This window comes from Phaseolus vulgaris, chromosome 9, assembly GCF_000499845.2.
Source record: "Phaseolus vulgaris cultivar G19833 chromosome 9, P. vulgaris v2.0, whole genome shotgun sequence".
NCBI classification, from domain to species: domain Eukaryota; kingdom Viridiplantae; phylum Streptophyta; class Magnoliopsida; order Fabales; family Fabaceae; genus Phaseolus; species Phaseolus vulgaris.
Genome location: NC_023751.2, coordinates 26,199,023 through 26,271,111, shown reverse-complemented (window position 1 = coordinate 26,271,111; position 72,089 = coordinate 26,199,023). Strand labels below are relative to the sequence as shown.

The 72,089-nt window shown below is 31.8% G+C and overlaps 3 protein-coding genes across 10 annotated transcripts in view; 2 read left to right on the top strand and 1 right to left on the bottom strand.

The window, feature by feature from the left end:
* LOC137822943 (serine/threonine protein phosphatase 2A 55 kDa regulatory subunit B beta isoform-like) overlaps window positions 1–9,263 on the top strand; it is a 20,751-nt gene extending 11,488 nt beyond the window's left edge. For 4 of the 6 annotated variants that reach the window (XM_068627976.1, XM_068627975.1, XM_068627972.1 and 1 more), the window contains 2 exons: window positions 8,867–8,946; window positions 9,046–9,263. In XM_068627976.1, the coding sequence (XP_068484077.1) occupies window positions 8,867–8,946; window positions 9,046–9,182 (217 nt within the window). In that variant the 3' untranslated portion in view covers window positions 9,183–9,263. Of the gene's footprint in view, window positions 1–1,055; window positions 1,203–8,866; window positions 8,947–9,045 lie in introns of all 6 variants that reach the window. The other 2 variants (XR_011083028.1, XR_011083027.1) reach the window with 2 other exon arrangements.
* An 18,655-nt stretch (window positions 9,264–27,918) lies between these two features.
* Window positions 27,919–55,437, top strand: LOC137822942 (protein MICRORCHIDIA 6). 3 transcript variants are annotated; one of them, XM_068627971.1, is made up of 21 exons: window positions 27,919–28,016; window positions 28,873–28,938; window positions 34,309–34,638; window positions 34,829–34,903; window positions 35,013–35,047; window positions 35,309–35,387; window positions 35,536–35,625; window positions 35,700–35,775; window positions 36,229–36,307; window positions 38,116–38,244; window positions 43,656–43,754; window positions 43,855–43,956; window positions 44,037–44,183; window positions 46,327–46,425; window positions 51,907–51,958; window positions 52,067–52,178; window positions 53,014–53,204; window positions 53,282–53,391; window positions 54,365–54,444; window positions 54,640–54,682; window positions 55,098–55,437. In XM_068627971.1, exons 3-21 carry the CDS (start codon window positions 34,317–34,319, stop codon window positions 55,188–55,190), a joined length of 2,013 nt encoding a protein of 670 aa, XP_068484072.1. In that variant the 5' UTR covers window positions 27,919–28,016; window positions 28,873–28,938; window positions 34,309–34,316; the 3' UTR covers window positions 55,191–55,437. The 3 variants fall into 3 exon arrangements, 2 of the variants coding, with proteins under 2 accessions (XP_068484072.1, XP_068484071.1); XM_068627970.1 differs by lacking the exons at window positions 27,919–28,016; window positions 28,873–28,938 and adding an exon at window positions 33,202–33,447; XR_011083026.1 differs by lacking the exons at window positions 27,919–28,016; window positions 28,873–28,938 and adding an exon at window positions 33,216–33,447 and having other exon boundaries at window positions 52,992–53,204.
* A 15,710-nt stretch (window positions 55,438–71,147) lies between these two features.
* The window catches only part of LOC137822808 (LRR receptor-like serine/threonine-protein kinase GSO1), a 3,254-nt gene continuing 2,312 nt past the window's right edge, over window positions 71,148–72,089 (bottom strand). Inside the window, exon 1 of the mRNA XM_068627806.1 lies at window positions 71,148–72,089. This exon is cut by the window's right edge and continues 2,312 nt beyond it. Within this exon, the coding sequence (XP_068483907.1) occupies window positions 71,345–72,089 (745 nt within the window). The 3' untranslated portion in view covers window positions 71,148–71,344.

Genomic DNA, 72,089 nt, shown 5'->3' with positions numbered 1-72,089 from the left:
ATTTCTTGGAAGAGCAAGAACAAAATGTTGTGGCAAAATCTAGTGCTAAAGAGGAATATAGAGCTACGACTTCAGCTACTTGAGTTTATTTCGCTTAAACAGCTACTCAAAGAATTGTAATTTGGAGAAGTCAATCAAATGACACTCATCTGTGATAATGAGGTTGCTCTACATATTAGCTCAAATTCCATCTTTCATGAAAGGACCAAACATATTGAGATTGATTGTTATTTCATTCAAGAAAAGATTGTGTTTGGAGACATCAAGATTGAATTTGTTAATTCGAATGATCAATTAGCATATATTTTCACTAAATCTTTACGAGAACCTAGAATTGATTATATTTGTAACAAGCTTAGTTCATATGATTTATATGTACCAACTTGAGGGGAGTGTTGAATGTAATGGGCTTAGTCCATAGTTTATATTATTATGTTATTATTTTCATCTATAAATAAACACCCCAATGTGTGTATTTTACACAAGGGATACCAATCCTATATTTATTTTCTTCATTCTTAAAAAGGAAAAAATGGGATAACAGTGCTTCTAGTTTATGTTGATTATATTATAGTGACTGGAAATGATGAAAAAGAGAATGAAGAATTTAAACAGAGACTAGTCCAGGAATTTGAACTAAAAGAACTAGGAAGATTAAAGTATTTTTTAGGGATTAAAGTAGCCTACCGTAATCAAGGAATTTTAATATCTCAGCAAAAGTATATAACTGATTTGTTGGCAGAAACTGGAAAAACTCCATGCAAACTAGTATCAACTCTAATGGATCCTAATCACAAGTTATGTAACGTTAAAGAGGTATCATCAGTTAGACAAAAAGATGTATCGGAGATTGGTTGAAAAATTAATATATTTGGTTCACACACGGCCTAATATTGCTCATTCAGTGAGTGTCATCAATCAATTTATGCATGAACCAAAGGAATCTCATCTTCAAGCTATTTATAGAATTCTACATTACTTGAAGGGCAACCTTGGAAAGGGAATATTGTTCAAAAGAAATGGAAGACTATCTCTTGAAGCCTATACTAATGCAGATTATGCAGGTTTTCTTGTTGATAGAAGATCAAGAAGTGGATATTGTACTTCCCTAGGTAGGAACTTAGTGATATGGAGAAGCAAAAAAAGAGATTATGGTGGCAAGGTCATCGGCTGAATTAGAAGTTAGGTCCATGGCACGAGGGGTATGTGACTTATTATGACTAAAAATTATCTCTAGATAACTTGAAGATTAATTTGGAGAGACCCATGAAGCTCTACTATGATAATAAGTCAGCATTAATAGAGATTGCACTTGCACATAATCTCATTTAGCATGACAAAACAAAACATAACAAAACATATAGAAATAAATAGACACTTCATTAAGGAAAAATCAGAAGAAGCTTTAGTATGAATGTCATACATTTCTACCAAGCAACAAGCTGACATACCCAGACTTCCATAATCTCAACCAAGCTGGAATGGATGATATATATTCCTCAGCTTGAGAGGGGGTATTGAAATATGGGTGTAAATGTTGCACATTTACTGTACAATAAATATAGATTGATTGAATAAATATTGATTTAATTATAAGAAATTTCTAAAGGAATTGGGATTAAGAGTTTATTTGGTAGATTTGCTCCTGATTTAGAATCTTTATATATGGAGATTTATTTCCTTTTGTTATGATTTCATTTTTCCTTTAAGTACCAATGTTTTTATAGCAAGAAAAGTAAGTCCATAATTATTGCTTATTGTCTACAATTTTTTTTGTAAATATCAACAAAAGTATTTTGAATTTCTAAGCCCAAGAAATGCAAGATTTGAACCAGTAATAGGCAGTTTCTTCCTGCACCCCCACAAGGTTGCACAAAGACAAAAGTGTCCCTATATAAATTGTACATTTATTTTTTTTTATTCCGGATTATGAAATCCGGTAAATTTTTGGATTGGCGCTTCCGGTAAATTTTTGGATTGGCACATCTGGTAATCTCTCGGATTGATGCTTTCGGTAGTACATGAATGATAGTGTTAATCCAAAATAAAAAAATGCAAAACATTAATAATTGAAAAAATCATTCCGGATCCACCAATCCGTAATTCAAAATATGCATTCCGGATTCAGAAATCCATAATTGAAAAAAATCATTATGGATCCACCAATTCGTAATAGAAATTAGACTTTTGGATTTAGCAATTCGGAAATCAATCATTTATGCAAACTTTGCTTCCGGAACACCCCCTCATCCGGAATGCAACATGATTCACTTTCGGATTGATGAATCCGTAGCATACTCCCAGATCCCAAAATTGTGGTGGTCAGTTTCAGAATTTACAAAATTGTGGGGTGCAGGAAGAAAAATGTAGGGGTGCAGGAAGAAACTACCCCAGTAATAATAATGTCATCAAATAAACTAAATGCAAAACAAAACTATTAGAGTTCTTCCACATATAAAAAGAGGAATCATACTAACTTCGAGTAAAGGAAAAATCAAGTAGAGCGGAACAAAACTTATCAAACTATGTCTCAGGAGTCTAGTTCAATCCATAAAGAGACTGTTTTAATTTTTAAATGAAACACATCAGAAGAGGGTGTAACAAACAAACCTTGTAGTGGAATCATATAAATTTCATCTTTTAGATATCCATGAAAAAGGCATTCTTGACATCCATATGTAAGAGGGGGTTATACTTGTGGTGTAGTTATAGGTAAGATAGTACAAACACTAGTTATCTTTGCCAAAGAAGTAAATGTCTCCTCATAATTCACTCCATATTCTTGTTGATAACAAAGAACCACCAAGCGAGTCTTATATCAGTCTAATGAACCACAAATTTGAGTTTGGTGTAGACCCATTTACATCCAATGGGCTAGATGGGCAAGGGTCAATATTTCAAGTATGATTTTCTTGTAAGGCTTGCAACTCATCTTGCTTAGTTTTCATCTAACAAGCTTGGGTTGCTGCCTAAGAATAACAAATGGGCTCTGTGATTTGAGCCAAAGTTGCACTGAGAGATGTGTGATCTTATGGAGGAGAGAAATCATATCAATTTGGTGCATGGATAGATCAAGAGGATTGTTGAAGACCAAACACTTCAAGAACAATTAGAGGAGGCTATGATATAACTGGAGGTCTGTATGTGACATGTCACATCATCAAATTAAGGAAGATGTTTTTGAAATAAATATTGATCCTCAACGAATATCACTTTTTGAGAAATACATGTTATTAACCACAACATCATAATATACTTAACCCTTGTTAGATGAACTATAGCCTAAGAAAGCACATTGAATAGATTTTGCAGAGCTTATGACGTTGAAGAGATAGTAGATCAACAAAACATACACAACCAAATAGATGTAAATTTTGATAACTCAAATGTGAACCAGCTAACCAATAATATAGGGACACAGATTCTAAAACTTCAAATGGCAAACAATTAATAAGATAGACAATAGTTGGTAAGGTTTTTAAATTTAGAAGACACTGAAGTCTCAAGAAGCAAAGTGCATGCAAAATCCAAAAAATTATAGTTCTTTCATCCTGCCATTCCATTATGTTAAGGTGTATAAACACACATGATCGTTGAGAAATTAAAATTCTTGAAATTATGACACACATTCACCACCATTATCATATCGTAAAACTTTTAGACATAGAAAACTAATTTTGAACATAGGAAACAAAATACCCCATATGAATTGACTATAGTCATCAATGAATGTCACAAAATACTTGTAATTACTGTGAGATGCAACTGACGAAATACTTCATATGTCACTATGAACTATATTAAAACATTTGGTAGCACGATTACCATGTAAAGGAAAGGGTAAAATATTTCTTTTTCTAAGTTTGGATGAAACAATTAATAGGTAATTCAAGATCATAGTCAGTCTGATCTTTATTTCCAAGAAAGTTTTTGTTGACACAAATGATTTAAAATTTGAGAGTTTGGCTGACATAATCTCGTATGTCACACCTCATTCTGATTAATAACAATACTACAACCCAAAGACATGGTTCCAGAAATAGAAAATTGCAAAGGAAATAGTCTTCCCACTTAGGTACCTTCGTGATCACTTTCCTAACACTTGATCCTATAAAATTCAATCATTATGAGAGAAAGATATGTTATAGTTATTATCTACTAGTTGTCCAACTTAAATCAAATTAATCGACAATCTGGGTGCCACAAATACATATTGAAAAGAAGACCCAATATCCCCTACAACATTAACAGGAAGATGACTCCCATTAGTAATTTGAATATACTATGGACAGTTATAAGTCAGAATATTTGGTAATAATTCAGATTTGTTAGTCATATGATTTGAAGCTCCCGAATCAAGAATCCAACAATAACAAATGTTATAATCAACTTATCTGGTGGACCATCTCATGCGTGAGATGTAAGTTGACTGATATTGGTCGATTGGATCAGAGCAACTTGCACAACATTTTGAAAACATGTAGTTTTCGATTTTGAGGACGAATGGGCCATTCTTTAATTTCTTGTCCTCATTTCTTGCAATAATTGCAATATAGATCTCGATAATTATTGCAACGTGACCAAAATCCCGGTAACACTATATGGATTCCTCTTCCTTGTGCCGCATAAGCAACATTTATTGCTTCTGAATTCACTCGATTTGGAAGCATTCCAACCTGAGTTCTTCTCACAACACACGAGCACAAATATCTAGAGAAAGAACTGGATTTTGATTTAAAAGTCCAATCCATGCATTCTCGAATCCTGGTATTCCCCATATTCTGGAAACCTGAATACTACTACTCAAAAATTTCAATTCCAATTGGAAACTACGTTCACTGTAGTCCTGATTATAAGTCAATTATAAATCAGTTTCCAGTATTCTCGTGTATCTTTGCTATAGAGAATGATCTTGAATTGCTCACCATATGTAATTCAATTGAACCTTGTATCCATCCAAGATATGATCCGTCCATCTCAAGACTTCCACTTTCGAAGTTTCAAATTGTCTTTTGAGAGTTGAACTAGACTCATCAACATGCCCCATCACAAATATTTTCAATTGAAATTTCCAACAAAAGTAATTCTTCCAATTGAATCGTAGGATAGAATTTTCTCTAAATATGGTTAATTTAGATCCCACCAAACAATATTTCAAGAATACGAGCACTAAACAAGAACCCAAGAAAAAGAAAAAATTGGGTTGAAAAGTGAAAAACCAAAGTTGTTAGAGCTGAAGTGCTGGAACCATATCAAAATTGACTGAATGTTTCTCATTATTGAGAAAATCCCATTTAATAAAAATATTTAACGATATACAAATATATTTAGGGTAACCGTATCAAATTTAATTGAATGTTTCTCATTATTGAGAGGATTTGTTAAATAAGAATATTTAACATTATACCAGCAAACCTTTGCCCATAGTTATGTAAGGAAACTTTGTCCAATGAATTAAAACCGTAAGTAAAATAAGTTGTTCAAATATATGCAAATTTTCCGTTAAGTAAATATTGTAGAGAAATCATACATGAATCAACGAGGAAGAAATATATTCATGATTTATGTTGGTTATTAATTCAGATTTTATTATTATTAATTCAGATTGTACTATCCTTAAATTATTTTACCTTATATTGCATTAATGATCAATTTCCAGGCATGTTAGTATTTCTATTTTATAGCTCCCAGTAATTGTAATTTTATTATATATATATATATATAATTGAGATAAGATCAGTTTTGTAATTTTGTAACCTTCTCTTATTTCCTACCACTGGTATCAAGAGCTAGTATGTTATTATGAACTCTACCAATTATCAGTCCCTATTTTTTATGAAAAAATTATAATCGGTGGTGTGTGCAAATGAGAGTTTTGTTTGATTATCATGAGTTATGGAATGTCGTTGAGAGTGGAGTGTCTGCATTAGCTGTTAATGCAACTGAGGCGCAACGAGTAGCACATCGTGATCAGACGAAGGACAATAAGGCTTTGTATCTCATCCATCAAAGAATGAATGACGAGACGTTTAAGCATATAGAAGGAGCAACAACTGCAAGTGAGACTTGGACAATTTTGTCAACCAATTATAAAGGTGATGATAAGATCAAAATGGTGCGTCTTCAAACCCTAAGACGCCAATATGAATTGCTGCAGATGAAAACCACAAAGACTATTGAAAAACCAATTGAGTAGGCTTTAGAAGCACAAGCTCAATTGGTAGCTCTTATCATAAACATGGTAGCTATTTCAGCAAAGGTCATGGTGACCTGAATCATGGAGGCGCTTGACGCGGGGAACGTGGTCGTGGAGGACGAGGAGGCATTTATAATAAATCAAATGTTGAGTATTATAATTGTCATAAACGTGGCCATTATGCGAATGAGTGCAGATCAAAAGATGATAACCATGCTTCCAATTGTGCTCAAGAAGATAGTAATCACGAACAAGATGAAGAGGATCATTAAGTATTAATGACAACCACATCAAATGAAATTCCAAACAACCAAACTTGGTATTTGATACAGGTTGCACGAATCATATGTGTGGTCAGAAGGAGCCGTTTGCAGATTTGGATGACTCATTCATTTCGCACAAAAGTGAATTTCGATGATGGCAGGTTCGTTACGGTGATTGGAAAAGGGCGAATTCTTATTACATTGAAGAATAATGATCACAGGTACATCTATGATGTTTTCTTTGTACCTGACATGAAAAGTAATATGGTGAGTGTGGGACAACTGGCCGAAAAAGGTTACGTGATGCACATAGTTGAAAATAAATTCTCAATTTTTGATAAAAAAGGTAATTTGATTCTTAAAACCTTTTTATCAAAAAAACTGCATGTTTCCAGTAGATATTCATATGGGTAATTTCAAGTGCTTAAATGCAATAGTGAATAATGAATCGTGGTTATGGCATTTACGCTTTGGGCACTTAAATTTTCAGAGTTTGGAAATTCTTTCCAAAAGAAATTTAGTGAATGGTTTACCCCATATTCATCACCCTGATCAATTGTGTGAGTCTTGCATTTTTTGAAAGAATCACAGGATACCATTTGTTAAGGAGCCTTGGCGTGCAAAATTTCCTTTGGAACTTGTTCATATAGATGTTTGTGGCCCGATGAACATATCATCAGTTGGAAGTAATAAGTATTTTTTAACTTTTATTGATGATTTTTCAAGGAAAACCTGGATTTATGTATTGAAAAGCAAGGATGAGGTATTTCACTGCTTTAAAATATTTAAAGCATTTGTTGAAAGAGAGAGTGGTAGACAAATTAAGATGGTGCTTAGTGATGAAGGAGGTGAGTACAAGTCTAATGAGTTCAAGAAGCACTGTGAAGAACTTGGGTTGCAACATAACATAACTTGTCCCTACACACCTCAACACAATGGAGTTGCCGAGAGAAAGAATAGAACAATCATGGACATGGTGAGGAGCATGCTTAAAGCGAAAGGTATGCCAAATTATTTTTGGGCTTAGGCCGTTACATGTGCGGTATTTGATAAACAGATCACCCACTCGGAGTGTTCCTAACACAACTCTGATTGAGGCATGGAGTGGATTCAAACCCAATGTTCAACACTTGAAGGTATTTGGGTCAATTACTTATGCTCATGTTCCCAAGGCAGCAAGATCGAAGTTGGATGATAAGGCAGTGAAGACCATTTTCATTGGATATAAGCATGGAGGATACAAACTATACAATCCAATGACAAAAAAGGTGATTATTAGTTGTGATGTTACATTTGCCGAAGATGAGGAATGGCAATGGAATGCAGCAAATGAAATGGATTCGAAAAAACGATATATTTACGTTTTGAACGATGATATAGAAGATGGAGTCACTCTTGAAGCACCTACAGTTCAACCTGAAGCTGTAATTCAACCTGAAGTTGCAGCTCCAATTGCAACTATGATGGGGCGACCAAGAAAGCAGCAGCGACAACATGTACACCTTCAAGATTGCGAAGTAAATTTTGATGATGAAGTTGATGATAATAGAGATCTAGTTCATTGCTTTTCTTGCAGAATCAGAACCTGTGAGACTTGCAGATGTCATTCAACACCCCAAATGGCAAAAGGCTATGAATGAAAAATTGATGGTGATTGAGAAAAACAATATCATGACTCAAATTGGGAAGGTTGTTCCAAATCAGAATTATGGGAGATGTTGGTTATTAATTCAGATTTTACTACCCTTAAATTATTTTACCGTTATATTGCATTAATGGTCAATTTGCAGGCCTGTTAGTATTTCTATTTTATAACTTCCAGTAATTGTAATTTTATTATATATATGATTGAGTAAATCAAAATTAATAAGATTAGTTTTGCAATTTTGTACAATTACGTTCAATAAGTTGCTACAACCTTTTGTCTTATCTTATTTCCTTCAATTATTTCCTACAATTTAGCCTATAACAGACAAATTTCAACAACCCTCCACATTAAAAAAAAAAAAAAACTCTCATAAACCCTTTTCTATGTTTTAGTTTTTGCAGTAATTTATTAACCTTTAACTATGTTGTCACGGGTTTTTGTTTGATATTTGTGAGAGTCTCCTTTCCCCCACCCCCAATACTAATTTTGGCACCTTCTGCGAACAACTGCATCAGAGTCACATTGTATGCATATTATTTTTCTTTTAATTTTGAGGTTGCAAAGTGCAAACATTCTCATCCCTACCAAATGTAACACAAAATTCTGCTCCTTCAACTGACTAACAAACAATAATTCAGTTCCTGTGTTTTGGGAAGTCATGTCTATATAACTTGATGAATATCAAACTAAATTGGCATTGCATATTTTGAATTACCTATCCATTCAAGTACAATTTTTTTATTTTATTTTTACCACCAGGAAGGCTATTCACCAAGCTATGCCAAGGGCTAGAAGGTCTTCTCTGAGCAACATAATACCTCGTGGAATTTACCAGCACGGTTGGCGATATGTTTTCACCATTTTCTCTTTATCTCATTTTGACCTTTATCTTTTGTTTCACTTTTTATGTCAACCTTTTACCCCTTTCTGTTTTACAGCTCACGTTGATTCAGAGTCTCACAACGTTGACTTTCCTTGTAATGAAAGCTCCAAGCTGCTACAAGTAGCTTGGCATCCTACATGCAATCTAGTTGCATGTGCTGCTGAAAGTAGCCTAGTTTTGTACTATGCTTAAGTTGTACCTTGTACATTTTATTTGTAATAAAAGTAAGTATATACTCTAATTGGGCCCATAATATAGAATTCTTTAAAAGCATCATCGTTTCCCAATTAACATTCTTTCAAATAATACATTCAAGCAGGTATTCAAGGATGTATTGCTAACATTTCTTAGATATAAAAATATATATTGCTTAGTCGAATACATTAGTATATAACAAAAACTAGAAACGAGAAAATGAATTAGGTTATAGGAAATTCTTCCTACACCTCCATAGTTTCTTTTGACACTCTCATATTTTCAACAATGTTGAAATTGTCCATTTTGGATTCTAAATTCGGAATACAATTCAAAATTCTACAATGCGAAATACAACATTTTACATTTTAGATGGTAAAATCTGGGATCCAAATTTGTATTTCGGATTCTACAATCTGGAATATAAATTCTAGTTTATATTATGAATTGTAGAATCTAGAATAGATCGTATTTTGAATCCTAGTTGTATTTTGGATTCTAAAATTCAAAATACAAATTTTGTATTCCGGATTAATCTATAATACACTAAATCCATTCATTTGTATTCTAGATTGTGCAATTCGAAATACTAAAAAAAAATTGTATTTTAATCAATTCGAAATACAAAAAATGTATTCCAGATTGTTCAATCTAGAATATAAAAGATGTATTACGATTGTGCAATCCAGAATACATTCTTTGGGGAGCTGCTACGGCGATGGAAGTTGGAGGTAGTGGTTGTCACGGCAGAAAAAGGGAAGATGAGTGCTCGAAGAAGATGAAGAAGGGGGTAAATTTTTTATGTCATTCTTCTATGGAGGTGTATAAAGAAGGCATGGAGGTGTAGGAATAATTGCCCTTAGGTTCTACGTAGGATGTTTTTTCATGCACCTTTAAACCTTCTCCTCGCAACCTCGTAGGTCAAGCGAAAAGATAATTTTGCCCTTAAAAAAATACATTATGAATTGTAGAATTCATAAGGTATTTCCAAATATGAAAATACTTTCTGGATTCTACAATCTGGAATATATTTTTTCTATTTACACACCCTCGAGAAAGAATCACCCAAAGAAGAAGTTATAAGCCCAAATATCAAAAGTTCTTCCTTTTGGTCTTCTTAAAAAAAATAGAATATGTTTGTAAATAATTTGGGCTCACTTTAGGGGTCCAAATAGCAAATATAGGCTAAAATAAGGTGCTTTTAGTATAATAGGGGGTGTATGTAGCATTTTAGCTTGTTCCTAGCCCTTTTGGAAGGCATTTTGACCTAGTTTCTAGAAGGACAAACCTAGGATGCGGGTTTGACTAAGTCAAACCCTAAGGTTGCCCATTTTTTCCTTTTTCCCATCCTACCCCTTTAGCTTGCTCTCCAAGGTTCCTTCACCTATAAATAGGAGGCCTACCTAGTGTATTTTTCAAGTTGAAATTAATAGAAGAAGAGTTACTCTGCACATATTGTGTGAGGTGTTAGTGAGGTTTGAATTTCTCTTAGCATTTACGTCTTATCTTGTGAGTATTGAGAGCTCTCAAGTGGCGACTATCTTCACTTATCTTGGAGGCCAATCACACTCCAAGTGGCGTGTTTCACTTCTCAAAACCATCACATAAGCTTTCTCCTTCCTTCATCTATTCTTCCATTGTCATTCCATTTTTACTCTTTGTATCATGTTCTTGTTTGGTTTTTCTTGTTTCCATTCGGCAATTCTATTTTGGTTTCATTTTCTTGTTCTTTAATGACGCACCTTCTAGCATCATTTTCACCTTATAATTGTCTTTTCCTTTTGCCTTTGTGAAATGAACTTTCACATCTACTTAACCACTTGGTTAAGTTAATGTCCAGTGGGGATTTTCCTAAGGTCTTCACTCTTAAATTCCTAAAATCCCAATCTAAGTAAAGTGTCACACCATAAAATGAACAATCCTAAAATCAAATCATATCAGGGTGCCTTTCCCCATGTAATCACACTTGAATTTGAATATAGAAGAGAAACTCTGCTTGAGTTATTAGTGAGTTTTGTCTCCTAAATTGTTCTTGGGTCTTATCTTGAGTGTAGTACACCTCAAGTGGTGGCTCTTGACCACTCATCTTGGAAAAATTCACCATTCCAAGTGGCATGACCACTCCATAGTTATCTCCTCCATAAGATTTCTTTCTCTTAATCTTTTCCTTTATTTCTCTTTTCCATTTTGCCTTTTCTCTTTCACTCTTTTGCTTATCCTTGTGTTTTTCCTTTAATTCAATTTTCATCTCGCTTCATTCCATTTTATGTCCTTTAATTTCGCAAGTCTACATCGTCATTTTCACCATATATTGTGTTTTCTCTTTTGCTCTTTAGAAGAAAACTTTCACACTTACTTAACCACTTGGTTAAGTTCGTGTCCTGTGACAATCTTTTTTGAGTTTATCACCATAATTGTTAAATAAAAAACTCATAAACAAAGTGCAACCCATAAAATTTCCAATCTTAAAATCAACTCACATCACACTTGGTATGGTTTTGGCCTTTGGAAATCTATTTTCTTCAAATTTTGACACGGTTTTTTAAGGTGTTATGAGTATTTCTCGAGCCTATAAGTAGCACCATTGTGTTGATCCACATGAAAACTATGAAAAATTGTCTATCTTGACATACATAATCATATTTAGAGGTCTCATCAAGCCTTTCGAAGTGACCCACTTATTATGGTTTTGGCCTAAGATAATGTTTTTTTTTGCCCTAAAATGTTCAACACTTCTAACTTTATTTACATTAGTTTAGAAAGGTTTAAGAAAAGGTAGTAATAGGATTAAAAAAATATAAATACAAAACATGTAGATATTACAAAACTTTTTCATTAAATAAACTAATTGTTACATGAAACTAACTAAAGATTATATTACATGTAGAAGATATTTGTCTCCATAGTTGTGTCAAGTATCACAATGAGGATGTCTACTGTGTTGGATTTCTTTGTTGTCATTGTTCTTGATGTGAATTTATTTTAGCTTTGCACATGTGTTTAGGACTTTTACTTGAATTAAAATTGTGACTAGGCACGAACTTAACCAAGTGGTTAAGTAAGTGTGAAGGTTCTCTTCAAAAGATTAAAGGGAAAAACACAAGTAATAAGATGATGATGATGATGAGCAAGGAATTAAGACAAGATATCATTAGGCGGAATTTAAAAATACATAACCAAATAAATGGAGAACATGTGGAGAAATGGAAGGAAGAATGAAGGAAAGATTAAAATGAAAGAAAGCTTATAGATATGGGGAAGTGGGATTGAATCACGCCACTTGGAAAAGGGAGCTCCAAGATGAATGAGGGGGAGTTGCCACTTGAAGCATTCTTTGCTAAAGATAAGACTCAAAGATAAATTGGAAACCACACAAGGAAATCACTCTAACAGAGTTTCTTTACTTCAATTTCGATGTCCCTTACAATGAGGCAAGACACTCTATTTATAGGTGAAAGTGCCTTGGAGAACAAGAGTGAAGGGTAGGGACGACAATTTACACAAAGCTTCTAGAATCTAGGTTTAACGTAGGTGATGTCGCACCATGGGTGAACTTTCTAAAAGGTAGGTCAAACAGTGATGCATAGAGGCAACACATGGGAGGTGTTTCTATAAGCTAGGTTGAGGTGGGCTTGCCCAATTTATGCTAAGTACACCCTAATCTACTGAAATCAAAAGCAAGGAAAATAGTTAGTGCTCAGGTCAAATTATATGGGCTATGCTCCTATTAATCCTCTGATGAATAAGAGGCTCTGAAGCACTGACTATGGGTTGAACCTGACCTAGTCTTGGATTCTGTATGATGCTCCTAGTCATCCGTTTGGAAGGTTGGGCTAGTTCAGTGGTTGCTCTATCACTCAGGGTTCCCTCATGCTCCTCGGGTTGGACAGAATTCGTCCACGAATTTGAAACACCTGTAGAGAAAAGAGTTAGATTGCTAACATTAAAAGAATTACTCCCTAAATATGTTTCAGGAAAATCTAACTTATAAGCATTATCATTTATCCTTTTAATGATCTCAAAGGGACCATCACCACGAGGAAGGAGTTTGGGTTTCCTTTGAGTAGAAAAACAATCCTTTCTCAAGTGATGTCATACCCGGTCCTCAGGTTTAAAGATCATTTCTTTGCACCCCTTATTTAAATGTTGAGCATACTTGTCTACCTTCCTTTCTATTTGGCGCTTGATGTGTTGGTACAAGTTTTTAATACATGTAGCTTTTTCAGAACCATCTTTTTACAACACTTCATCAAGTACAAGAATAAGAAGTAGGTCAAAAGGTGTAAGGGGATTGAACCCATACACAACCTCAAAAGGGGTGTGAGAAGTAGTAGAATTAACTACTCTATTATAAGCAAACTCAATATGAGGAAGTAAGTCCTCCCACACCCTAGGATTCCCTAAAATAAGGCATCTTAACATTTGGGACAAAGTTCTATTGACCACTTATGTTTGGCCGTTTGTTTGGGGATGACAAGTAGTAGAAAACATCAGTTTAGTGCCAAGTTGGCCCCATAATGTTTTCCAAAAGTGACTTAAGAACATAAAGTCTTTGTCAGATACTATACTTCTATGAAGCCCATGCAATCTAACAACTTTCTTAAAGAAAAGATTGGCAATATTGCAAGCATCATCTACTTTGTGGTATTGAATAAAATGAGCCATTTTAGAAAAATGATCCACTACCACAAATCACTACAAGAAATAATGATGGAAGAGTCCCCAAAAGAGTGATGTAAATACCAAAAGAGAGATGCTACATGGGGCTAGTGTGGGCTTAGCGTCCCAATAGAAATGGAAGTTAATCTTTTCGTGGCTATGCATTAGAGACGGCCTCCAATGGGACATAAATGTACAAGGTAGTGTTGGTTAAGCCTACATAAAGAATATATATTATTTAACTATAGTGTAGGTTTGTGAGACACTAAAATGGATATATAATTAAATAACTATTAAGAAGTGGACTTTAAGTCTAACTCAACCTCATAAAATTGGCTTACAAGGTGAGGTTTGCACCCACTTATGTACTATGAAATGTCCTAATCTCTAGTCGATGTGGGGTCTCCAACACCCCCCCCCCTCACGTTGAGGCTACCAACTCGTGCATGGGACTAGATGTTATGGGTGGTCCGATAACAGACCGATAGCAGGTGGCCTGATGATCCCAACAAACAATCGTTATAATAGGCTCGAAATGGCTTTGATACCATATTAAGAAGTGGACTTTAAGTCAAACTCAACCTCATAAAACTAGCTTGTAAGGTGAGATTAGCACCCATTTATATACTATGAAATGTCTTAATCTCTAGTCGATGTGTGATCTCCAAGAATAATTAAACTTAGTGTCGCTCTTGGGGACACTACGTGAGAAAGTTGCATGGACAAAATTATTTTTGTTTGATTTTATTTGAAAATTGAAAAGTTTCATGAGTGTTAAATAATAATGGACTAACCAAAAGCTTAAATTTGTTCACTTTTTTAATCATTGAGATTTGTTCCAATATTTGAATTTAAATAACATTAAATTTGTATTTAGATATTTTGCATCAATTACTCTTTTACAAAATTTAATTATTGTATTATATCATGTTTTTATTATTATTATTATTATTATTATTACTTATTTACGAATTATGTGTTTGATTTTATTAGAAATTGAAGAAAAAAATCTGCACTTAAGTCATAATTTATTAAGTTTAAAAAAAAAATATGTTCACACTTTTTCAATTATCGAAGTCTATTTCAATATTTGAAATTAACAAACAATTAATTTGTTTTTAAATATTTTGTATAAATTACTTCTTTACCGTATTTAGTTATTTTATTGTATAATATTTTTTTTAATTATTATTGTGTGTTTGGTTTTATTACAAATGGAAAAGTTTTTTTTTAAGTATTAAATGATGTGTTGCCTTACCACACAATGGCATATCTATTCTCCATATTTGAATTAAAAAAAATAGTAAATTCTTTTTTAAATTTTTTTTCCATCAATTACCCTTTTAAATATTAAGTTGTTTGATTCTATCATGATTTTTTAATTATTGTTATTATTATTAATCATTTACGAATTATGTACTTGACTTTGTTGGATACTGAAAAGTTTCATGCAATGTTAAATGATAATTTACTAAGTTACCATGAAGTCAAATTTTATCACTCTCTTTCAAACGTTGACATATGTTCCAATATTTGAATTGGAAAAATAATATATTTGTTTTGAAATATTTTGCATCAATTACCTTTTTACAGTATTGAATTATTTTATTGTATAACATTTTTAATTATTATTAATATTACTCATTTACGAATTGTGTGTTTGATTTTATTGGAAAATTAAAAAATTTGTGCAATGTTAAATGATAATTGGTTGAGTTATCAAAATGTTAAATTTATCCACTATATACCCTACTAAAAAAACACTAAATAGAAACCAATTTTGAAGTTAAAAATAATTAGTAGTTGTTATATTAACTAAGTTAATTAGATACCAATTTATAAATTATTTATCAATAACATAAACTAATTTATATATCAATAATTTAGTCTCTAACAAAGTATTTAAATTATTTAATATAGCAACTAATTATTTTTTATCTTTAAAATTAGTTTCTATTTAATGATTTTTGTAGTAATGTAAGTGTTCATATTTCGTCCAATGTTTTGAATTTAAAAAACAATATATTTGTTTTGAAATGTTTTGCATCAATTACCTTGTTTACAGTGTTTAATTGTTTTCTTGTATAGTAGTTTTAATTATTATTATTATTGTTGTTACTCATTTAGGAAAGAGTATTGATATATAAACAATTACCACGTGGTTGCGCCACATTACAATCAGTGGCGTGGCATGGAAAATAATATTTTATTATAAATATGGGGTCGAAATGATGCGGTGGAAAAAATTGGAAATGTAGTGCTATATGCGTTTTTCTCATTTTTTGAAAGCTGCTGTTAGGGTGGGAGATTGCGTCTTCAATTCGCATTTTCCAAAAGTTGTTGTTAGAGTTGGGAGATTGCGCTTTTAATTCGCATTTCCTGAAAGTTATTGTTAGGGTTGGTAGATTGCGTCTTCAATTCGCATTTTCCAAAAACTGATGTTAGGGTTGGGAGATTGCACCTTCAGTTCAAATTTTTGTGTCATTTGGAGTGTTGTTTGCAGTGCAATTTAGGGGCTTCAAAGGAGGTTTGTTTTCGTTTGGTTTAGGGTTTTATTGCATTATGGTTGCGATTTTGTTCTCTACTTTTGTGATTGGGTACCATTGATTTCTGATTTCATGGTGTGTATTTTTTATTTCCGTTTTGGATTTTGATTTTAGGGGTTATTTAGGGTTTCGTTTTGAGTATGAAAAAATTTAATTCCAAAACAGTTGACCTATAATATGTTTCATATATGTCATACTCCATTGCATTCATAAATATAATATTTCAACTCTGAATTTAGATTCAAATGTGGACAAAGTTTGGCATTGCACTAACCGAATTACGAATAATGTCAACTTGGTGTGTACTACATGAGGTTTTTAGTCAAGGACCTCTCTCAATCCATGACTTCTTTCGTGTAGACCATGGTCGTCCCTTTCTTTTAACAGCGATTAGGCTACGAACTTCCATGTTTATGTTCAAAGTGATATGATTAAGTGACATGGGTGGTGGAGCAAGGCCAAACAACACTGCTTGGGTCACAATTGTAGAAGTTTGTTGATTTTCCTTGTGTTTGGCCAGAAAATCATCAAGACGCTTATGTAATTGTTCTGTTGCACTTATTGAGGCACTTGCAAGTTCAGCTATATCATAAAATTTCTTGCACAACCCGTCCTATCTATCAATTTGTGGATCATTGTCCTTCATCCCAGATGAAGCTCTATGTAGGTGTGTTTTCGGCGAAGATCCATTTGGTCAACACATACTTCATTGGTACTTGTGCCACTTTTTCTTACACAATAACAACCAAGCAGTGTAGACACAAAATTCCCCTAAACATAAATAACCAGCATGTGCAGGAAATATCAAGGTTATCCCGATTAAAACACACTTCAAAGTTCATGTGTTTAGTTCTTTCATTACAGAAGGACTCTTCAACAACATTGAACCGACAACTTTGTTCCTCAACAAACACATTATGAGCAACACAATTTATTTTCAATCTAAATTTCTACTTGCACTTCACTGAATTTGGCATGTGTGTACTCCATTTGGAATTGTCTTTCTATGCTAGACTAGGACATGCAAGGAGTAACGGTGTTCAACGAAGCAAAGTCTGATTCACATTCTAATTGTGTTTTTTTTGTAGTACATTGTCATATTAATGTACAAATTGTTGGAGTGTAGTCATTGAATTGATATAGCCATAAAAAAAAGGCGTTCATGCTCTCGTTCCTTTGTGTTGTTGACATCCCTGCCTAAAATAAATTCTTAAGAAAACATGGCACCCAACGTTGTCGTTCTTCAAATAGGGTAGTCACCAAACATTGTTACTCAAATCAAATGCACTAATGAATTTTCCAGGACGACAAAAATTCATCAACATTGGTGGACTCATACATTATGGTCTTCATTGCATGTTTGATTTGTTTATATTGACCATAACCTTGTAGCTTCTCAGGTATATTCTTCATGATGTGCCATAAGCACCACCTGTGACTTGCATTAGGAAAAACAATTTATATTGCATTATGCATTGCCCTGTATTGGTCAATCACAATGCCTTTTGGTGGCCTATTTGACATACATCGCAACCAAGTTTGAAAGAGCCAAACAAAACCATTTATGTTTTCTAAAGATAGTAGTCCACAACCCAACAAAATAGATTGGCCATGATGATTAACACCAACAAATGGTGCAAATGGCATGTCATATTTATTAGTCAAATACGTAGTATCAAAACATAGAACATCCCCAAAGCTTTCCCACGTTGCTTGACTTTGTGCATCAGCCCAAAAAATATGACGGATGCGGTTATCAATGTCGAAATCAATGTCAAAGAAAAAGTGTTGATTAAGCTCCCTCATACGAGAGAAATGAGTTAACATTCCACTGTAGGAACCAAATCATCATTGTCCGGTCCTTTCTTAGAACTTCGTGTTTTGATGCCAAAACCCTTTGAAATGGCATATTGTCGATAACAAAATTTAACAATATCAGGTTTATCAAAACACATGTCCACTGTAGGAACCAAATCATCATCATTATTAATTCATTTATTATTAATTGTGTTAGAAGTCTCACATTCTTCAAGCAGGGGAATCTCATTAAGGCAAATATTCTCCATTTCGTTAATATTTTGCATTATTAAAAACATTATCGGATGCAAGTATCAATATACTACATTGTAAAATAAATAAAAGAATATTGTCTCACCTTGTATGCTATTGAAAGTAAAATAAAAAAAGTAAGAAGTCAGACAAATATTCTCCATTTCATTCATAGTCTATAATCTTTAAAACATCTTGTATGTAAGTATTAATATACTACATTATTTACAAAATAAAATAAGATTGTGCCATATTGTATGATATTCAAATTAAAATAAAACAAGTATGAACTATTACTCAGATATCAAAACTGTAATAAAGTGCAAAAAAACATGACAAAACATGACTTTGCGTGGAGGTTTTCAATGTGTAGGTGAAGAAGTATCCAAATGCATTGAATGCAGCGTTTGGAAATGAACTTCACATTGAATGCAAAGGTTGAAAATCACCTTCTTGTAGGTGTGTATTGAAAGAAACTGTTAATGGAGTAAATGGAAGCATTCCACCACCGTCCTTGTTGTGGGTATGTAATAAAAGAAGCACTTAATGGAATTAATGGACTCATTCTGGCAACGTACTTCTTGTAAGTGGGTATTAAAGAAACTTTTTGCCTTACTTATCTTTGCCTTTTCAATCAATTAAATCATAGTAGTTCAAATGCATTAATATGAGTTAATGCTAACACCTACCAACCTCATCAGAGATGTCATTTCAAAAAATAAATACAAAACTGCACATAGCCAATGCTACCTTCAATATCTTCAGTGGAAAAGATTATTCAGTTAAAAAAAATATATAATAGAAATTCATATTTTTCATATAAAACTTGCATTTATTGTTAATAAAATGATAATAATATAATATGAAATCAAATAAATTTCAAGAAAAAAATCATAAATTATTAATAAAATAATAATAATTTAGTATAAATTAAAAAACAGTTCATGAAAAAATTCACTGATAATGAAACAATAATAAAATAATAATCTAATATGAATTCAAAAGTACTAAACATAAAAAGTTCATTTATCATATTAATAAAATAATAATTATTTAATATGAATTGATGAAAATATATACTTATAACCATGTGTCAAGTTCATACATTTTAAGCAATTCCTACTTTCCTATCTTCTAACATTAACTTCATACAACATTCATTCTTTAATAAAATAATTTCTAATGGAAGAATGAGAGGGTCTTGATATTGATACCACTAATATTGCATAATTTGTACGACAATGCAATTCCAACACAAATGTAATACCTAGACTTGCAGGTAATGTGCAAGTTGTTATTTATATATACAAGAATCACCACATACCATGACCACTGTCACGGTAAAAAAAACTAAAGTTTGGACCAAATTAAATTAAATTCAAAAGCATTATGTGTTGTGTGCATAAAGTATTACGCATATCACCACTTATTCATGGACTCATTTCTAGTTATTTTGGGAGAAAACTCAATGACGACCACATCACTCATGACCAATTGGAAATGCCAAAAAAAAAAAACTTGGGACCATCTAACCCACTACCAATAAGTCCAACAATCCATCCTCATTCTCTGAAAAACCTAGTTAAAAAATTGTATAAAGCGTCCATTTGGAACAACTTAAATTGTGATCACCACTTATTTAGACAGGGATCACTGGTTACCATGACCACTGTGAGAGTCAAAAGTTGAAACTTGGACTAACTAAGTTAAATCCCAGAACATTATGTGTTGTGTTCAGAAAGTATTATGCATATGACCACTTATTCATGCACTCGTCCCCACTTATTATGGGAGAAAACCCAATGACCACCACATCACTTTTGCAACTACAAATGCAAAATTAACCTTACAACCATCCACCCAAAAATTATGTTTGTATATGTACGTACACACTATTTAAATAAACCAACGGCAACCTCAACAATATAAAATAACTAGTCCATTAATGATCATGTACTTGTACATTTAACACAACAGTATCACAGTCAATTTAAAATAAAAGATGCACAATTTTTTCAACTGCGTCTGTAACATCTGTTACATGGTACATGTAACTTTACAATTACAAAGTTTCTAAAAAAAACAAATATGAATCACTATCATCAATGTTGACCATTCAAGTTGAAATCCTTCAAAAGATTATCTCGATATATATTTCGAGCATCAAAAAGCCAGTTGCACACCATTTCTTGTCGCAAAACTTGGAGATCCTCCTAAAATTTACATGTTTAATTCATTATAGCACAAAGTCAATGTAAAAAATGAAACTATGAAATATATAAAATTAATAACTACCGTAGTGTACTTTGGGATCGTCTTGCCATCAAAGTCACCTTTCCCATTCCATATTTGCATATATTTCATTACTATAACCCCACAATCATACTTGCATACATGATACAACAACACATCAATTAACACGATATACATATCAATCAAAATAACAAGTACACTTGTTTTATATATTTATGTGTTTGGTTGTAAAGGAACATCTTCTTCTACAAGTCCAATACGAGGAGTGTTTATTTAAGCAACATTGTCAACATAAAGAAACAAGTCCTGAAGTTGTTTGACCTACACATATGAACATTATCACAATCCTTAACATTCAAAACAAATTAAACACAATTATCAATTCATTGACTTTTAAACATAATGCAACTACATAGCATTGCTTTGTCAATTTCTTTACGTTCGACAATAAATCCAGGAAAGGAATCCAAAACATACAGTTGCATAGTATCGCGGTTCAGGACGTAGCACCATCAGTGTTGTTTGTGAAGCGTGGGGACAAACACCTACATGTGTGAATAAATTTTAAATTTAACGTAACATTAATAAAATTTCATTAACATGTAATTAAGCATAAATAAATAAACCACTCACAAATTCACAATGTGATAGCCCTTCTAATTCAAAGAAACCATTCTTTATAAAACGACATGTAGTCCTTCTTCTGCCAAATTGTGGGACTCATGGTCATTTCTTTTATCACGCGACTTTATAACAAACAATAAGTACTATTAACACCAACATCATAAAAAAACAAACAACAATAAATACACACAGTTGACTTACCGCAAAGAAAGAATTAAAGCAAAAGTGGTCAACCCCTCCAATTTTATGATATTCATCAAACATGAAGAAACCAGTTGCAAATAGCATAACCTAAAAATACATTGCAACTATTTCAATTTACATACTATAATTCAATAAAAATCAAAAGTTATAAAAAGAAATGTGTCATCTCGTTAACTCTTGACCTGTGACTTAATGAAAGCAAGTCAGCCCCAGTCAATATCAACTTTTTTATGTCAATAAGAACACTGCAACATGACAAAAAATAAATGGTCAAATTAACTCACTTAAATAAGTTAATTAAGTAATGGTAAGTATCACCAGTTCACTATATATTCACTTAACGGTTTAAGTGCAGTCCCTGCAATAAACACGTTATTTTATATATCTTCATTCCATCAAGGGGTACGTCTTCAACAACATTGGGTTTGTCTTCAGCACAAGCACTAGGTTGGTCTTCAATAGCAGGAGGTACTATTCACCAATGATTTGCTTTGTGCACTTGTTCTTGCAAAATTCTAATTTTCTTTTGCAAATCACATAGCCTTTTGTCATTCACTATAATTTGCTTTTGGGAAACTTCATGCTGGTTAAGAATTGTTTCCCATTCACTCAGAGAAGAGGCTCGGTACATTCATGTTTTTCATGTGAACCAACACATACGACTTCAATAACAATGTCCAGGTTTTGTTCTTCTTCAGTCAAGGGACATTCCCATGAAATCTGAAATACAATATTATTTATTATAATAAAGAAATTAAGGCAAAATTATCAACCACAAAGTTAACAATATAATCCACCTCAACTGATAAAAAAACATCATGTATCTTTCTTGACCGAAGGTTTACGCATGACCGTTGCAAAAATCGTGAAAAACGAGAATTATTTCCCGCTTTATCAAGCCAAACATGTTCAACTGCCCCTGTTGCACAAAAACATTAGTCAATAAAAAACTTGGTTTTAAGACTATGAACATTGCATTATATCATCCATTGTCGTCAATTTTGTACATGCCTGCAATACAACAACACAATCAACTAAGTATATCTCACAAGGATTCATTTGTTGGTTATATACTTTGGAAGCCCGAGTTACACTGGAAACAATTGATTCATGAACTGCACCCCCCAATTGTACACGTGGAGTGCATCTAAATTGTCTAAAACTCTAAAAGGAAAGCTACAAAAATTCTTATAACTCCTAGGAAAATAAAAAAAACAAGTGAAAGCAAAAGGTATAGCATACAAAAATCATCAACATTTTCTCTCATCCTAAATTTTTCATCAGTCATTTTCTTCATAATACTACGTACATTAATCTCCTCTCCGTCAAACAACTCATTCACCAACCCTTCTGTATCATCCTCTAAATTTAGAGCTCCCCCCCCCCAACACGCAATCTCAATCCCACACGGATATCCATAAGTGATAAAGGAACTAAATTTTCCCTAAACATGAAACTTTGTTTACTCTCATTCCACCTACTTAGGAGTTCTCTTAAAACGGTAGTTGATATTTGTATTATGTATTCTACTTCCACAATGTACTCCGTTTGCACTTTGTGTGTCACTATAACCTAAAAATTCAAAGCACACTATAATTAATGTTTAATGCATTTCATAAATAACAAAACTATTAACAACCTTACAATATAATCAATCTTACATTGAAGTCTTTTTCTTCACCATCACTTTGTCTTGAACTTGAAGTCATGTTGCAAACAATAGGAAACTGGTAATTGCACACAAAAATCATCACATTAAAGTACTTAAGCACTTCCAATGACCTATTTTAGTATTACATTACACCCTCCAAACATTATATTATACTTATACACTAAAACACATATATTAAATAAGTTCAAGCATACACAACATACGTTTAGTGTGGCTCAGCTAAAAAGAAAAGGAAGTGTTGATATATTTATTCCTATTTTCATATTTTAACAACAAGAATCGTTGATTTTTTTGGAGTCTTAATATAGCTACATTTTTTCTTCCCAATGTTTTATGTATTGGTCACGAGTACTTTTATGGATTTTCAATCACTAGTAATTGTTAGTGTTTTAGATAACAAATCAAGTTGAAGTTGAGATGATTATTTGGAATGGCTTTATCTCACTAAGTTGACTCTATGTACCATGATTATACAATGTAGAGTTGGAATCCATTTTTTTGCAATGTATTTCTTGTTTTGCAAGAATGGAAACTTTGACAAAACTAGTACATTTTGTTCGTGTCATCTGAGTTGTCTAGGTGGTATATTTGCTAACATTTTCTTTCATGTCATTTACTAGTCACTTTTTGGTTTTATGGAGTCAAAATATTAACAAATGAGTTTATTGTTGAACAAGAATGAGCAAGAAATTGAACAAACAGAACTTAGTCTCACTTTAATCAACTTAGCATTGCTAGGAAATGCATATAAAAAAGTGAATTTGGTAAGAAATGCATAAATTGAAACAAATTGATATTTGTTTTTCATGATACACAAAATCATTTAAGAGTTAAAATAGTTCACCCCTCTAAATAATGAAATAATGATTACATGTCAAGTTTTGATGGTTTCAAAATTTCATCATTTGGTTCTCATTTTCTAACCCCATACAACTAAAGAAATCACAAATCCAAAGTTGACTTTAATCTCAGTTTTAAGCAACTTAGCCTTGCTAGGAAATGCATATAAAGAAACGAATTTGGTAAGAAATGCATAAATTAAAAAAAAATGGTATTTTTTTCATGATACACAAAATCAATTCACACTAAAAATAGTTCACCCCCTAAATAATGAAATAATGATGATGGTTCCAACTATTGGATTCAAAGATTAAGAGTTAGAAAAAAAAATGCACATCACGAACATGTTTCATAGTAGATGTTGCTTTCGTTTTTCTCTTGTCATTTCTTGCTTACTTGATAAGCGTGTACAAGTTCGATAAAGTTAGTTAATTAATTGGAAAATTTTCAACTTTTCCCTACATTATCTACACTATGCGGACATAATACACATGTGTTACAAAATTGTCAAATATCATACATAACAACTCTTTCGAAAGGTAATAATAGGAATGTTAATTCGACCCTATGGCATAAAATTCTCTTTTATATTCCTACAATGGATTCAGGTGAAATAACTTTAACCACACATAGCGATGACAAATATATGTTATCCGATTAAGTCTTGTTCCATTGGTTGTTGCCACTGCATCTTGCAAACTGGGGTATCACAAGTTACCATAAAAGTGCATATAATTTTTACATTCATCATAAAAGTACAATAGAACTTTAACTATAACAATCCCAGTAAAATTCAGCAACCTAATGGGATCTCCATTACATAAAGGTGAAATAAAAATATGTACAACATGACACAAATTCAGGGCATTCATACAATTTGGTTTCTCTCTTTCTCCAAGTACTAAGATCGAATACATTCCAATGTTCAACACATGAGAAATACAAACACGCATAATCCAAATCAAAGAAGTGCAAAAATCATAATCCCTAAATCCTATAACCCTAAATAACCCTTAAAATTAAAACCCCAAGAAGAATCCTACATAGCTCCTAAAATAAAAACTCAACAAAACCCTAAATAACCCCCAAATCAAAATCCAAAATGGAAATAAAAAATACACACCATGAAATCGGAAATCAATGGCACCCAATCACAAAAGTAGAGAACAAGATCACAACCATAATGCAATAAAATCCTAAACGCACTGAAAATAAACCTCCTTTTGAAGCCCCCAAATCACATTGCAAACAACACTCTAAATGCCACAAAAATTTGAACTGAAGGAGCAATCCCACTGTGCCTTCTCGATGCAGGTTTCCAGTGAAACAAAGAACGAAAATTTCATTCAAATCAAAAACCAATTTGTTTACCTCATTTTTAATTTTTTAAGATAAGGACAAAATTACCCTTTGTCATGTCATCAAATGTGCCACGTAGTAGGGAGGTATACAGGTGCAACTTTTTTATGAATGTCAAACAATCATTTTCCTTTAGGAAAGAGTAATGATATATAAACAACTGCCTAATTTGATTTTATTGAAGACTTAAAAGTTTTGTGCAGAATTAGATGATAATTTGTTGATTTACCTAAATGTTATATATATCCATTCCCTCTAAAGTGGTGAGAAGTATGTTCAAATATTTGAATTTAAAAATTAATAATTTTGTTTTAAAATGTTTTGAATCAATTATCGCGTTACAATATTTAATTCTTTTATTGTATCTTGCCTTCGTTATTAGTATTTTTATTGCTAATTTACAAAAATGTTTACCTAGTTTGATTAGAAATTAAAAAAATTCCTCTCGTGTTAAGTGGTAATTTATTGATCTACAAAAATGACAAGTGTATTCATAATTTTGTTTTCAATTATCGAGCTCTATTTCACTATTTGAATTTAAAAGAATGATAATTTTTTAAAATTATTTGCATTAATTACTCCTCTATAGTATTTAATTATTTTATTGTATATTTTTTTAATTATTATTATCATCACTTATTTACAAATTAAATGATTGATTTTGTTACAAACTGAAAAATTTATTGAATGATAATTTGTTGAGTTACCAAGATATCATATCTAATCACTTTCTTCCAATTATTGAGGTATGTTCTAATATTTCAATTTAAAAAAATAATAAATTTGTTTTTAAATATCTTACCATCAATTACCTCTTACAGTATTTGATTGTTTTATTGCATTGTGTTTTTTAGTTATTATTATCAGTCATTAACGAATTATGGCTTTGTTTTATTGGAAACTGAGATGTTAAGTGATAATTGATCAAGTTATCAAAAAGGTCAAATTTATTCGCTCTCTTTAAATTAAATTATCGAGGTGTGTTTCAATATTTGAATTTTAAAAATTAATAAATTCATTTTTAAATATTTTTTTATAAATTACCGTTTTAATGTATTTAATTATTGTATCGTGATTATTGCTCATTTAAGAGTTATGTGTTTGATTTTACATCAATCACTCCTTTACAATATTTAATTATATTATTGTATGATTGTTTTTTTAATTATTATTATCATTACCCATTTAGGAATTGAATGTTTGATTTGTTAGAATTTGAAAAGTTTCTTAGAGTATTAAATAATAATGTACTGAGTTACCAAAATATTATATTTATTCAATCTCTTTTAATTATTAAGGTATGTTTCAATATTTGAATTTTATAAAATAGTAAATTCATTTTTATTTTGCATCAATTACCGTTTTGGAGTATTTAATTATTTTATTTTATTATTATTTTTTAGTTATTATTATTATTAGTCATTAACAAATTATGTGTTTAATTTTATTAGAAACTAAAAAGTTTTATGTAGTGTTAATTGTTGAGGAACTAAGTTACCAAAAGTTAAAATCTTTCACCTTCTTTTTAATCATTGAGACCTGTTTTAATATTTGAATTTAAACAACAATTATTTGTTTGTAAATATTTTACATTGGTTAGTATTTTACAATATTTAATTATTGTATCATATTTTGTAATTATTATTATCTCTTTATAAATTGTGTCTGGTTTTACTAGGAAGTACAAAATTTCCTACAATGTTAAATGATAATTGATAAGGTTACAAAGAAGGCAAATATGTCCAATCTCTTTGAGTTATCGAGATCTGTTTTAATATTTGAATTAAAAAATAATATTTTAAAAAAAATGTTTTGCATCAATTACTTATCTACAATATTTAATGATTTTATTATATCTTGTTATTCTTATTGTTATTATTATTATTATAAAAATTGAAAACTTATTATATATAGATATCAATACTTTAATATAACTTAACAAATTAAAACATACTAATATTAGTATTTTTATGAACTAATAATAATTTGAAAGTTAAATATTTTAAGTAATAAATGAAAATAATAGAAGAAATATTACATACTTGTCAATAAATGATTTTATTCCAAAAATAGTGCAATTTTCAAATCAACATATTTATTTTGGTTTAATTATTGGATTTCTTTCCAAAATTGTAATTTCACATTCAAAATAAAATTTTAAATGGAAAATATCATTAAAAACTATCTCCTAAATAAATAAATATATAATAAAAATAAAAGCACCAATTAATTGGTAGTATCTTTGGAAAGGTAGAGTTTGTCATTTTTCTCTTAATAACCCTAGATGCAATCTCTTTCATTCTAAAGTTATTTAACCCCCATCATTTTTAAAATTTCTCTCCAACTCTTCTTTTAGATTCATCCTTTGGAAAAAAAAATAAAAATCTCTAGCTTATATAATTCTGATCTGTTTTCACATTGCGAGATTTGTGTTCATGGTTCATAATATGTGAATAGTTTTGGCTTCTCACTCATACTCCTGTGTTTGGATTATCATTAGATTGTTTCACTTTTTGAAGCAGAACACAAAGAAGTAAGAATTCTTATGATCATTTGTTGAAACTTGCGTTTACACCAAGGATAGCTTGTTTCCAAACACACCCTTCATCTTCTTATTTCATTAAGGTAACCCTTTGATCCAAACAATTATTATTTTATTATCTTGGTCATAATTTGAAGTGAGTATCATGTTAAATAGTGAATTTGGGTTTTGATATTTAGTGTTCATAGATGATTTTGCACGAATTTTTTATTTGATTTTTATGTCACTAACCTCAAATTCAATTATTTTACTATGTTTAGGGGAAAACCATATAAACTAAGTTTAATAGTATCTTATCTTGAGTTATTAATTCAAATGGTGAATCTATTTATTCATTTTAAGGTGACTCGTGTCTCCATTTATTTTCTTTCTATATATTTATTTTTTGGTTAAACACATTCTCTTTGTTTTCTTGATTGAAAAGACTTGAAATTGATATATCCTTCCTCCAAACCTAAGGGTATGCATCACATTTGAGATAAAATACTTTTTTGTTAAGGACTACTAATTTCTTTTCCTTGTTATCTATCATTAGCTAGCACTTAAACTCAACTTTGATAAACACATGAGTTAAGACATCATAGTATTGGTACCAATGATCAAGACAACCTATCAGTTGTGAAAAATGTAATGCAAAATAATCTCTTAGCACTTAGGAAATTTTGTTAAAAGATATTTTTTTTTAAGAATGAATAAAATATGTTTGGATTGTAATAAATATTTTTAGAAATATGTATATAAATTTTGAAAAAGTTAAAGAGTGGCATGGTAAGATTCGAGTTTTTAAAATAGAAATATTAAATAGATAAATAATAAAAAAAGTTTATGAATAGAGAATAAATATTCATCATTTCTTTCATTCAAAATTTTATTTTTCTTAAATTTTTTTTATCCAAAGTTTGTCTATGTCTATATAAGATTCTCATTTTTGTTATTTAGTTTGATTATAACGTTAAGGAGGAAGCTAGACAAGGAGCAAGACTAGCTTATCATAATTGAATTTTGGTAAGTGTCCGACCTCTACTAAGAGTATTTTATTTCTTATTTTCTTTGTATGCTTTGTTAAGGGAGAATCTTATTGGAATAAGAATTGATAGTTTGGAAATATTTTCAAGAATTTAATTGGATTTTTGGAAGTGCTAAGAGAAGCTTAAGATTATAAACATGCTAACATTTAGGTAAGGGGAGTTAATATTTACTTTTATTTAATGATTTTTTTTAATGAGTGGAGTATGAAATGATTGACATGTTAAATATATGTATATAAAAGTGTTGTATTTATATCTTTGAGTATGTTTTATAACATAATGAATTGGAACTTGAAATGTATTTTAATAAAATTGAAATGCATGTGGATTAAGTATTTTTATTATTTATTCTTTGTTTTCTAAGAATGAGTGTTCTCAAGTTGAATATTGTTTAAATAACATCTCATCACTCAGGCGACACCTATATAGTGTGTAATTATTGATGAGAAAAACGCACGCAGAAGCAACACAATCACGAATCAACTGCAAAAAAAATAAATGACACAAGATTTAATGTGGTTCGGTCGCTAACTGCGACCTACATCCACACGGGCAACTATTAGGTTTCATTCAATCATGTTGCACACCAATTACAAGTACAATGATCTTTTTAAATAGAGATTATAAAATGGATAGAATGATTAAGCTCACTCATTGAACATGGTGTCTAGTCAGCCCAACCCAATTGGTCCTGCCTTCATACCCAACAATCTCTCACTTGAAGCCACGAAACAATGTTCACTTGCGCTTCAATTGTGTACAATGATTAAGCTCACTCACTAAACATGGTGTCTAGTCAGCCCAACCCAATTGGTCCTGACTTCATACCCAACAATTATTACACTCATTGCTCAAGTGACACTCAAATGATGTGTAATGATTATACTCATTGTTCATCATCGTTCAAGCAACAACATGAACATTTAAACAATGAAGTATGTAGTTAAAAGTTTATACCTTAAGTGAGAGAGATGCAAATGTAATTTTCTCTCCTTTGGGAGTATATCGCTCAAGCAACATGAATGTTGCTCAAGAGAATGATGGTGGTGTACATGAGTCCCAAAACCTTAGAGAAAACATGAATTTACATTAGGGCGTTCAAGTTGTGCAATAATTGCTCAAGTGATAATGGAGCAATGCCTACAACTTTGGATCTTATTAGAAGAAATCCAATGTGCGTGTTGTTCAAACATGGTGAAGATGCTTAGGTGCAATGATAAGCGCTTAAGTAATGAAGATAATTTGATCTTTCAAGATATCTCACTCAAACAATATATTATTTCTTAAGCAAGGAAACTTGTTTCTTAAGCGATGGCGATTTGTGGAGTTGATAAATGAAATGTGATTAATTATAATGGATTGAGATATGTGATTAATGTATGTTATGCATGTCAAAATGTATACGAGGATTAATAGATTTATTTGTGGGATGAGATGATGATTATATGTGAGATTTGTGATCTTATATGGATGATTAATGTATTGATATTCAGGGTGATATCTACCTATATGGTGGATAACTTATGTGGAAAAGTACCATATGTGTACCTATATGGTGGATAACTTATGTGGCAAAGTACCATTTGTGTGACAAAGTATTAAACATATTATTTCATTAAATAAAGGAGATATTCTAGCTTTACTAGTTATTTAATCAAGTTTAAGATATTAGGTAGTGAGAAGTTGAAAGAGGTTTATGCATCAAACTTGGATAAGTAGGTGCATAAACTACCTTGATCGAATGACAAAATTAGTTTTGTTAGAGTATGCTTAATACCTATGTGTCTTTCGAAAAGTGTTATATGAGAGATATGATGATGTGAGTTGATTTTAGATTGATTCATTTAGGTGACACTTTAGATTTAAGATTGAGATTGTTAAGCAATTAAGAGTGAAACGCCTAAGGAAAATTCCCACTGGACATTAACTTAACAAGTGTTAAGTAGATGTGAAGGTTCATTTCCATAAGTCCAAAAGGAAAAACACAATTAAAGGTGAAGATGAATGCCAAAATAGGCGCGGAAATAAACCAAGGAAAACTAAACAAACATAAATGGCCGAATTGAATTCAAGAAGCAAAAACAAGAACAAGACATATTTTGGAATTGAAATTGGAATGGAAATGGAATGGAAAAAGATGAGCGAAAGGAAACATAGGAGATGAATTTGAGAAGACGAAACACGCCACTTGGATTGCTGATTTGCTCTAAGATAAGTGTAAATGCCGCCACTTGAGAGCTCTCAATTTCTCACAAGATAAGACAAAGGTTTAGGGAGACAATGCTCACACACTCTAATTATAGTAACTTTACTCAAATTTCAACTTGTGAATACATGAGGTAGACCTCCCTATTTATAGATTTAGGAGCCTTGGAAAAGAAGAAAAGAGGGTAGAATGGGAAAGGGAGAAGTAGTGCGATTTTAGGGTTTGACTTTGGTCAAAACCGCACCATCCTACAAATTCTAGAATCTAGGTTTTCCTTTCTACCCTAATGGACTTCTTATGGGCCCATTCTTATGTCTTCACCTCTTAATTATGCTATATGAACCTTCTCTTGCTTATTCTACTATTTGGACCCCTCATGTGAGCCCAACTTATTTACAACATTTTTCTAAATATTAAAAAGACTAGCAGGAAGAACCTTAAGTGCTATGGTACTTGTCCAATCCTCCCTCTAGTGAGGTCTCTACTCTGAGATGACTTTTGTTTGTGTGCTTTAACATCCTTGGTCATCTCCTTGTGGGCTGGGTTTGCATCATATGAAGTGCATTAGGATGTGACAAAGGATTCTGATGTCTCATTAATGATGTTTCAATTGATATTGTTTTATTTGGGATGTTGTTGAGGGATAATTGAAAATGTTACTAATAATAGACATGACAAAGTGGGTATGAGTCTACTTAACAGGTTGGTGTTTCCAACTTGTCAACCTGTTTTTTTAATTAAAAAAATAGTTTAATAAATTAATTTTTTTCAAATTATTTTATTTATTAGGATGCAGATGTACAATATTATTGTAACTTAAATCATCAACGCTTAGAAATTAATTTATAATTATTAAATAATGAAGTAATTTAAGATGTAAAAATGATAATAATTTTAATTTATCCAATTAGAGACATTAATTAATTAATAATTTAGAAAAATATTTTTATGATTAAGTGTAGTTTTAATATATATAATATAATACAAAATAAAATTCCAAATTTTTTTTGGAGGACTAGCACACCATTGCGTCCTTTGACGAGACGAATTAAGATTTTTAATCCACTTTGCCACGACAAGCCACAACCTGAAATTAAGGAAAATTCTCCGTGCAACTTACCAATTGTGGTTTGTACTTGATTTACTTTTGAAATTTCCAAAATTACCCTTCATTAAGGATTTGAGATTTTGGAATTAAAAAAAAATACCTTTTAGAAAAACAAATTTGAAATATATTATTTTATTCCATAAATGAAATTTTGGAATAGAATTTGAAAATCAAAATATCGTTATAGAAAAGTAAATCTGGAATGAAAAAACACATTTAAAAAAAATAAATTCAGCAAACAAAATATGAAAATGTATTTTGAGAAAATTTTTCAGAATTGAAAAAAAGTTTCTATAAATCCAACTTTGGAAATGTGTTCCAGAAAATAGATTTTGAAAGTATTTTTGATCTGCAGCTCTTTTTAGTTAAGGACATTTTTGTCAATTTATATGTAAATTAGATATATGTTCAAATTTGAAATTAGACCATATGAAGGTCTAAAGTTAAAATAAAATGAGTTAAATTAGCTTATTTTGCCACCTCTAATTAGGAGTATATTTTGTTATATATATATATTAATGAACTTATGATATATGTGTATTATATATTATGTGTTAGTAATTTAGTTTCAAAATAATTTATATTTAAAATATTATAGGTACAAATATTAATTATTCAATAATATAACTAATAACCATTATCATTAATTCTCAACAACCCTAGTCCAAATTAATTTTACTATATTGCCTTGCATCCTTTTTTGTAATTACTTTATTAATTTAATTGAATTTTACATTTAAATAAAATAGAGAAAATGTAAACATGTAAAAATATAAAATATTTAACCACCCTAGAAAAATAAAATCAAAGGTTTAACCACACACAACATAAAAGTTATATACATATTTTTTTTTAAAATTCACATATTCATGCATATAAAGAAAAATTATTAACTATTTGTAAACTAAAAAACAGTCACAAAAAGTAAGGTTTGGTGTTTGTTAATGAATAGCTGTACAAAAATGTTAGAGTATTTGGTCTAAACTGCACCTATGAACGCCGGAGAGACGTAAGATCGGAACAGAGAGAGAGAGAGAGAGAGTGGTTGCTTTAGTGAATCTCACCGCGCTCAACACGCGCCCATTTCTTTTCCCCTCCATTTTCCTCTCACACTCTTCCTTTTTGCGATAACAATCTCTGTAACCGTTCCACATTCCCCTTTTCTATTTCTGGTATGCTTTTCTTTTTCGCGTTTTTTTTTTTTTTATCAAAACACGGAAAAAACCCTAACCCCTCAGGTACCGCTTTTCGTTCCACCACGCACTCTATCTTCTTTCTTTTCAATAATTCTTTATGCTTGCAATGGAATCATCGTAGTTCCTGATTTTATTCCCTGCCTCGCCGTTCCCTTTTCGTTCCATTCTGCGATAATGTATCTGTCACTTTGTTACGGGGGTGTTGGATTGTTACTGTTGCTGCCTACTCGTTTTCCTTTTGGGAAATAATTTTCTGTTTTCGTAGTTTGATTTGTTTGACCAGGCTTTCTCTCCTTAAAGTTCAAATGTTACTGTTCCTGTTACAATTGAAGCAAAAACTCGAATGAAAATGTCCATATTATGGGGTTTATAGATATATTGTGATGTGATGCCAAGAGATTTCAGATTGTCATAATGAGTTTAATTTGTCATCGGTTTTAAGGAAAAACGAATGATGTTAAATTTTGCTTCTACTAATCGTGCTGGTTACTCAATAGTTTAGGTCATGTCAGCTGATGTGCATTCCATTCCTATATAAAATTTTAATGAATGCACGCGTTGTAATTTGATTTCCATGGATACTTATTCCCTTATGTTTGTTTTAAGAGATATATGCCTGCCTACTATTTATGGATTATGCCCTAGTTTCAAAATTTCGCTCAGTGACATGAATTCCTTTTCAACCTTAAGCTGTACCTAAAGTTGTACTGAATGTATCATAAACATGTTTAATACTTTACGCGTTATTTTGTTGAATCTGCCTCATTTTTGTTACTTTACGTTACATTATTGTTTTGTCTTCTTAACCTGATTTTTTGTAATTTACTGTAATTATAGGGATAATCATGGGCCCTACAGAAATTGTGGATTTATCTAGTGATGATGAAAGTGAAACAGTTTGTTTGAAAGCTGTTAAGTTGGAGGGAGATTTTGTTATGGATAAGAAATGTCAAAGTCATACTACTGGACAGGATTCTGAAGAAAACCTAAGTTCTAATGGTCCAAGTACAGGTCATAGTAACTCCAGTGTATTGGAGCAGGGACCATCGCCGGTTGATGACACATGCATTTCGTATGTTTCACCCATTGGTGCAGCACCCCTGTGCAGGCAGTTTTGGAAAGCTGGAAACTATGATGATGGGATTGGTTCTAAAGTCACAGTCCAAAGTAATCCAATATATTTTTCTGGTCAGATTGATATAGGTTTCTAAATTGGTTATATGGCTGCAACTCACCTACACAATTTTCTGTCTACAAGTTCATATAAATTCATCTTGAATTCTTGCCAATTTTCTTCCTGCTTGAATTTCACGGGGACTACAGCTCTTATCTCTTTGTTATGCTTTTTGGGTTGCAGATGCTAAAAATTATCTACACGTGCACCCCATGTTCCTTCACTCAAATGCAACATCCCATAAGTGGGCATTTGGTGGTATGTTCTTACCATCTTTATAAACTTTTGTTTTATTATGACCATTTTGATCGACCACCTTTGGTGATATTTTCCCATGATCTTATCTTTATCTTTTTTATGTTTGCAGCCATAGCAGAGCTTCTTGATAATGCAGTTGATGAGGTTATTATTCCTGATGTTTGAATCATTGAACTGCATGATATTTTAAATGTGATATTGTCGTTTTCTTTTGTCATCTGCAGCGTTCTAAGCTATTGTCTTTGCCTTCTGATAGTACATTGCATGGATTATTGTAAAACATAAACGTCTGTTGTCGTTATTGTTTTATGCCTTAAAAATCTTTTAAGCCATCAATACATATTTTCATTTGATTTTTGTTCCTATTTTTTTTTTTTGCACTGTTAACATTTGTTCTTAGGATAGATCCAAAATGGGGCTACCTTTGTCATTGTAGATAAAACTTCAAATCCAAGGGATGGGAGTCCAGCATTGCTGATTCAAGGTATACTGCTTCTGGAATTCATTATATAGGAACATATTTTTGAATCTTTTTTGTGGCTTTAAACTTGTAGCCTGAATCTTTCTTTCATATTTGCACTGGATACAATGATTCTAATTGTTTTGATTTGATCATAACACTTGGCAATTAGATGATGGTGGTGGAATGGATCCAGAGGCAATGCGTCGTTGCATGAGTTTTGGATTTTCAGATAAGAAGTCACAGTTTGCTATTGGACGGTGTATGTATTTTGACTTATTTTTGCTATCATTTTCATATCCCCTTTCATATTTATTTTTCAATTGGGTCTTTTAGATGGAAATGGCTTCAAGACCAGTACTATGAGGCTTGGTGCAGATGTCATAGTCTTCAGTTGCCATCTAAATAATAGGTATGCGTCTGCTAATGAACATAACATCACACTAAAGTTGGTGAAGGCAATGTGTCGCCTGCTGTGTTTGCAGTCACCTTATTATCTTGAAGAAAGTACGAGTATTATTGATTATTTCTCAGATGTATTTGTGCATGTAATTTTAGTTGATTTTTTTATTGGAAAAAAAATGAATAAATTCACCTTTTTTTTCCTTTTCTTTTTATAACCTCAGACAAATGTGAAGATATAATTAGGTTTTTTAAAAATTGAAATAATCTGCTCTCTAATGTTAATCCATTCTATGTACGCTCATCATTATTGATCTTTAGCCGATTCCTCTTGGCCTTTTTGACTATTGCTGCACTTATTTTCTTGGCTGGAAGATGGGGAGGTTTTTCAACAAGCCAACAATGTATGAGTTTAGGGGGGGAATAAATTATTATTTTTTCTTACTGTTTCTATCTTGATCAGGATTTTGACTCAAAGCATTGGACTTCTGTCTTATACGTATTTGACACAAACACAGCTTGACAGAATAGTAGTGCCCATGGTAAGTGGTTTTTCTCATTTTTAACTTGTTGAAGGTTTTGGTTTAAAGGCTACTTCTCCATACAATTGCAATGCAATAATGGAAGGCAACCACACAATTCATAATGATAACAAGTTTAGAAATTTAAATAACAATACAAGGGTAAAATATGCTTTCAGTACAATAAGTATTGAAATATTTATTTTTTAGTACAATAAAAAAAAGAACAATCTTAATACAATGATGGTTGAGTCACTGGAAAAGCACTAGGAAACAAAACAAAATTATGTATTTACCTCCAACCACGAGTAGATTCCTCTTTTCTCTTGGGCCAATAGCTTCCATGAACATTGCTTCACGTCACCTTCCGCGAAGTGTTCTGCAACGACCTTCATTTTTTCTTCAACCCTTGCTTGAAGTAAACATTAGCTTCCACAAAACAATACTTAATTATATTTAAAATTTACAAAATAAATATATAATAGTTCAAGTTCTAGACTTGAAATAACAACAAAACATATTTATTGAGTAGAAAAGAAGAAAAAAGAGGGGAGTGTGGTGCGCAAAAAAAGAGGACAAAGAAATATGGACCCAGCAGTTTGTGTCAGGAGGACTGTGTCAGGAGAAAGGGACAGGTGGTGGCACTGAAGTGGGTCAACTATGGTGCTATATGGTTGCTGAAACAGAACAGCTGTGTGGCCGGTAGGTAATTAGGTTTTTAAATTTTGGGTTGTATGACCGTACCCTTTCTTTTCGAAAAATCCTCCATGGCAGTTTTTGGAAAACACTTGGTGCATCCCCATTTCTCCCTATCCTTTTTATATTTTTCTAGACCTTTTTGGATTTTATGAACCACCTTTTCTCATAGAAGAAACCCTCGCCTCATATTCTCTAGCAACCTTCAACAGTTTGACAGTTTCTCTAACAACCTTGAATCCCCTGCCATATTCTCTAACAACCTTCAACAGTTTGACAAAAAGAGGACTTCTTACCAAATTAAATGGTAGTGCGTTATCATTCTTGCAATTACTAATTTCTTGAATCACAACATCTCTCTATCTTTACACACTTCATTCTTTGTCTTTTGTTTGAAAATGTTAGATGTCCCAACCTATCCTTTTGTTACTTCTTCCAAAGAGTCTAGGTTGCCATCTTTCCTTTTTTCTTTATCCTCGAATAGCTTAATTATTTCCTTAACATCATCTGGAACATATACACAAACACTCACATTGCCTTTGTTCGAGCAAGATGATGTTTCATTCTTGGAGCTCCACTCAACTAACATGGGAGCAAAATTTTCTTTCACCTGAAGACTGTGTGGGGGAACACTTTCACATTACTGTCAAGTAGTATCAACATTTTTCATTTTAGCTTGACCCATTCTTCAATAAAATACAGCAACATACAACAAAGACGAACCAACCAGTAAAATACTGACAACAACATAAATATTAGAACAACAAGACAGCAGCAATACAGCAGCCAAAACAGGGGACAAGCTACACAGAAACAAGCCCAGACCTGCTCAGCCAAAAACCAACAACCAACATGGAAAAAGAGGAGAGAATGGGTGGGGTACTCTTTTTACCTGACCTGCTTTGGTGTGACCTGCGGCAACTCAGAATTGCATGATCCACATTTGGATTGTGATTCATGCGTATCTTGTACCATATCATATCAAGTTGTGGGAATCATATTGTGTAACCCCCGAGACTAACTACACTGGTTGACAATGATGATTTGATGCACTGTTTATACTGATAAATTTTCTACGGTGAAGCTTCTATTAGTTTCAACTTACACCACTAACTTATGTTTTTCAATTTCAGGTGAATTATGAATTTAATACATCGACTGGATCGTTGGAAGTATTAAATGGCAATGACCATTTTGTGTCTAATTTATCCTTGCTGTTGCGTTGGTCACCATATTCATCAGAGGCAGATCTTCTGAAACAAGTCAGTTTCTACATTTTCCCTTTAACCCTAATAATTGTCTAACTTTGTTAAAATATACTAGCGTCATGTATAAATAGTTTGGTTTTAGACTTCTTTCCTGACCTTTATCCAGCCCCTTCAAAACAGGCTTTCCATGGGACTGCAATGTTAGGGTTTCAGAATGCTAAATTATAATTCTTCATTTGTTACTTATAAATTTATTTGTTGTGATAGTTTGAGATTTGGCACCAAATGACACGTATTCTGTTTGTATTTTCACATATATGTTGAGTGTGTCTTGTATTTGCCTGTATGCAGTTTTTTTAGTCTGTATGATAACGTCTTCTCATGACGCCTCACATACATTGTTCAAACGTCTAGTTCTAAGGCCTGCCCAAATATTCTAGTTACATTCTTGTTGATTTGATGAGCTAAATTTGTATTCAAAGAAACAGAATTTGTATAGTAAGTATGTCTTGTACAATCACTAATCTTAATGGAAATAGGAAAATAGGAAGGTAACTGAAAATAGGAAACTAAAATCCAATGATATCCAAAGATAAATCACATATATCACATGACAGTTGCAACACCCCTTCAAGTTGGTGAATGAATATCAATCATTCCCAACTTGCCCGTAAGATCTTGAAACCTAGCACTAGGAGGTCTTATTGGAGTCTTGTAGGTACGAGTTGTAACAATTAGGCCACTTCCCACTTTTCTTTGATGAAATGTCTATTGATCTTGTTGAATGAGTGACATGGAGGATGGTATCTCTCTAGTACCATGTTGAGATGAGAGAAACAAAGGAATGTAATGAATTTTGTCTGTTGTTTACAAACATGGGTATTCTTATTTATAATGAAGAGATAAAATAATACAAAATTAGTATTTAAGATTGGGAAATATTATTTGGTAAGATACTTTCCTACCAGTTCATATCATGTATCCCTATTTAATGTAATAAAATCATATCTCTATCATAATAAGAACATTGCCCTTTAAGCTATGGCATGTGTATCATGAGACAAACTTGTTTCAAATGTCATCAACATAAAGCTCTTGAAGACTTGGTAAACATGTTAGATAGTTGGTTGCTGAAGTTGAGAAAGTAAATAATGACAAAACTAGTACATAATCATGACTTTCTCTCTTTCAAAGTGATAATTTATCTTCAATGTTTTTTCCTTTGAAATCATATCTTTAACACTCCCCTTCAAGTGGGGCTTATGTATTGTATTAGTCAAGGTTGTTAAAATGATTAGAGGTCATGATGACTACTAGAGAGCAAAAATGGGTAACAATTGTCAAAAAGAAATAATGGTTAGATAGCATAATTATTGTTGGAATTTTTTTTATAGGATATGGCTACTACTAGAAACAAAAATGCTCATAGGACATGGCAATTGTCCGAAAGTAAATGTACTTGGTTGTTGGAGAGCAAAAATGCTGAGAGCAACAACCTATGGGAAGCAAAAATGCTTAGAGACATGTCGATTGTCAGAGAGGAAAAATGGTCATAGCACGAGGTGACAATGGTGGCGGTTGTTGTACTGAAAAAACTCACAAGAAGAAAAAGTTTGCTAGGAAAATCTCAACACTAAACAATACTTGTTGGGAAAACTTAAAAGATGAATAAAACTAGCTGAGAAAATGTTGGCAAGAAACAATATTTGTTGGAAAAGTGTTAGTGGTAAACAATATTTGTCAGAATAATGTTTGTTATAAATCGTACTCGCTAGAAAAACTAAGAAAAAAGTGTATTCTATGTGAACAATCATGGTAGGGAAAAAAATGAAACTAGAAGACATACAAGGTTTCTAGATACCATGTTGAAAGGATTAGTGACAAAATAGGTTTTAGTTCCCTTCTCGTTTGGCTCTTGATACTATGCTGAAAGGATTATTGACAAAATAGGTTACGAAGGATGGTACTGCTCTAATAGCTTGTTGAGAAGAGAGAAGTCAAGAAGGAATATAATGAATTTCACATTGTGTACTCACGCATATTCTTATTTATAATGAAGAGATACAATGATAACGACCAAAATCAATATCTAATATTGGAAAATATTTGATAAGATATTTTCTCATCAAATCATATCATATTCCTCTTGAATGTAATCAAATCATGTCTCTAACATGATCAAATTATATCTTTTAACAAACTTCATTGTTTTGTTTTGTCATGTTGGATTGGATTATGGACAATGATGATATCTAAACTTTTGTCACAACAATTTCTTGGGGCCTTCATCTTTAACTTTTAGGTCATTAAGGATAGTCTTCATTCATAATCCTTCACATGCCATCTCACATGGCTCAAAACTTAGATTTTGCACTAGACTGGGCAACTATGTTTTGTTTCTTGGGCTTTCTTTATCTCCAATTTTGTGGTTTTTCTCAATGGGTACCTTGTAGTTTTGCATCCCAACTTTCTGTCATCTTATGTAAGATCAAATGCATACTTCCTTTGGGATATAAATATGTCTTTCTAGAATAGACAACCTATATTCAAGGAAATATTTCAGCTTACCCAACTGCTTCATCTCAAGAGGAGTGGCAATATTTCTTTTGGAATATGTCGCTTTGTCTTATTGTCGCTGCAACGATCTTATTGTCTACATTTACTTGGAGAAGAGTGGGTTTGCCATTAGGAGAGTGTTTTATGGATAAAGTATGTTCACCTTGGCTCTGCATGTATCTTAGGGAGATGACTTAAGTAAATCTTTCATAGCATTTAAAGGTGTTAAACTACATGAAAGAGAGACATCGAGCTGAAGTCATGTATTTTGGAAACAACATGAATGTTTTATTCACATTAAGAAAATGTAATCAATTCAATAGAGAAGATTTGATATCTTCAAATAAGAAAGATATGATACAAGAATAAATAAAAACATTGTTAATATATGTATTATATATATAAAATCTCGATATTCTTGATTATATAAGATCTATTCCTTATTTTTATAATTATAACATTCCTCCCCTCAAGTTGGTGCATACAAGTCATATGTGCCTAGCTTGTTGCAAATATAATCAATCCTTGTTTCTCCTTGAGACCTAGTACATATGTCAACCAATTGTTCACTAAAGTTTGCAAATGTAGTGCTATGTCTCTGGACACTAGTTTTTTTCTTATGAAATGACAATCCATCTCAATATTGTCCTTGTGAAAGATAGGATTAAAGGCAATGTGAATGCTACTTGGTTGTCTTATATAATGTGTAGTTGGGAACTTTCTTCAAATTTAAACAATTTAAGGAGTTGTTTTAGCCATAGTGACTAATGTCACTTGTATTTTGTTTACGCACTTGATCTTGCCATTTGCTTTTCGATGATATTAAATTACCTCCAACAAGAATACATTACCTCGAAGTTGAAGCCTTTGCCAGGAGCATTTTTAATATACTTTAGGATCCATACAATTGCATCACAATGGTCTTGACAATGAGAGGTTAAAAGTTAACTTACGACGCTCAATGCAAAGGCGATGTTAGGACACGTCATTGTGAGTTAATTTCACTTATCAGCTAACCATCTATAACACTCCCAAGATGAGAATATGAGTCTCCTTGGTTAGGTACTTGTTTGACTCTTTGATCCATTGGTGTGTCTATAGGCTTAGCATTTAACATCTTTGTTTTTTCTTGAATGTTGAGATTATATTTTCTCTGAGATATGACTTAACCATCCTTGGATTGTGCAACTTTTATAACAATGAAATACCTCAAGTGCTCAAGAGTTTTTGTCTAAACTTTTGGTCAAGTAACTGATTTAGTTGGACAATGCCCTCCTTATCATTGATTGTGATAATGTGGTCCATGCATACAATGAAATAAATACATCCTTGTGGAGAATGATGATAAAATAGGGAATGATTAATATCATTGGAGGGAGAAAAGTAGGTTGGACAACCTAATGAAATTCAATTCAACTACCACAAGGGAAGGAGTGTATGGAGGAGGCGACTTGGGCCTATGTTGGTTGGCCATCCGATGTCATTGGGCTTGTTGGTTGAAGTTGTTGCTATGACGAGACAGAAGGTGCTCAGGAGGGTGTGGATGGGTGTTTGTTGTTGACGTTTGGTTGGATAAACTTTGTGTGATTTAAACATTGTGTTTGCCAAAAACTCACCGGAGGTAGTGCTAGAGGCATGCCCTCAAATCAAATAGAAAGCTTCATAAACAAAATCCTTCTAAGACAATGGGTCTTGCGGGCTAGCATGATTTTGAAAAAGGCTTTAGATATTATGTACTTTTAAGACAACACATGCTTGATTTATATTTAGAAAATGTAATCAAAACAATAAATAGAGGAGATATGATATCCTCTAATAATAGATATGATATGAGAATAAATAAAAACTTTCCTAATTATACATAATCTAGATATTATTGATTGTATAAGATTTAACCCTTATTTCAATAATTATAATAAAAGCCATTCAAAACCTGTTTCATCTTACGCATTTAATCTTTTCATTGTGAGATTCAAATCTTGGGTGGAATCTCCATATAAACATTCTCTTCTTGGTCTCTATGTAGGAAGGCCATTTTAACATCAAATATCTAAAAGGTGCTAACCAAAGTGATCAACTAGGAAGAGAATGATTTGTTTTGTAATTTGAGTTGTTTCTACGAGGATGGCCCCTTTCAATGCGACTCAACTTTATACACCCTTTTGGAGTAGTATTTACATGTAGTGTGGATAGTTAAAGAACCCACCAAATTTAGAAGGTATTAGGGCTCAAAATGATGATTTTCTCTTCCATGAAGAGTACATGTGGACAATGTGTGATGAACACCATATCAACAATGTGTGATGAATGTAATCACGTAAACAATGGATGATAAATTGTGTCGCAATGAATAATCACAATGAGCAATATTAAGCAATGGAAATTTAGCTCCCAAGATCGGGAGCTTAAATATCAACACGAAAGGAACAAAGTTTGTATCTTGGTTGAATGTGATGTACAATCATTAATATGCCTTTTTGAAAGGTATAATAAATGAGGAAAAAAATAAATAGGAAACAAAGATCTCATAATATCCTAAAGATAAATAATACAATATCCTAAACATAAATAAATATCTCGTGATATTCAAAAGATAAGTAAAAATGAAAGGGAATTTTTTGAATGTGCTCAAGTATCTTTACCGCTCAACAATAACAAGAATGATTATGAATATGCTAAATAACAACTACTAGTTTTTAGAAAACAATGAAAACAACACAACTCCCTAAGCTACACTGAATTATGCTAATCATTAACTGAACTACTAGAAAGATAATAACTATTAAATGCCCCTATTTCCAATTGTCTCACATATTACATGGTATTTATGACAATGATATACTCATTTGTTTCATGATATTGGATGATATCTTGATGTATTAGTAGCTTATTTTGACTGCCTCTTGTAGTTTGATGAGATTGGATCTCATGGTACAAAAGTTATTATCTACAATTTGTGGTGCAATGATGATGGGAATTTGGAGCTAGACTTTGATACAAATTCTAAGGTTGTATTTATTATTTTTTTTTTGGTTTTATTTTTTCTTACTTTATTTTGTTTTTATAATCTTGCTTTGCTGCTAATGAGGGGGTACTTCTTATATGCAGGATATTCGTATTGCCGGGGATGTCAAGCGTATTGATACACTTAAAGCCTGGAAGAGTGTAAATGAGGATCACATTGCTAATCGGTTTCGTTACTCCTTACATGTATGCATTATTAGAAAATTATGGTGCAGTGGAAATTTAAGGTTGATTTTTCTTGAGTCTAATATTCTCATGTTGCCCAGGTATATTTGTCCATATTGTACTTGAAGATTCCTGAAAGATTTCAAATTATATTGCGTGGGCAAGTTGTGAAGCCACACAACATTGCTGATGATCTTAAATATCCTCAATTTGTTAAATATGCACCATTAATTGGTGGATCTACAAAGGTTATTGCCTAACTTTTTGGAATATTTTTAATTATATGTCAATTGAGAGGTATTCGAGTGTATACATTTCTCGACTATATCTCCTTTTTAAACTTAGTTTGTTATAATTTATTAGCTTACCTAAACTTTGTTAGTTACAATTTGTTATCCTTACTCTGGTTAGATTCCTATGCTATAGTTAGTTTACTAGCATAGTTTACTCATATCTATATAATTATAAATAGTTTAAGCTTTTGTAGTAAAATCAATTTCTTTCCCTACTATGTAAATTCTAATATGGTAGCTCAAAACAATCCATACCTTGACTAGATTTTTTTCTCTTCCTCCACCTTTGCTCCTCCAACATTAATGGTGACAACTATTTTTTCTCACTCAATCTTTCAAAAGCTTGATTCCAAAAAATATAAAGGTTGAATCTATTATTAAGGGACACAATTTTCATCTTCTCCTTGTTAATCCTAAAATTTCTAAGAACCTTGTGTCAACCGAGGATGGTGATGCCAATTGCATAACTGATGAGTATCTTGTGTGCAAACAAGATCAACTTCTCTTCTTGTGGCTCCAATCTCCATGTCACAAGAAATGCTCACTTTTGTTATAGGATGCAATCATGCAAGTCATTGTGGCAGCTTTGGGATGAGATTCCATTTGTATTCTAATGTGAAAGCTCATCGACTCTACATGGAGTTACATGATACGTTTCATGATAATTGCTATGTTTTTGAACATCAACTCCATATTCAAGTGCTGGTTGATGTGTTAACCACTACCAATGATTTTTGTTTTTGCCAAAGAACAACTTGAAATTATGATTGAAGGAATGGAGTTTGAGTATACTTTTTCACTAATCAATAACAAATTTCATCTACTGACAATTGATGAGGGGAGGTTCTCTTTTTACATGAAGCGTGCTTTGAAAAGTTTGAGAAGCAAACTCTCGCCTCAATCAATCTAGTTGAAGTGACTATCTCATTAGCTACTTTGCCAATTTCTTTGCAAGCTACTTTGCCCACACCCCCATCATCGAAATGGGATTGTGGCAAGAAAACATCATCATATTGTGGATCTTGGCCTTACACATCTTGCTCATGCCTCCCAATTTTTGGATCATGAATTCACCACTACTAGTGTTTATCTCTTCATTTTGACATTCCATACTTTTTTAAGCTCTTTGGCCTACTACCTCACTACAATTTTTAAGCACATATTTGGTTGGTCATGGTTTCCCTTGCTCACACCTAACTACAATCTCATTCTTAAGAGTGCATATTTCTTTCTTTTTCTATCTCCCACAAAGTTTACAACTACATTGTTGCATATGAAAAAATCCGTGTCCCTAAAGATGTTCTATTCAATGAACTTTGCTTTCACTATACAAGTGTGTTCCTAAACTATTCTCCGATTCATTAGTCTCACCCTTCAATGCTACATTTATAATTCTTTTGAAGAGACCAATTACCTCAAACCCCATTGCTTCTCCACCATCCTCTCTTTCATTAACAACATCATCCTCTTTATTTGCAACTCCTCAATCTTAAGGCGCTAGTCCACTACCTACCTACAAACACACCTAATGCAAAGTCATTCCAAGTCTGGCATAATACTACCATTTATTCACCCTACTATTTTCATTAATGTGCAACCATGATCTTTAAAACCAAGAACTCTCATCCTACTTGGATTGAAAAGCCTTGAGTGCTCCACTCTATAGTACCTGGTCCCTTATTTCTCTTTTATATGATTACCAACCCATTGATGCAAATAGTTTTTCGAGTCAAAGAGAATCTAGATGGGTTTGTTAGCATGTACAAAGCTCGCCTTGTGGCTAAGGGGTTCCATTAACAATTATGTAATGGCTACAATATAACTTTTTCTCTAGTCACCAAACCAGTTGTTTGTTTAATTTTCTCCCACGTTGTTACTTGTGAATGGCCTCTTAAGCAAAATGAATTATGTAATGCCTTTCTCTTTAATGCTTTGGTTGACTAACCCTCGGTCAAATTCTTCACTAGGATGTATGTGGAAAGCACACCTCACAAGCCTAGTTTGACAATTTTCTTGGGATGTAGAGAAAAAACTATCTTCCACTAGTTGTAGTTCTTAATACTTTGTTGAAGTATTGTTATTTGAATTATCTTTGTAGGGAACCGCTTTGACAGTCACAACAATTGGATTTCTTAAGGAAGCTCCTCAAGTCAATATCCATGGTTTCAACGTATATCACAAGAATCGACTCATACTGGTAATTTTAACCCAAAATGTTCTAATATTTCTAGTTGGTTGTGTGTGTATATATGTATGTATATGTTTGTGATTGATCAATCCGTAAACTGTTTATAAATTTTAGTATTTGGTTGGGTAAAATTTTATGTTTCGTGTAAAGCACATGCATTTCCTCTTTATTTATTAGAATAAGTAAACTTATGCATTGCATTACCAATTTGACATGTGTAGATTGATTTACTTTTCTTTATCTCTTTGATGTAAGGATTCCTATAAATGAATGAATTAGCTAAGAGGTGAAATAGCCTCTCAATCATTTTTTCCATATTTCTCTCTCAAGTTGGTAGCAAAGCAGGTCAATTCCATTTGTCTGTGTCATTGTGTGGTTAGTTCACTATTAGCCATTGTCACCTTGTCTCTTTGACAAGCACTTGGTTGTGTTTGTCTTACTGAGTAATAGAAAATCTTGTATCCATTGTCACTATCAACCATTGTCGGCCACCATAGTTCGCGTTGGAAAGCACTAGATTTGCGGTGCATCATCGAGCGTTGGAGAACCCATTTGGTATCGAAGGTAGATTCCTCATTAGGTGCTACCAACACAACCTCTTTGGCAGATAATCTAGGTGGGTGTAGTTCACATGCTACCATTGTCAACCTCTGTAGTTTCTATTCCAACCTTTTTTTTCTTTGTAGGCTCTCTTGGGGACCTTGAGAGTTTCCCTTTTTTACCCTCGTGTTCTTTGTTTTCGATTTTGAAATGGACCCTAGACAAGCCAAGTCCTTTTTTGGTCTACATTTATTGTGCTTTGGTTTCTTGGCCATGTTTTTCATAATCACTTGGATAAGGATTTTCATATTTCTTTTTAGAATGAAACTAACAATATTTTTGCAAATGATATGCAAACGTCTCTAACTCTACTCATGAATTGTCATCTTAGACAAACCCAATCATGATATGACTTTCTTTAATTGTTGAAGCCTAACCAACCAACTACTAAGGAATTGAAGTTGTTCTTTGTAGTTAATTATTTTGAAGATATTAAGAAGTTGGATTAGTTCTACATAGTTGTGATCCTTCATGCCATGCAACCAAATTTCGATCATGTTTGGGACCAAATCCTGACTACTCAAGAAATTCGATCTATTGATAGCCTAACATGGGTTGCTTTATTTTCCCACTCATACCAAAATAAAATCATCATGATTTTGTTGAATCACCTTTCATGGTATCTACTCACGCAATGGTAGCTCGTGGAAACAAAGGACGAGGTGATTGTGAACTTCCTCAATTCTCTTGTTACAAGAGGATGGGTCATATTGCTTCTCTTTACATGGCTTTGTTGACAAGATGGTCAATGTCTTCAAATTTGAGAAGTTGGAACCAAAGTTTTTTTGATAAAGATATCCAGAATATTTGAGGTTAAAATCTAACATATATGAACAATTTTCCACCTAATTTGGTCTGTCAATAGCCTACATTTTTTAAACCATGGAATGTCATAGTCCTTGGATTCTTCATTTAGCCTCTTCTAATAGTATTTCGAGTAATACTTCCTTGTTTTCTTCCATTTCCTCTTGTAAAGTTCTTCATTTTATTATTGTAGTCACTGGGTCCAAAGTTGTTAGTTTCCCTTTCTCCTTTCTTGAACCTAAATTTTGTCCTTCTCCCTACTCACCCTTTTAACCACATTTATGAGGCAAGTAACCAAGTCATTAAATTGTTCTGCAACCTTTGATGCTTATTATATAGGAGTGTGGTATGGGTGTAGTGATTGGCAAAGGACATGTAGTTAGGGGACTCCATTATCTTGAACCTAGATGTTTTGTATCCTGTTTTGCTTCTTCCTCTCCTAAACTTTATCATGTAGTCAAGTATGGGTCATCCATACTTATCAAACTGAAGAAAATGGTTCCTTAACTTGACAAACTTCAAGTCCTAGAGTGTGGGTCACGTTAATTAGGGAAAACATGCAAGTTAAATGTTCTTTTCCAGAAAGACCTAAAGTGTGATGTAACTTTGTTTTTCTATATTTCATTATAATATTTGGGGACCAACTTGGGTCTCCTCTTTTGAATTTTGATATTTTGTTGCATTTGTTTATGAGTATTGTAGCTATACTTTGATTTATTTGATGAAAGATTGATCTGAACTATTGCCTTTTAATGTAATAAAAAATTAGTTTGGCTAAGTTATTAAAATTTTGAGGAGTGATAATCCTAAAGAATAATTTTCCTTTGAGTTTTCTACTCTTAAGTTCACATGGTGTTTTACAGTAGTTCACCTATTCTTTATACACCCACTTGAATAAATAAGATAGAGGAAAAACAATGTATTCAACCTACACTGTTGTGCTCTTTGTTGATGTAATGCAATTTCATTTGCTCATTTTCACAAAATTTATGTCACATGTAGCTAGGTCCATATATCTATTCAGCTTTTACTCTAGATCAAGCAACAACATTTTGTTTCTTACTTTTCCAAGATATAAGATTCCTTATGAGGAATAGACAGTACCTAGTGGTAGATCTCCGGTCAATGGAACAATCAGTCCAATCTGCATCACAATACCCTAAGACTTGAGTATTTTCCTTTGTTCTCATACAACAATGCTTATCCTGGGATCCCTTTTACATATTTGAGAGTGCAAATCTCAACATTCCAATGATCAATGTGAGGTCAAGTCCATTTACAACTCATAGGCTTCTTCCCAAGAGGAAGGGAGACAAACTCTCAAGTACCACTATGTTCAAGTGCATGCATTTCGTTAATCATGGCTTATCACCATTCAGGGTGGACGAGAACCTCATGAACATTGTTAGGAATAATAATGGTGGACAAGGTGAAAACAAAGAAGGAATATGAAGGAGACAATGATAACTTTATAAACATGATATGGAATAGGAGTAGATCGAATACCTTTTCTAAGAGCAGTAGGCCAAGCATGATCAAAGACAAGAGGGCGAGGAGGATGAAGAATCTATGATATGGGAAATGGGTGGTGAAGGCTTTGAGTCACGAGGATCTTTAGACAAAGATGAAGGAGTTATTTGTGCTCGACATTGGTATACTCCCAAGGATCTCCGGATGTTACATGAAGGACTTTTTGAACAAATGAAGAATGTTCCATGGAGGACAAGAAAAAATGTTTGTAGAGAAGGTAACATTAGCACACATATAATACCTTTTGGTTGAGGGAGAATAACATTTATACCCTTTTTTACGGCGAGAATACCTAAAAAAGACACACTTAATAGTTTTTTTAGAAAGCCTGTTAAGACCTGAAAAGACATTATGAACAAAACAAGTACACCTAAACACATGTGGAGAGGTATGATACAAAAGGTATTTTGAAAAAATTATAGAGCGAGGAACTTTATTTTTAAGGAAGAAAGAAGGCAGTGAAGACTGCATCTCCCTAATGATGAGCACAACATTAGTGTTCACTTCATAGAGCATAAAATTTCAATATGTTTATTTTTCTTCTCTACTATACTATTTTGTTGTGGAGTGTGAGGACATTGATCGATGTAAAATTCCCTCGGAAGATGAAAATGTAGTAGAAAAATATTTTTTAGCATTATCACATTCATTAAATAAACCTAAGTAGATTAAGAGAATTCATCAATGAAAGTTACAATAATTAAAACCAAAAGAAGTGGCACAACTTAGTCCCCAAATATCATAATGAATATTAGAAAAAAAATCTCTTTGATTAAGGTTTCTTATGAATGAATCAGCTCAGAGATGAAACAATCTCTTAAGCATTTTTTTTTGCATAGTTCTCTCTCAAGTGGTTGAAGAGAAATAAATGAGATGAGGAGAGAGAAGAATAGGCGGGTAGAATAGAATTAGGTAAGAGGTAGTACAATAGGTACCCCCATTTTTTAAGTTATTTTTCATCTCTTTTTCCCACCAAACAACCTACATTAATTCCATACTCCATTTCTTCACAATATGAAAAGTTCATTAAGGTTTGGTTTTATAAAAGATAAGTGAAGTTTGCTTCTTAAAACAAGTTTGAGAAGTGACAAAAGTGTAGGTTTTTGCATTGGGGTGATAATTTTACCCAACTTTACTTTACTAATTTCCAAATGCAAATCGCTTCACTAAGAATTCAAGTTTAATTGGAATAGATGTGGCAAAATCAAGATCATCTAAATATGATTATGTTTTTAGGGTTGAGTTCGTTAAAGTGAGATATGATGTCATAAACTTTGCCTATTAGTCAGCCGTACAGTTGTTGGATGTCATTGGTAGAAAAATCCTCAGCCTGTTCCCAAACAACATCACAAGCTTCATAAGCAGGACAAATTTGCTCTAAGGAAGGATGAATGATGAATTTGGTTGACACAAAGTTGGGCATCAATCTTTATTCAATTGTTAGCAGTTAGTTACAGAATAAGAGTTTGTGGTCAAAACAAAATGGTCTTCTTAATCTTGATTGAAGCTAAGGTTTGATATCAAAAGCCCAATAGTTTGCTTCCATCAAATTGTTGAAAGAGTTGGGCAATTGGTGAAAACAAGGGGGTCAACTTTGTCTATGAGTGTTTGAAATAACCATGGTTAAGCTTGGAGGAGAGAGAATCGGTTTCGAGAACAATGTGCAAGGGAGCTAAAGGGGAATAAGGGCCATAAAGTGTTGTGCAAACAAATCTGGTATGTTAAATGGCTCTGAAGGAAAGAGCAAATGGAATAGATTCATGAGCACGAAAGTAAATGGAGGATCATGTCGTGTCTGTTAAAGCTAAAATTTTGGTAGTGAATGTTTAGTTTAAATTTAATGGCACAACAAGAGAAAAATGTAGCATTATCAAATGAATACATTAAAAGAGATGTATGGCTATACAAGAAAAGGTAAGGATGCAAAATATTATGTTATAATATCTATTGAGGAAAAGATATCAAAGTCACTTGAGTTAGTTTGGAGACGTGAAGAAAAGATTACTAGAGTGTAGGCAAACACTAGTATAGAGAGTCCGAAGGCATTGGCCTTGTAAAAAATGGATAGAGAGCCTGTTAAGGATACTAGGCATTTTTATAAGGGATTTCGTGCTGAATAGAAAAGGTTACTAGAGTGTAGGCAAACACTAGTATGGAGAGTCCGAAGGCATTGGCCTTGTAAAAATGGATAGAGAGCCTTTGAAGGACACTATACATTTTTATAAGGGATTTCGTGCTGAATAATATCCTTGAGAACTTAGGTTTCAAGCCAAGGTTAGCGACATTGTGTGACCCCATGTAGCCGACCTCACTTAGTGGAGAAGGCTATTCTTGCATTGTCATATGTTTTACTTTTCCAAAGGATTCCTTGTCCACTTCATAGTTTTCCTTTTTCTCATTTTGAATATATATTCTTCTAAAAATATTATAAATAACAAAATTAGACATTTTAAATCATTTTGTATATTCTCTGTTGCTTTAATGTTGCTTTAACATGGATTTACCATTTTTTTTTGGTTTTACTCTAATACTGTTGTTACCCTTTCTATATACTAGCCATTTTGGCAGGTTGTAAACTATTTGGACAGTAGGGGTAGAGGAGTTGTTGGTGAGTAATATGTTACTATGCACTTTCAAGTTTTATCTGATATTTAGAGACGTACTGCATCTACAGTGTATGGGTTCCTAACTGTCAATTAATCTATGGTGAGTTCAGGTATCCTGCAAGCAGATTTTATTGAGCCAACGCATAACAAACAAGATTTTGAGAGAACTTCCCTGTTTCAAAAGCTTGAAGTGCGTTTGAAGGAGATGACATGGGAATACTGGTATAGTGTTTTCTAGTGATCTCTAGTCTTACCTGTCCTGCTCTATTTTGGAACATGCCAACCGTTGGTTTCTGTAATTTAAGTTGTGTCAAGCAAAATGCATTCATGTTTGAATATTTTTAAATTTTTTTGGAATTAATAACTAAGAGGGTGAGTCCTGGTGCAACGGTAAAGTTGCGCCTTGGCACTGGTTGGATGAGTTTGAATTTTGAAACTACCTCTGTGCTAGGAGTAGCAAAATGGGTCCACTCCAGACCCAAAAAAATGCCATGCAGAGTTAGGTTGTTCAACCCACAGCCTGCCCTGCCAACCCTGGTCTGCCAGTCCACCTTTTTTTTAAGAAAATTAAATTTTATTATGTTTAGGCTTAGAGTTCCTGCTTTGTATTTTTTTAGTATTTTTAGGAAGTCAAAACACGTGTTATTGTTTTTAATGCAAAATCAAATTTAGGTTAAGTTTTTAATATACTTTAGGTCTTTTAACTAAATTTGTCAATTTGGATTAATTTTTTAAATGGAACTTTTTTTCCTACTATTGGTGGACTTGTCTTCCGGCCATCCAACCCACCCGCCTAAGCCATGATTTCCAGCCAGCCATTACTTGGTGGGTCAACCTGCCCTAACCTGTTTTTGGCATGCTGGTGGTGGGCAGATGGATTGGACTAGCTTGTTTTGCCACCCATACTCTTTGCATAAGCAAGGGTAAGACTGTGTGTAGTATACTCTTCCTCTCCCATGCCTTAGCATAAAGGAAGAGCCTTCTTCTGTCGGCATATTTTTAGTTTAGTTTAACATTAATATGTTACATGTCCAGTATTCTATTTAAACTTCTGCAGGGATACACATTGTACATTGTTTGGATACAAAAAAGAAAAAAGGAAGTTTACACCTGGGGTTACATCAATGCAAAATCCACTGACTATAGAAAAACCAGTTATATTGAACAAAAGTTCCTCCTCTCTCGTCAATGCAAAAGCATACGGGAATTCCTTACAATGTTCCAAAAATCTGCAAAGCTTGGATCAAGGTAACCGCTTTCATGAGAAACAAAACCTTATACCATTAGCTTAACCAATTTTATCTAGCTAATGTTTCTTCTTTCAGGTTCTCAGAGTAAGAGGAAGAAGACACATGAACTGGTAGACCTTATGAATACGCAAGAGCATGCAAGCACAGATAATGTAGCCTGTGTTGGTTTCAGTCAGAATAAACAGGTCTGCATTTGCTTCTTCATCAATGTTGAAATTTGTTAGTGCATATCATTTAGTGGCATATTTTCCAATAGTATCGTTTACTTAGGGAACATGTAGTGTAACTCAACAATGGTGATTGTCAAATTTGTTTCCATTATTGGTACCCCTTGGCTCCTTTTTTTCCTATCGCTATTTGTCAGAATCCCATGATTTATGCTGCAGTTAATATTTCTTTATACACTTTTAATTACATAATTGGGAGGATAATAAGGACGATTAATAGGTTGACAATATATTTTATATTTGTCGTACAGCATCATTGATCCTGAATTGTAGGGATAGAATCCATCATAAATTAGATATTAAGTCTTTGTATTCTATTTAAGAAGAATTGCTCCTCTATGAATAATATCAGAAACAATTTTTCTGACATAGTATCGATGCTCTTAAATCCTTGGGAGCCAGTGTATTCTCTTGTGCAGCCTGCTTTGCTGCAAAATCACACCCCTTTCATTTTCTACTGTATTAACCTGCACGGCCTGCATTGCTACAACACCACAACCCTTTTTTTATCCCACTGTATTCCTTCTAGGCCTGCATTGCCATACTTCAAACCTTAAAAATATCTGATACTCAGAGAACCCTTGACCAATCAGACAATTTGGGTAGTGTGGAACTGCAGAATATTCAACCAAGCCTTAGGCTTAATGGGAAAAATTAGCTAAAATTGTAGGGATAGATTATATCCATCATAAATTAGGATTTTCAATTATTAAGTCTTTGTATTCTATTTATGGAATTGCTCCTCTGTGAATAATACCAGAAATTGTATTTCTGACATTATTATTGGTATTGTCATTTATTGTATTGTATTGTATCTATCTAGTGTTCAGGAGAAACTCCTCATTTATTTACTTGATTTCTTTGGAGTTCATATTTTGCCACAATCTGGGAAAGGTTTTTTATGCCAACTTTACCCTTGCATTTTATGTAGACCATGGCAACTCCAGCTGACCAGGTGGGAGACCAAAAGAATTTACATTTAATTCATCAAAATAAGCAACTGCATGCAAAGTGAGTATATTTTTAATTTCAGTTATTTTGATGAGTTTTATTTGTATGAAATACTGCTCATCAAGTTGGATCGGCTTCAAATGTTTCTCACTTTTGCTGGCAAACAGAAACTATGTACAATTACATTCATTTTCTCATTTTGATTTTACCAATATTTGCCGAACTCATTTATGGCCTACAATCTTCTCCCTGCAGATGTCTAGAATTTGAAAAGACAGGAGAAGAACTTAATCTCAAGGTAATTTTTACGAAGTAATAAAGTTTGGTGAAGTTACTTTGCATATTCTTGCTGCGAAATTCATAGTGACAACTTCTTTATTCACAGAATAAAATGCGTAGTGTTCTGTTCGTTATACGGTTGGTGGAATTGCATTGACATAATTTGATAGCCAGTTCTTTATTCTTTTTGGTTTTTGGAAACTTTAAAAGCCGGACCTGCAAAAGTATTTTTCTTCCGCCATTCTCAACTAAATGTAAAACAAAAGAAAATAAAATATAAACATAAATCTCTATTAAAAAAGTGTGGTTAAAGATTTGTATCTCAAAAGTTTGTTACCTTCTATGGATTTGGTTGAAGTTTGTTAAAATTAGATATTCTGCTGTATTTTGAGAGAATGAATATCCATTTGAAAGAAATGCTTATGATTGTACAGGTGGTGAAGCTTAAAAGTAAAATACAAGAAGCCCAAGATGAGTATAAACGGCTTTTGGCAGAAATAAAGTCACTAGACGTGAAAGAAGAGTAGTGTTGTAGCTGTAACTTCTTTTTCTTCTTTGGTTGGTCGTTTGTAGAAATGTTGTATGTATAGCCTAATCCTTTTTTAAGTCTGCGGCTCCTTAGGTTTTGAGGAATTTAAAGGATGATAGGGTCTGAGTCTTTGTTTTCCAGGCTTCCTATTCCTTTACCATGTATATGGAAGTGAGCCATCTCTTCATGTAAAGTTCTTCAAACTTTAACTACATCCAATTAAAACTTCATATATTTCCCCTCTACTCTTTTACTTTATTCTAAAATGGAATTATTTTTAAAATTCAAACTCATATTTGACAATATAATTATGAAACTCATTATACACCAATACCCTATTTTTTAATTGCTATACAAATTATATTAATATTTTTAATCAGTATTTTAGTTTTTTATGCCAATCATAATTTTCAATATTAAATATTAATATTATCAAAACCACATGCGATTAATATTTACATTTTTAATACATTAAAGTATTAAAGTATTATCGTTTTAAAATATAATGTTAGATTAATAATATTAATAAATATCAAAATCATACAATTTAAATAATATATAAAATTTTGTAAGAATAATATTAAAAGTATATATGTTGTAATTATTTTAAAGTAGATAAATTATATAATTACATTAATAAAAAAATCAATTACTTTTTATTAAATAAAAATTAATTAATTAATTTATTAGAGAATAAAATTGTCAAAATAGAAAATAACTAGCTATCTTTTTATACAATAGTTAAGATATAAATGACTCGGCTTATAATGTAAAGTAAAGATATAAAATTACTCATCACGGTCGAAAGTAAGAAATGTTATTTTGTATCAAATAAAACAAAGTCATCAAATGACAAATAAATTTATCAAAAATTATTATTTTATTAAATTTGAACCAATACAAGAAATTTTCTAAAAAAGTGGGAGAAACAATTATATTAAAAATATGTTGTAACATTTATTTTATAGTAAACAACACCATCGCGAAATGATTTTTTTATTTAACAATCAAAAAGAAAAATATTTAGCGTAATTCTAACCACAAACTGTAGCAACCGAATTTACACTGCCGTTTTCTGTTTTTCACTTTTTAGGAATTTATTTTTTAAAATTAAATAGGTAATTTACTACATTTATTATATTTAAACTTGTAATATTAAATTATTAAATTGTAATGAATTATTAATTAAAAAATAATATTAAATTTTCTAATTATTTAACTAATAAAAATTCCAATAATTAATAGATCTTAATAATTAAATTTTAATTAATAATGATTTCATTATGGAATTGATAAACTTAGTAAATTACAAAAATTAATAAAGAATATTAATTTTAACAATTATTCAATTAGTAAATATTTTACTAAATTTTATTGTAACTAAAACTAAGTAATAAATAAATAAATTATAATATTAAATGTTTAATTAATATCAGTCTAACAAAGGTTAAATAATTTTAATTTAGTTATTAAAATATTTATTTGATAACTTTTAAATAACTAGAAGATAATATAATTTAATTTTTTAAAAGCAAATTAAAAAAATTAAAATATTGTGTGAATTCAGTTGTCAAAACCCATCACACTGGCAGAGGTATCTACTGTTATAAAATATATATTTTCGGAAATTTGTTTTCTTTTTATTGTTTAATAATAATAATAATAATAGTAAATCTCGTGAAATTCACATATTTATTGTTAAACCTTTGACACAAGCACCAACTCGCATCTGTTTTTTTGCCGGGCAGTCCCACATTCACTGCCTTCAAACTTACCTTGTGGACACCATTCTGCCCGCTGCCCGCTGCCCGCTGCCCGCTGCCGCTGCCCGTAACCTAAGTTTGAAGTGGTGCAGCAGCCTTACTAATGTGGTTTGCCCTAAAAACACAGTTGGTGGCTCTATATAAACTCCTTTTTCTCTTTCAATCTTCTTCCACTTCTCCTCTTAGATCTTCTTCTACTTTCACCTCATTCCATATTCTCCTTCTATATCTCAACTTCCTCTCTCAAACTTTTCTTATTTCTTCACTTCACTTCACTTTCCATTACTCAATTAACTTCATATCTATACATTCTTGAAATTTCCATTGCTAATTTCTATTGTTTCTGTTCTTTCATTGATATTCTTTTCAAGTAGTGCAAAAAACTTCCATCCGCATGTGACACATGCTGATCATGACGGCCATATTTTGCACAAATTGATTTTGAAAGTTTGAGGCACCAATTGAGTGCTTTAAGCTGCTTCTAATGAGAGGTTCATGTGGTTCTTTCGAAGTTTGCATAACCCTCTTTTAGTATGAAGCATACACCTTTTTCTCTTTACCATCAAACACTTTCTTCATGTACTTCATCTTTGATGAATATTTGGAACCTTTGACCTTCATGAGGAAAAGAATGGAATATGGATAAAAAAGTGTGGTTGCTTTGGTTGACACCTTTTCTTACCAAGCAAAAGGGCATGTAGATTTCCCATTTGAGAAAGACCCGTAAAAGGAATAAAAACACATATTCTTTCACAAATACTTTTTTTAATAATAAACACAACTCCTCTAATCTAGACATTTTTATTCAGTAATTGGGATTGGTCAATTTCTACCAATCGTTATTACTACATTTTATTTTAATTTTCACCTTATTTTTCAGATTAAACTTTTTCTAAAATAAATTATTCAAATGAATTCATTCTTCTTATTATTTATCTAATTAGATCTATTTATTTTGTTTCTTCCTTTTCCTATTTTTTCTATTTTAAAAAAAAGTTGAAAAAATTAAATTAAAATTTTGGCTGTTCAAAATTAAATGTAGTAAGAAATTCAGTCACACTAAGGTGATAACTTCCAAGGTTTTGAGATTTGCAGGTTCTAAACCCTAATTATTTGGACTCCTTAATGAGGAAACAAAATTCCATTTTGTCAAAATTATATGGGATTAAATATGATTGGATTAAATATAGAATAATGTTTGTCTATAATACCTAAAATAACTCTTTCTAGTTTTTTTGGTATAAAAAGATGTTTTTCTATAACATAAAATCCTTTTTGATCTTTAACAATAGCACCACACATTTCCAAAAATAGAACAAAATTGCAAAGTATTTACATTTTAGACTAAAAATATATTTTATCTTATTTGGAGAGATTTAGTTATACTTAATTCTTAAAAAGCTTCACCAACTTAGAGATTGTGCTGGGAGAGTTTGCAATACAGAAGTCATTAGCTATGAACAAACACTCAATGTATATGGCTGAGAAATACTTAAAATATACATTTTTTTATTACATAATTTGCATGCTTAATATGTAAATTAAATTAAACTTAATATGTATGCTTGTTTAATAGAGATAGGATGTTTTTAAAAAATATACATTTTTTTATTACATAATTTGCATGAGAACTGTAACTGGTAAGATTTACACATATTTTATCCTATATCAGTCTATTTAAAAGTGTATTAAGAAATGTGTGACAAACGTTTTTCTTACAATAAAAAAGAAGGGTAAAACGTCTTTTTTTTAAATACAATTTTATGTTAATTTTCTATACGTAACCCTGTTTTTTTTACGTAACTAACGTAAACATACACTCTTACAAGAACTTAAGTATATCAAGACATTTTACAGTGAAAAATCAAGTAAAAATAAGGATGTGATTGAAAGAATAATTAATTAGTTATTTATGCTGTCAGAAATTATTAAATAGACAAATAAACAGAAATATATTTTTTCTTTTTTGAAAACATAGATAAATAAAAAAGAATGATCTATTGGTAACGTAAAGCTGCTTAAGGATATTTTTTTTAAAAATGTTCCTTTAGACAAGGAATCGGTTATAATATAAGATAGTGTTTTTTCAGACTAAACAGGGATTTTTTTATTTATTTTTAACATTATTTTAATAATCTCATTTTTAAATTTCTGAATTTGATTCTAAATGTATTTAAAACAAGTTAATTTGATTTTTTTTAACGTTATTATATTGATTAATGCTCAACCCTAATGATGTGACATTGTAGAGTGTTTCTTCTTGCACTCCCACATTTTTCTTTCTTTCTGTACTCCTACATTTTCTAAAATATTGAAATTTTTTTTAATAGTTTTGAATGATTTTAGAATAAAATTTTTATAAGTAAAAGGTATTTTTGGAATAAGAATTCCACAAGTAAATGATATTTCCGGGATAAAAAATTCAAAAGACAAAAAACTATTCTGGAATATCTTTTTCAAAGCACATTTTTTATTTATTTCTGAATTGATAAATCCGGAATTCATATTGTGTTTCAAAAATTATATTCTGGGAATATTCCAGAAAACCAATCCGAAAATATTTTTAAAAGAGTAAAACAGTCTTCTCAAAAAAATGAGGTGCAGAAAGATATTTATTAGGGTGCAGGAAGAAACACCCACATTGTAATGAATTGGATCTTGTTTGTATCTTTAACATTATTTTTTGAGATAAAAAATAATTTAGACACAGAAGCTTGATTATACACTTTGGATTGGAGATTCAATACGTGGATTAGTTGTTTCATGTTATAACTAATGGATTCAAAATTAATTAAACCAATTCTCATAGGAGCTATAAACACTTTATTCATTTGAAAATGCATTCATTGTTTTAGATTCTTTTATTTTTATATAAAGATAATTCTTTTCACAAGTACACACCTATTTCTCTAGATATAAATATACATTAATGAACTTTAACAATGGAAGAGATTTTTTTTATATAGAAGGTGAGTTTGTAAAACAAAATAAAATTGAATTAATTTTACTAATTAAGAATTAATTATCTTAAACATGATCAATACATTATAATAACTTGAACTTAGGTATATTATTGAAATTAGGGAGTTGAATGTAATGATAACTTTGGAAAAACAATAATGACTTTTTGAGAAGTTATTAATTAGAAATAAACTTTTTATGTGCAGTTGAAAGTGACATGTGATAGTTTACGAGCTAAAAAAATACATACATTTAACTTTAAAGTTCTTTCAAGTTCATCTTCTAATTTTCTCTTCTAAAATTTGGAATCTTCTTCTAATTGACATTCCTTAGAATCTCTCTTTTAATTCTTCTTCTATATTCTTTTTTTGTCTTGTTTCTCGTGTTTACTCCTCTTAGTTTTTCTTCTATTTCTTCAACAAAATCTAACTCATCCTTATTCATATAATTTTTATTAAACACTTGATTAGGTATTTTCGAAAGTAAAAATAAAATATTTTTTATTAAGGATAAAATAATTTACAAAAATTATTACGAACTATTTATTTAATAATTTATTAAAAAATAAAAATATATTTCAACCTAAAAAAAATAGCATAATGAGAAATAAGAGTGCTACACAATTGAAAAAAAAATCATAACCAACATTTTTAAAGATTAAATAATGTTCCAAATTAGGTTTGACTTCAATCCATTTAATAAGTATATAACTCTCATATATTAATTTAATATTTACAAAACTAGGAATAATACTCCTATAATGTATTTATGTAAAAAGGATGTCAAAAGTAAATTGCTAATGTTTTACTCCAAATTAACTAGTATTGCCTTTCCATGGCTTTATGTTGGGCATTGTGTTAGATGAATTTCATCTGTTACATCATATAATATAAGTATTATTAACAATGTCAAGTATATAGTTAATTTTAATTTACATATAACTTAGAAAAGTTATTTTTATAAATTTTTATTAATAATACAAACTACTTTACATATTAATAATTTTTTTAGTTTTGTAAAATAGTATGTAACTTATTTAATATATTGAAAATTTTCTTGTAATATTTAAAAAAAATTGAATTTTATTTGTTATGCTATAATTCAAAATAGTCAAAGTTGCTAACAATATTTGTCATATTAAAACATTATTTTAAATTATTAAACTTGCTAAACATTACTAAAAATTAAAAACAAAATATACACCAAACATTTTTAAAATGCTTTTAACATAGTATCTAACAAATTCAATTATAGAGAAAAAAAATTGAAGGTTTAAATAGTCATGAGAAATTAAATTTGAACCATTTAACAAAATGTAAAGTGTATAAATAAAATATCTAGCACAATCATTTTGTTCGTCATATTGTTCATTCCTTTGTTATTGCTCTTGCTATTATCAACATGTTGTTGAGGAAGGTCTAAGTTATTTTTTATTCTTTTTATAAAAGTTCTCATGTTAGACATCACTAGGCTGACACCTCCATCATATGAAAAAAAAATTATTAAAAAAAAAATACAAGCAAATATGGGGGGACTAGACCAAAACCCATATATAAAAAATTTAACAATAGCGATACTTAGGTAATCTATACCTATTAATAAAGAATTCTAAGAAAAGACTAGATGGGAGTCTATTATACTAATGAAATTGTTCTCTATGAATAATTCCTAAGTTAGCAAGTTTGTCAGCACACGCATTCCCTTCACGAAAAATGTGAAAAATCCTAAACATAATTTTTCCATAGAAATTAAGACAAATGTTCCATTTATTATGAAGAATCTAATGAACATTAGTCATAGCAGTAAATGCATAACAAACCAAGGCAGAACCACATTCAAGCCATAAACTAGTAAGACCCATCCTTTTAGCTTCTTCAATGACATGTATAATTTCATAAAACTCAACGACCAAAACATTATGAAATCAAGGAAAACAGATAAACCACCAATAAACTCCCCCACACTCCCACGAAAATAGATAATGGAACAAAAACCTAATATTTAGAATGCAATAGATTAATTAATTCCTCACATTGGCTATGCTTAATGGAGAGTTATTCATCTTCATGATAATCTCCATGGAGAATCGTCACTTGACTCCAAAGAGAACAAAATAAGACTCAAACTCAATATCACTCTTACAAGTGTTTCAAAATCTCCCAAAGTTTATAAGTTGGGGAGAGTGATAAGTGTCTAATTTTAGTAATATTTCATATTAAAATATAGACATTTATGAGTATTAATTGCTAATATATATATATATATATATAAACGATTCCTAATTTATGAATTTATACCTTTTTACATATTTTATGATCTGTATTTAAATAAGAACATTTTATTCCCAAATTTGATGTTAATTTCAGATTTTTAGGAAAGAATGGAGATGACTGGGCTAAAGAGGAATAATATATGCTAAAAGAGAAAGTTTGAAGGCCCCAGAACGCACAAAAGCACAAAAAGTCCAAATCAGCATCAGAGCATCTCGCTCAAGCGAGCTATATCTCGCTTGAGCGAGAAAGTGCCAGAACCATTGGGCCATTTTATGTTTTAATTAAAAAACCCATTAACGTGACACAAGAAGTCACCTAACCTTAGCAAATTAGGTTAAATAGGAGGCTTGAGGCTCAACCATAGTGTGCACGATTGAGAGGAAAACACCATTGAGTGAATTGTAATCCAATTAGGAGAATAGAAGGTGTTAGAAGATGCGTGACTAATTCTACCCTTTAGGATTGAGAGTAATTTATTCAAACTCTTATGTATTGAGGTGATATTTAAATATGATATAATATTTTGTTCTTGATTAATTATTGGTATTGTTGTTTTATTTCTAATGCTTGATCTAGAATCTTAAATTTGACTGAAAAGTATTTTTATGGTTCTGACTTAAACAATAATACTTAACATATTTGAGTGCTAGGAATAGACTTGAAATGTTAATTGCTATCAACGTTTGAGCTTGATTCTAAGTTGTTTTTATAAATATGCGAGGACTCAATATTTAGGACACATTCATAATAATTTTATATGTAAGGAATCGATATAAATGAATTTGATACGGACATCAATTTCAATAAAAAAACATAACGTTACCATGTTAATCAAAATACATGAGAGTGAAAAAGATGAAACCTAATCCCTATTTTTCCAATTGAAGCAACAACTCTTTGATTTGTTTTCTTGTTAATTCTTGCCATCATAAATTTTTCAAACAAACTTTTTATTGTTTTGTTTTATATTTAGCGAATATTATACTTGATAATCCAATTGTTCCTTGTGGGATCAATATTCGTCCTTAGGGACAAATTATTACTTCTGACAACCTGATGCACTTGCTGTAAAAGGTTATCAATAACCTAGGTAAAAAAAATACAAACTCATATAAAAGAAATAAACTTTCTCTCCCTCTCTCTCTCATACACACACACACACTATTTATGTAAACTAAGTCTTCCTTGTTCAAAGTTTCAAGCTTAGATTCATCAAATACATCAGCCTCAACTCCTTCAATACTTTCTTGAAGTTACAATAAGCTTTGTGTCCAAGGCTTCCTTAAGGATTCAAATTCTATTGGTGTTGAGGCAAACATAGTTCATGAAGCGAGGACCTAGTGCATAACATGGTTTTTTTAGTGGTTGGTTCCTTTTGTTTCATTTTTCAATGGATCCTTTTGTTTCCAGGGTTGTCTTAGATCAAACTTGGTCAAGAAAATCATTAAGCTTCTCAAATGACATAAACTTGTCAACTTTATGTCTTAATTCATTTAAATTTGATGTTTTTTTTTATATAAAGTGTTAGCGAACTGTCCTGATTTTAGTGCAATATGGTTCAATGCCACTTCCAAGCTTTTGTTGCTCACACTCATTGCTATTTTTTGTAATCCTTCCATGAATGCTCTTAGGAATTTTCCCTTTTCTTGCCAAATTTAACCAAGAAAATAAATATGAGGTAATGAGGTTTTCTTATAGAAAATTATATGTTGAATTTGGCCATATGGGTATAAAAACAATATATGTAGTAAACACTCAATCTTGTGAAGAAAATCAATGTTACTCCTTTTAGGGAGGTTAGGAACACTTTACAAAATATGGTGTTGTCAATGGTGTACAAGCTTCCCTGTATGACAAAGATTTATGTGTGTTTATTGGGTTCATAGTATCGTAGTATCTATTTAGGGAGAGGCTTTTCCAACTTTCTAGGAGGGGTTTTCCATGATTTTCAATAAAGGGGTGTGGATGGAGCTTAACATGCCTAAGGTGGTATGGCGAATGCGTGACATTGTGACCTTAACTTGATGTTGTTATTAGTTTCTTTCCTCTTTTTTAGTTGTTAGAGGAGACACAAGTTGTAAACAATCAAATGTTTCCTACGTTTTTTGTAGTTGTTTTAGGTCTGGATAGTATGAAGCATCTTGAATCTCTTTCAAATTCTTATGTGAGTTGATTTTAGATTCGTACATTTTATGGGTTGCACTTTCTTTATTGTTTTTTATTTTTAAGCAGAATATGGTGAGAAACCCAAAGAAGATTCTCACTGGACACGAACTTAACCAAGTGGTTAAGTAAGTGTGAAGGTTCACTTTTAGAGGGCAATGAGAAAACCCAATGAAATGGTGATGATGATGAAGAGGTGCGAAACTAAAGCATATAATGGAAAGCAACAAGATGGAAAAACCAAAAAAGGAAAAGAACCAAGAGTATAAGAGGAATGGAAATGGCCCAAGGAAGGAAGAGATGAAAAGATAGATGAAGCTTATGGATGATGATGGTCGTAACACCACTTGGAGTGGTGGGAGACTCCAAGATGAGTGTTGAAGAGCCGCCACTTGAAGTGCACAAACACCCAAGATAAGACCCACCAAAAGAGAGCACTCAAGACTCACTCAACACTCTGACAAGGTTTCTTTTCTATTCAAAATTCAATGTTAAAATACATGAGGCAAGACACCCTTTATATAAGAGAGAGTGACTTGGGGAGCAAGAGTGAGAGGGGTAGAGTTGTCATTTGTGAGAAACCTTCTAGAAGGTAGGTCAAAGAAAACCTAAACCTAGTTGCACATGTCATGAAGGGTGAGCTTGACACAAACCCAAATTACTAAGCACACCTTACTCAAATTACTAAGCACACCCTACTCTAGCTTATTCTTCTATTTAAATTCCCAAAGTGAGCCCAATTTATTTACATAAACTTGTCTTTTAAAAAGATCAGAAGAAAGAACATTTGATGCTCTAGCCTATGTCCAGTTCTTCTTCTGCTGAGGTCCTTTTGAAGTTTAGCGGGGCCTTGTCTTAGATGCTGAGATGACTAACTTAATTGTGAAGTGTTTGTTGTGTCCTTAGTCATCTGTTTGTCGATATGGTTTGTATAAACTTCCTACATCTTAAGGTGTTTTCTCGTCTAAGGGTGTTAATCTCTTTTGTACTTCTCTTTTGAAGGTTTTTGAGTTCCTTTTTGAGTTTGAGTAGTAAAGTTGCCTTACTTGTGTGATTCTAACTAGTTTCTAATGATTATATTTATTCATTATTCTTCATGTTTCTTGTAGCAATAATGTGGTATTGGAAAATCTTAGTTAGACCCATGGTGGATGTCAAATATTCTTATAAGGACTAAGGTATTGACCTCCATAATATTGAAATTTACTTATTTTAGTGTGTTGAGATTTCTTTTTCATGTTGAATTGTGTACTCTATCTCCATTTAGTCGAGTCATTCTCTTTCATAAACTTGATTGGCGGGTAAGGATGTTTGTTAAGACACTTTGATGCTCTAGTTAGTTAAAATATTTGTAATGTAATAAATGTGTAATTAATGAAAAGTCAATACCTTAGTATCTTTGTTAAGACATAAACGAGTCTAATAATGATAAGACTGAAGTCTTAAGTTTAAAAGTCTTACCCAAGATACCTATGTTTTGATGATAACGAACAAGATAATAAGAAATTCTTAACAGTGTCAAATAACCTTATATCGATCATAGTATAATTTTTTAACATAATATATATAAATATTTATTATTATAAGTTTAATTTTAATATATATGTGTGCGGCGTGTGTATGAAAAAATAAAATAAAATTTTTAATGAACTATTTTTAATTTATGTATAAGATGGAAATGTTCGACGTACACAAACATTTTACAATTTAACTTATATATAAATTAATTTTAATATATGAATAAATTCACTTAATTTTTATTTATTTTATCATAAAAATGTTTATAAAAACAGTTTACAGAGACGTACATAATCTTTCCTAGCCTCACTAAACATGTTACCGTGGACAGCATTAGAATCCTGATGAGCATAGTCGTTTTTTAGATGATGTTAAGTATGAATCACAACTGCATTACAACTTATGAGCTATGTAAAGCTCATAACATCAAATCCCTACAAATCTTGGAATCACAAATTTCCACAAAAATATGTTGCAGCAAAGCAGCCACAAAAACCTAGAAATATTTAGTTTTTAGGATTTAGTCACTAAAATTATAAAACCATCATAAAGACTTTGTTATTAGTGTTGAAAAATAAGTGATTAAAGAAAAAGTTTGGTTAAATTATGGGACATATATATTTAAAATAGGAGTAAACAATGTGCTGATTTTTGTGTCACATCAATTTAAGAAAAAAACAAAAAGTAGTGACAACCGAATTACTATTAAGATTGGGTGATGAACTTAGCTTATAACTATTTTGGAATTGAAGCAATTCGTTGATGATTTGGAATTGCATGAGTACTAGAAGATGAGTGGGATTCCTCTTATTTGAAGAGTGGTTTCAACATTGGCAAACACATTCCACCATTCTCCAAAGTGGGTTGTTTCATATATAACACATCTTTTTGATAAACTATGTTATTCACTGAAATATTTTGTGATGAATTAGAGAATTCCATGATGAAAAATGGGTTATGAATGTTGGAAGAGAAAGTAAAATCTATGCATGAGATATAGGTGACAATGAGAGGGATGAGAAGATGTTTTTTTTTTTTTTTTAATGTAGTGCAATTCTAAAAGCAAATTGGACAAATATTTTTGTTTTACCAAAATGAGTAAATAATATATTGAATATACGATTTAAAATCGCCAATTGGATTTGCTATTTCAGAAAAATAAAACCTCATTTATACGATTTCAATCTAAAATCGTATATGAAATATACGTTTTCAATTTAAAAATATAATAATTTATATAATTAACTAAAACTCAGTATATTTCATATATAATTTTATCTAAAATAGCGTGTGAACTATACATTTTTAACTTTAAAAAAATAATATATAAAAATATTAAAAAATAGAAAATAAGAGACACGGTATTTTTGCCTTATTATTTTAAAGTTTTTTTAATATATATATAATTAAAGAAAAATAGATTTTTAACTAATTATTTTTTTAACTGAATAAGTTTTTATTAAATATTTTATTATTATATATAATTAAAGAATGAATTTTTTATAAAATATTTTTTTATATATAAAATTAAAGAATGATTGATTTTTTATAAAATATGTTTTTTATTATATAATTAAAGAATGACTAAATTTAAAAAATAAAAAATTATATATAATTAAAAGATTAAATATAATTTTTTTATTTTTAATACATTAAAATTATTTTAAATTTTTAATAAAATTAATGATGTAATACTTTAATAATATAAAATATAATAAGGTGAACGGTTGTATCTTTAATTTGTTTTGCAATTGTCGAATTTCATCAAGCAGAGTGGGTGATGTGACAATTCGGGTATCAACAACACATTCCACACAACTTATGCAACCTCGGTAAATTGCACAAAGAAGACATATATGGAAGAACAAACAAGTACTTACCATAATCACCAGAGGTGGATAACAATGTAGAATGACCGATAAAACCATTTAATTTAGGGAGTACAATTTCACGAATGTTGGGTCTTCTTCAAATGTTGCACAATTTGAACAACAAGTTAAACATCAATCCACCCCCGATCAAACACCACAAATATTCAACTTTATGGAGCACCACCACGGTGTCCAATTTCCCTATCAGCAAGTGCCATCAACTTACATCAATTTTCCACCGTAGAGAAATATTTTTCTCTAGATCCATCGCAGATGTTTGGTACTTAATAGTGACACCACCGTCCGCATTTTTACCAGTTCTTACCATGCATTGTTATCGGCCCATAATGCTTTCAATGAGGTTTGATATTCCATGTGACAACAACGAAGTAGAAAACAATGACGATGATAGTTCACCTCCGCTGAGACATCCACCGAGACAACGAAGAAGGTCCCCATGTGGAACAAAATCTCATAGACAGTTCATGCATTTTTAGGTTAAATTATGTAATTTTTAGTTAGGTTATCATGTTTGTGTGCTTTCACTTAATGTCAGATTTTCATATTCTATTTAAACATGTTCTTGTTCAGTTAACGTTCTCTGTTTTATCTTTCCAGAAGTTTATGATTTATTTTTATCGTTTCAAATTTAGGATTTTACCAACTTAGTTTTTTACCACATGGATTAGTTTTCAATGAAGTTACCAGAAGGAAAACGAGTCATTAGTTGCAAGTGTATCTTTAAGAGAAAAGAAGGGATCCCTAGTGTTGAGAGTATAAGGAATAAAGCAAGATTTGTTGTAAGAGGTTTTGATCAAGAGGAAGGTATTGACTTTAATGAAGTATTTTCTCCTGTTATTCGTCATACTTCAATACGTATATTACTTGCTTTAGTTACCTTGTATGATTTGGAGCTGGAACAGTTAGATGTGAAAACTGCTTTTCTTCAAGGTAATCTTGAGGAAGAGATTTACATCTAACAGCCTGAGGGATTCGTTGTTCCTGGAAAGGAGGACCATGTATGTCGTTTGAAGAAATCTCTCTACGGCTTGAAGCAATCACCAAGACAATGGTATAAGAGGTTTGATTCTTTCATGGTTGGACATGGCTACTCCAGAAGTAACTATGATAATTGTGTCTATTTTTTTTCAAAAGACATCTGATGGGTCATTTATATACTTGTTGTTATATGTTGATGACATGTTGATTGCCGCAAGAGATAAATATTTAGTTAACAAGTTAAAGGCCCAACTTAGTAGCGAATTTGATATGAAGGACTTAGGTCCTGCCAAGAAAATTTTAGGAATAGAGATCAACCGAGATCGTCAAGCTGGAAAACTTTTTCTATCACAAAAGAAGTATGTTCTTAAGATGCTTGAAAAATTTGGAATGCGAAATTGAAAAGCTGTTAATACTCCAATTGCCGCCCACTTCAAGTTGTCATCAGATCAGTGTCCAAAATCAGACGAGGACAAAAGGCGCATGTCACATGTCCCGTATTCAAATGCAATTGGAAGTCTCATGTATGCTATGGTATGTACCAGGCCTGATTTAGCTTATGCTGTTAGCATTATTAGCAGGTTCATGCATAATCCAGGCAAGGCACACTGGGAAGCCGTTAAATGGATACTTCGTTATCTGAAAGGTTCTCCAGATCTTGGTTTGGTATTTGATCAACATAGAGTCGATCCCAAAAGAGCAGTTGACTATGTTGATGTTGACTATGGTGGTGATTTAGATCGAAGAAGGTCACTTTCAGCCTATATTTTTACCCTATGTGGTTTTGCTATCAACTGGTATTCTTCACTTCAAGCCATTGCGGCTTTGTCCACCACTGAAGCAGAATATATCGCTGCTACAAAAGGTATGAAAGAGGCTATATGGCTTCGAGGCTTGGTAAGTGAACTTTGTCTTCAACAAGATGTTCTTATTATATTTTGTGATAGTCAGAGTGTTGTCCACTTAACCAGGAACAGTAAGTATCACTCAAGGACCAAGGACATTGAAATTAAGCACCATTTTATTCGAGACATTGTTGATACGGGAGATATAATTGTTGAAAAAATTCATACGGCCGAAAATCTTGCAGACATGTTGACCAAGCCACTTCCACCGGCTAAGTTCGATCATTGCCTGAACTTAGCTGGTATTATCCATACTTAATCAAGGCTTCATGGCGAGAGAGTGTTTCAGTCAAAGGCAAGTCAAGGTGGAGATTTGTGGGATATGATTCATCTTTTCTTTTTTCTTACCATTCATAATTAATTGAAATCAAAGGGAGGCTACTTACCTTCACAATTAATTGTTATCAAAAGGAGGTTACTTACCATAATTAATTGTTTTTATTATTGTTGTCTCCTAGAACCACTATATATAGTGACTTCCTTCAAGTAATGTAACACAACAAAACAACAACATACACTTGCTTCTTCTCTTCTTTCATATACTCTCTATTTCTTCTCTTGGGTGTAAGTATTCAACCCATATAGAGAGAATTTGTTTTGGGGTTATTTATCTATTAGCCTGAGAGAAATTCATTGTACTCCTAGTACCATTATAGTGGAAGTTTTAGCTCTCTCGCAGGTGGTTTCTATTACTTTAATTTCTCATAATATTTGGTTGAAAATATCACGCTTTCACACACGATATCCCTACACACGTACTCTTAATTATAAAATATTTTGGAGAAAACGTGTGGATAAGAACCAAGTATATGTCTCACTGTTACTGCACAATCTATGGAGTTTCAAAGGATAAGAAGGCTTGGCTTATGTTGAGAGTGGAAATTGAAATAGAGTAGAGAAGGAACAATTTTATTAGAGTGAGAAAAATTAATATGAGACAACTCAAACATGATCAACTCACTCTCAGATTAAGAGACAAGTGGTGGTGAAAACAAGAATGAGATAAGCCTACCAAGTCTTGCTGAATGAAAGCACAACAATGAAAAGACAGTTTTTGTTCAACAAGTTTTGTGCCAAACTAGTTCCTTTGAAGTTGACAGACGGGATGGAAGACTCTGTTGAAGGACAGCATAACGACAAGAGCTATCCTGTGTGTTTATTCAATTCTTTGGAAGAGACATCAAATATTCACATGAATTTTTCTCTTGCAGGCTCTCATATTTGTGGTTGTGGATGAAAAATTCCTGAATAAGGTTTTAAACTGTGCTCATGAAAAAATAATTAAGTCTAATAATGATTTTGTCCGGTAATAGGTCACATATATGATTTTATCATAATTTATAATATTCTGTAAAAATTACACAAATGTGATTGATGCAGTTGCAGTTGTAGTCAAAATACGATAACAACCATAAAACTAGTCATTACATGAAACGGTATGCCCTCGAATATTTGGACTGGTTTAGCAACATTATTATGTAAAATTGTACAAAAAAAACTACTTGATTAATTTAAATCAATTCTTTATATTATTATATCCTTATGTCACTTCTAATAGAAGTTATTGAAACTATGCATGATGGGGTGATATGCATTGTGAAAACAGCAGCATATAGCCGTAAATTACATCTTTCATATGAAAAAAAGAGAAAACTATACGAGAACTAAGAAAAAACAAATTTACAATCAGAAGTAGGTTTTATCTGACCAAGGTATTTTCCCTGGCTGCTGCATGAATTTTGAGATTACAAATGCAAGTTGTAGCTGAAATTTGTTTTTCTGGTGAAGGAAACAGCTCAGGGGAGTTCATGTTCCAGTACTCACCATTTCTTGTCTTTTGCTCAACCATGCCACCTTCTTCACTTGAAACAGCTACCTTTATCCAGTTGCACCAGATTCTCAACATTATATACAACAATACTAAGCATATCAGAGTCGAAGTAAGGACAATGGCTACTATGATTGCTGCTACTTGTGAGTTTGACAGTTTCATTCGCGAAGTTTCTGAGCACAATGCTAGTGGAGGGCCACACAAGTGGTCATTATTCAGAAAAGAGCTCAGTGGGAACCCTGAAAAGGTTGATGGAATGAGGCCATGAAGATGGTTATTTGAAAGATTTAGCACATGAAGGCTGGTAAGTTGACCAAGTGAAGGAGGAAGTTGTCCTTGAAGATGGTTAAAAGAAAGATCAAGTCTTTCTAGCTTCATGAGATTTCCTAGAGATGACGGAATCTCACCAGAAAAGAGGTTTCTACTGAGGTCCAATATGACTTGCAACTCGGTGACTGCTCCTAGTCCAACTGGTATAATACCTGAGAGGAAGTTCTCTGAGAGCCTTAGCTCATACAGCTTAGAGCATTGCTGAATTGTTGATGGAATGTGGCCAGAGAGACTATTCCTTTGTAAGTTGAAGACATTGAGTAAAGTAAGGTTTCCAATCTCT

Bases quoted from the DNA above. Each gene is read 5' to 3' on its own strand.
- LOC137822942 (XM_068627971.1), top strand. From the start codon at position 34,317: ATGGGCCCTACAGAAATTGTGGATTTATCTAGTGATGATGAAAGTGAA. The intron at 36,308-38,115 runs GTAAGTGGTTTT...TTTCAATTTCAG, and splicing joins ACAGAATAGTAGTGCCCATG to GTGAATTATGAATTTAATAC. The intron at 53,392-54,364 runs GTCTGCATTTGC...CATTTTATGTAG, and splicing joins GTTTCAGTCAGAATAAACAG to ACCATGGCAACTCCAGCTGA.